At 47.5% G+C, this 72,089-nt stretch overlaps 1 protein-coding gene across 1 annotated transcript; it reads right to left on the bottom strand.

Moving 5' to 3' along the window:
• Positions 1–23,724: 23,724 nt before the first annotated feature.
• On the bottom strand, positions 23,725–58,088 carry LOC134970049 (mRNA decay activator protein ZFP36L2-like). Its single transcript, XM_063946153.1, has 2 exons — positions 57,980–58,088; positions 23,725–24,638 (listed from the first exon to the last, which is right to left on the bottom strand). Exons 1-2 carry the CDS (start codon positions 58,001–58,003, stop codon positions 23,865–23,867), a joined length of 798 nt encoding a protein of 265 aa, XP_063802223.1. The 5' UTR covers positions 58,004–58,088; the 3' UTR covers positions 23,725–23,864.
• Between the last annotated feature and the right edge of the window lie 14,001 nt (positions 58,089–72,089).

Below are 72,089 nucleotides of genomic sequence, written 5' to 3'. Positions count from 1 at the left end.
TTAATGATACAATGTAATGATATGCTTACTTAAACCCTTAACAGCAAAGTACTGTAATGATGTTATACCTTAAACCTTAAGTAGCGCTGACGGTATAAAGTACCCGCAGTGCGTACACCTTACCAATACCAATACCCCTTATACAGATAAATATACTTTAAAGCCCTTGCAGGAAAGTGAAGACACCACACTGATTTGTAGTTGAAACCACAGGGTTCTAAGGCCACCGTGGATTTGTTCCAAAAGATAAAACAATACAAATCATACACTACAGGCTAACAAGTAAATCTAAACAGAATAATGGCTACAGAGAATGTACATATATGAGAATGTTCGCAAGCGCAACCCGGTCTGGTCCTCCGCCATCTGATAGATAGCGTTGTGAGCCTTCTGTCTGACTAAGCCTGCTGTAGGCTCTCTTTATTCACTTCATCCAAAACATAACACAATGAATACTGTAATCTCTTTGTCCATTGGACACAGGGATGGTCATTTACATTACAGGAGAGGTCATAGGTGGATTTGAATAGGTGGGCGATGTCTTTCCCCAACTGCTCTTGTGGGTGGTCTCCTCTGGATTCCCCCCCGCACACATAATATACAGTAAACACAGTTAATGTTCATATTCTACTTTTGCACATAACTATACGCAGGAACAAGCGATATTTCTCAAACCAACACCAGAATGTTTCCCTTAAAATACCCTACAGCTGGATACCAAATACCACCTTGTAACCTTGTTCTGTCCCCTCCTATCCTGTAAAGGTGAATCCCTTTGTTCTGTTATCATTTTAAACAGCTATTTCTTTCTAATGTGGTGCAGAGAGGCTATGTGTACATTGTGCACTATTTGGATTAAATATGTAATGTTTTGATAGCCCTCCATGCGCACACAAACCCTACCGTAAATACGCATACCACGCGCTAAGGCGCATGACCGCGGGAAGCGACCTTACGCAAATTGCGGATATGTGCACACACAGCAGAACGAGTGCGCGCGCAGGGGCCATGTGTGTGTGGTTTGTACTTGGTGTGTGTGCTTCAATATTTTTCGACTTTGACAAGGGATAGCAGTATATGTGAGATACACGGAATGGAAATCACACAGCAGCTACTGGCACACACACAGTCACATGTACAATGCAGAAATGATCACAAACAACAATAAAACTGCACTGGACTAGCAATACAAAGTAACTGCACTACAAAGTAATGCTATATATGTATATAGATATAACAATGCACAGTAAAGACTGGATGTATATCCCAGTTAAATCTAACTCTCTCTACACATGTTATATCTGCCCCTCCTGCAGTGCACATGGTTTTGCCCAACTGCTAACAAATTTGCTGCTGCGATCAACTCAGAATTAGGCCCAATAGCCCAACAGTCCAAAAATAGTTTGAGTAATCTCCTCTATGAAGGAACACTTTTTATTCAGGGAGAAATAAGATTCAATGATCCAGAAATCTTCTGGAGAAAATGGGTTTGTTTTTTTAAAGGCTGGAAAGACAAAATAAGAATTTACTTACCGATAATTCTATTTCTCGTAGTCCGTAGTGGATGCTGGGGACTCCGTCAGGACCATGGGGGAATAGCGGCTCCGCAGGAGACAGGGCACAAAAGTAAAAGCTTTAGGATCAGGTGGTGTGCACTGGCTCCTCCCCCTATGACCCTCCTCCAAGCCTCAGTTAGGATACTGTGCCCGGACGAGCGTACACAATAAGGATTGATTTTGAATCCCGGGTAAGACTCATACCAGCCACACCAATCACACTGTACAACCTGTGATCTGAACCCAGTTAACAGCATGATAACAGCGGAGCCTCTGAAAAGATGGCTCACAACAATAATAACCCGATTTTTGTAACAATAACTATGTACAAGTATTGCAGACAATCCGCACTTGGGATGGGCGCCCAGCATCCACTACGGACTACGAGAAATAGAATTATCGGTAAGTAAATTCTTATTTTCTCTGACGTCCTAAGTGGATGCTGGGGACTCCGTCAGGACCATGGGGATTATACCAAAGCTCCCAAACGGGCGGGAGAGTGCGGATGACTCTGCAGCACCGAATGAGAGAACTCCAGGTCCTCCTCAGCCAGGGTGTGCCTCGTAAAAACTGCCCTGAGCGATTCCATCTTGAACTTGAATCTTTTGATATAAAAGTTCAAGTATTTTAATTTTAAGATGGGTCTCACCGAACCGTTCTGTTTCGGTACCACAACCATTGTGGAATAGTAACCCCTTCCTTGCTGAAGGAGGGGCACCTTGACAATCACTTGTTGTGATTATAGTGTTGAATAGCCACCAACACCGCCTCCCTGGCAGAGGGAGGTGCCGGTAAGGCAGATTTTAGGAAACGGCGGGGGGAAGAACGTCTCGAACTCCAGCCTGTACCCCTGAGATACTACTTGAAGGACCCAGGGATCCATGTGAGAGTGCCCACTGGGCGCTGAAATTTCTGAGACGGGCCCCCACCGTACCCGGGTCCGCCTGAGCAGCCCCAGCGTCATGCTGTGGACTTACCGGACGCAGGGAGGACTTCTGCTCTTGGGAACTAGCTGTGTGCTGCAGCTTTTTCCTCTACCCTTGCCTCTCGGCAGAAAGGATGAGCCTCTAGCCCTCTTGCTTTTCTGGGGCCGAAAGGACTGTACTTGATGATACGGTGCTTTCTTTTGTTGTGGGGTAGCCTGTGGCAAAAAAGTCGATTTCCCAGCAGTAGCTGTGGAAACTAGGTCTGAAAGACCATCCCCAAACAGTTTTACCCCCTTATAGGGCAAAACTTTCATGTGCCGATTCGAGTCGGCATCGCCTGACCATTGCCGAGTCCATAACCCCCGTCTGGCGGCAATGGACCTAGCGCTTATTTTTGATGCCAGCCGGCAAATATCCCTCTGTGCATCACGCATGTATAAGACCACGTCTTTTATATGCTCTATTGTCAGCAAAATATCTGACAATCTGACCACGCAGCGGGAGCACTGCACATCCATGCCGAAGCAATGGCTGGTCGCAATATAATGCCCGAGTGTGTGACTATATCTTTCAGGGTAACCCCCTGCTTTTTATCAGCAGGTTCCTTCAGGGCGGCCGTATCCGGAGACGGTAGTGCCACCTTTTCTGATAAGCGTGTAAGCGCTGTATCTACCCTATGGGGTGTTTCCCAACGTGACCTATCCTCTGGCGGGAAAGGGTACGCTGCCAATTACCGTTTAGAAATTATCAATTTCTTACCGGGGGAAGACCACGCTTCCTCACACACCTCATTTAATTTCTCAGATGCAGGAAAAACTACTGGTAGTTTTCTCTCACCAAACATAATACCCTTTTATGTGGTACCTGGGGTATTATCATAAATGTGTAATACATTTTTCATTGCCTCAATCATGTAACGGGTGGACCTATTTGGAGGGTACACTAGTCTCATCGTCGTCGACACTGGAGTCGGTATCCGTGTCGACATCTGTTTCTGCCATCTGAGGTAGCGGGCGTTTTTAGAGCCCTCCATGACATTTGAGACGCTGGAACAGGCACAAGCTGAATAGCCGGCTGTTCTGTGTCGTCGACCTTTTGTGTAAGGAGTTGACACTTTCACGTAATCCTTCCATAAGTCCAACCACACCGGTGTCGATCCCGCAGGGGGTGACATCACATTTACAGGCATTCGCTCCGCCTCCACATCATTATCCTCCTCATACATGTCGACACAGCCGTACCGACACACAGCATACACACAGGGAATGCTCTGACAGAGGACAGGAACCCACAAACCCTTTGGGGAGACAGAGGGAGAGTATGCCAGCACACACCAGGGCGCTATATATCACAGGGATATCACATATAAAGAGTGTTTTCCCTTATAGCTGCCTATATATATTGTATACTGCGCCTAAATTGTGCCCCCCCTCTCTTTTTAACCCTTTCTGTAGTGCAGTACTGCAGGGGAGAGCAAGGGAGCTTCCCTCCAACGGAGCTGTGAGGGAAAAATGGCGCCAGTGTGCTGAAGAAGATAGCTCCGCCCCTTTTTCGCGGACTTTCTCCCGCATTTTTATGGATTCTGGCAGGGGTTAAAAAGCACCTATATAGCCTCTGGGGCTATATATGGTGCCAGTTTGCCAGCCAAGGTGTCAGTATTGCTGCTCAGGGCGCCCCCCCCAGCGCCCTGCACCCATCAGTGACCGCAGTGTGTGGTGTGCATGAGGAGCAATGGCGCACAGCTGCAGTGCTGTGCGCTACCTTGGAGAAGACAGAAGTCTTCAGCCGCCGATTTTCCGGACCACCTTCTTGCTTCTGGCTCTGTAAGGGGGACGGCGGCGCGGCTCCGGGAACGGACGACGAGGTCGGGTCCTGTGTTCGATCCCCCTGGAGCTAATGGTGTCCAGTAGCCTAAGAAGCCCAAGCTACCACCACTTAGGTAGGTTCGCTTCTTCTCCCCTTAGTCCCTCGATGCAGTGAGCCTGTTGCCAGCAGGTCTCACTGAAAATAAAAAAACCTAACAAACACTTTCTTCCTAGGAGCTCAGGAGAGCCCCTAGTGTGCATACAGCTCAGCCGGGCACAGAAATCTAACTGAGGCTTGGAGGAGGGTCATAGGGGGAGGAGCCAGTGCACACCAGATAGTCCTAAATCTTTCTTTAGAGTGCCCAGTCTCCTGCGGAGCCCGTCTATTCCCCATGGTCCTTACGGAGTCCCCAGCATCCACTAGGACGTCAGAGAAAAAGGTTTTGTGGACCCAGGAAATTCGGGATCCCGTAGGAGACCACATCAGGTGAGTGGACACTTGGTGGCGTGGGAGTGGCTTTCTCACGTTAACATTGATTACAGTACAAAGGAGCAATTAGTATAACAGCAGACCAAGAGGTCAGCGAAGTCAGAAAACCGCTGACAAAGTCACGCGAAGCTCTGAATACCGTGGCCTAAAAGGTCAGCGGTGAGTTGTATAGAGAGCGCAGCCCCGGGGGTTGGCGTAGTACCCATATAGGCCTGTTCTGAAAAGCTCCGGCTGAGGTTTCGAAGCCTGAAAAACTATTCCATTGGTCATACAGCAGATAAGTAACAGTTACCTATACGCCGTGCGATTGTACCGCGCGTTAGTGTGTGCAATATTTAACTCAACGTGATACCCTTTACGACATTTGCGTAAAAACGCGGGATCATAGACGCTAATTGTAGCACACGCAACGTGATTTGTGTAACAGTTTTTTATTTTAAGGGAGTTTCGCTGGTCACTCAGGAAATCTCCAACTACCAATATTTACTGGGAAGGGTAAGTCACTCCCACACACTCTCAGTAAATAGAGGTTACACAGGTCCCTAGGTTGGGTACGACCGGCGCTGACGACAGTGTTTAGGTGTATTGGCCAACGTGGGCGTGAGTGGGTGAGAGCGCTCGGAGAACTTTCACCGTTGCCTTACCACTGAGTATTTTGTTTTTTTTGTAGGAATTAGCTGAGAAGGCAATACCTGCAAAAGATGGGGGCCAGTTGCTCAAGTAAGGGACGATCAACCAGGGTTCAGGTTGATATTCCGCGGCCCAAGGGGTCGGCAAGGTACATAATGTGTGAGAAATATGGATCACACGCAGAGGTTTTATGCAATAAATGGGAACGTATGACTGCGGAAGATAGGGAACCATTCCCTAAGGTAGGCAGTTTTAGTCCAGAGGTGTTGCAAAATTTAAGGAGAAGGATATGTCTAATAAAATCCAGAAAACAAAGGATTAGACATACAGATTGTTTACATTTATGGCAACAGGAGGGTGATATGCAAAGGGGATTAGCTTACACAGCCGGTTCCAACCCTAGCAGCAAACTGTTGGCAACACCACCACCACCACCATATATTACAGGGAAGAAAGTGGCTACAGACAATGACATACTGATATATGCTAAGAGTAAAATTGATAAATGTATTAATGACGATAAGAGTAAAACTGATAAATGTATTAATTCTAACCCATGCAAGTTGCATCCCATTTTAAACTTCCCTCAGGACTACAAGCAAGAAGATGAACCCAGCACAATATCGTCACTTTCTCCAGCAGCCACCATACAGGACACCCAGGTGGGCACGGCCCAACCGGTAAGAGCAGTAGTAAAGCCCCCTAGCGGAGGGATAAGTGAGGTCATGTCCACAGGTAAGTACGGTACTGTACATTATGCAGAGATAATAGCACCTCACAGTATCTGCATTAAGAGAGTCCGCTATCGAGCACGATCGGAACATAATTAAGCACAGGGAGTCACAGGGGGATAAGCTGATGACCGTAAGTATCAAAGCCCTGACAACGAAGCCACATCAGCCAAAACCCCAGACCCCTGATGGTAAGTCGTATGTAGTAAAATGTTATAACTGTCAAAGGGAAGGACATTACGCACGAAACTGTAATTATAAAAGCAACGTATATAGACCCCCTAGACAAGAACACGAGCAAAGTTATGATACACGTAATTGGGATCAGGGATCACATAGGAAAAATTTTGGGTCACACCTGTAGTCTGCAGCCAGTGAAGTTGATTGCTATCCTTGGTAGCGAACCTGATGTCACAGTTGATGTAGTTGGTAGATCATTTCTTGTAGATACAGGGGCGGCCAGGTAAACTCTGTGATTTATCTTTAAAAGTTTCCTCTTCATCTCGGACGTTCACCGACAGATTTACAGCTCAAACGTCACATATCTACTCGGTCTTTTCAGAGGTCTGCCCAACCCCTGTATATCTCACCAGCATCATTGTGCCTGGCCATGCACAGAGGGTGGAGAGTGGAAATACTGGTGGAGGGAGACTGTGCAGAGATACCGATAGACATGTTGGTGTGACAGCCTGATGGTGAACGCAAATCTGACAAATTTTCTTTTTTTATTATTCTCCCTCTCTATCTCTTTTTTTTTCCATTTTCCACGGATGGTTAATTTCACACAACAGTTAAACACATTGTAATGCAGGATTTATGTGCCATACAGAAAGGTCGCTGACTTGGAAAGAATATTGTATCACTGGAGCGTCTGTTCCGGGAAGACTGAGAGGCAGCACTGTTGAGACGGTATCTGAGCACGGAGAACAACAAGACTAGAGGCGTACCAGTTTTCTTTTTCCTTTTTATTATTTTCTCCATCTCCCATTACCCTCCTTTCCTCCCCCTTCTTGTTTCCTTTTCTATCCCCTTAACAAGATGGACTTACCCCAAGAGACTGCATTCCGGGTTTTCCTGTTGACCCTGTTGTTGACCAGAGCAGTCTGTTTCGGTGAGAGTTCCAGAGAGGTCGAGAAAGGATCTGGAATGGGTTCTGATGACAAGGACGGATTTGTAGAATTCCAAGAGCAACACATCCACCGAGCAAAGGCGAGTATTAGAAAACGATCTGGTAGTCAAGAAACTAAGAGACACTGTGAAGGGTTATTGGCTGAGGAAAATTGTATCTGTAAAAATTGTGAAAACATAGTTGAGGACGAGTGCATCCAGAGATGTCAGTCCAGCCTTAATATCAACATGGACCGTCATCCATTGAGTGACTATCACTCATTAGTGGGTAAGGTTTTAAACCAAACAGAATGCTGGGTGTGCTCACAGGTGTGTTTAAAAAGAAATACCCAGCGCCAGCTGATAATATTTAAATATCTGCAGCCTCTATAGTGGGTATGCTCCTCCCACAATATATCAAAACCAGAAGAAAAAAAAAAATTCTCCACTAGTGGAGAAAAGTAGAGGCGCTGATATGAAAATATTATAAATAAATATACAATACAGCAATATATGCAATTTTTAATTTATTAAGACAAATGATTATTTGTATTAGTACCGGCCGGTAAATATAATCAAAGATGTTCCATTATTTATACCATCCTAAAAATATACAATTTAAAAACAGATCAATTACTGTATCTAAAAATTAATAGCAGAGCTATAGTGCAGAATGTCCTTTATAATACACACATATCTGGATATTATTAATATATTTTACTCGTGCGTGAGCCCAATTTTATAAGCGTGTTCACTCTTCCCGTCCACTGGTAGCAATTCCTTTTTATGTGGACATATCAGGAAATCAGGTGAATATAAAACTGCTTAATAACCAGAATATATATTGACTTGTCCCGTAAAAGTCACTGTGTGCAATTTTCTTAATCACCGTAGTATGGAGGGAACAAAGCAATGTTTATCCATGGAGATAAAGGTGATTATTTGATATTAAAGGAGCTTATAGGCATCAGTTCCATGCAGACGAGGTATATATAGTGTGTAGTGCTCACCTCGTTACTTTATGCTCAACAATGCCCCACTCCCGGACACAGCTGCCGGCGCCGCTTCAGGCGCTCGTTACTTCTGCAGCCGTCCCGTGGTACGCTTCCTCGTACCGCTCGTTCCTGGACCTGGCTGCCGGCGCTACCTCCAGCGCTCAGATCTCCTGCAGCCGTCAAATTGCTTTTCCCTCTGTGTTAAGGTGTCGGGCTTTTCTCCGCACCTGAGCCGCACAGCAAGTGCTGGTCCCCGTGCCGTTTTCTCCTCAAACGGTTTATTTTCAGAACGTATAAACCATAATCGTCTGGTCATATGATGAACATGCCGGCTTGTAGCAAATAGATAAAGGGTTTACGCGTTTCTCTGCCTTTAAAACCATTCGGCAGCTTCCTCAGAACACAAGGGACGGCTGCAGAAGTAACGAGCGCCTGAAGCGGCGCCGGCAGCTGTGTCCGGGAGTGGGGCATTGTTGAGCATAAAGTAACGAGGTGAGCACTACACACTATATATACCTCGTCTGCATGGAACTGATGCCTATAAGCTCCTTTAATATCAAATAATCACCTTTATCTCCATGGATAAACATTGCTTTGTTCCCTCCATACTACGGTGATTAAGAAAATTGCACACAGTGACTTTTACGGGACAAGTCAATATATATTCTGGTTATTAAGCAGTTTTATATTCACCTGATTTCCTGATATGTCCACATAAAAAGGAATTGCTACCAGTGGACGGGAAGAGTGAACACGCTTATAAAATTGGGCTCACGCACGAGTAAAAAATATTAATAATATCCAGATATGTGTGTATTATAAAGGACATTCTGCACTATAGCTCTGCTATTAATTTTTAGATACAGTAATTGATCTGTTTTTAAATTGTATATTTTTAGGATGGTATAAATAATGGAACATCTTTGATTATATTTACCGGCCGGTACTAATACAAATAATAATTTGTCTTAATAAATTAAAAATTGCATATATTGCTGTATTGTATATTTATTTATAATATTTTCATATCAGCGCCTCTACTTTTCTCCACTAGTGGAGAAAATTCTTTTTTTTTTTTTCTGTGCTCACAGGTACCTCAAGGTCAGAGCAAGTCAGTACTAGTACCGTATCCTTTGGCAATAGCTGAGGTACTTGAATTACGGGGTGGTAAACCGGTGGACAAGAAATTTAATATTTCTAAGCCCCCTAGTTTGAAGCTCCACCAATATCATGTGGATAGATCCTTAGTATGTTTCAGCATTTCCAATCCCCGAAAGCCGGGAAATTGGGAAGTAACATGGAATAACCAAACCATGGCATTTTCACACAGAGCTGACAGAATGCCCGTAGACCCTGAACTTATACGCCAAATAGCCGACGGTGGGAGGTATTTTCGGTACAGGTATACTCTAGGAAGTAAGACCATGCGGGTTGGAGAAGTATCACCATGGTACTGTGCGCATAACATACAGCCTGATACGTGTACTGAACAGATAAGAGAGTTAGGGATAGGATTTTTCATTTGGAAGGTTTGCAATATGGTAATGTCATATTCTGTCCCATATGTTCTCCCCGATGATGCATATTTCATATGAGGGAGGAAGGCGTATAAGTGGCTTGCCCCAAACTCAGAGGGATTGTGTTACATTGGAAGAGTGTTGCCAGAAGTTTTGACCATAACCCATAATAAGATGAAAGACGTTCACCGCAATGCTCAAGCTCCTTACACTCACTATGAACACATCGTTAAGAGACACCTTATAGATAGGACAGAGCACGCAGCCTCTGATTTGATCCACGAATCCACCGGGATTCAATTCCTTCTCGCGTTAGACATCACCCGTACCGCCAGAGGAATTATAAAATAAGAATTTACTTACCGATAATTCTATTTCTCGGAGTCCGTAGTGGATGCTGGGGTTCCTGAAAGGACCATGGGGAATAGCGGCTCCGCAGGAGACAGGGCACAAAAAAGTAAAGCTTTACTAGGTCAGGTGGTGTGCACTGGCTCCTCCCCCTATGACCCTCCTCCAGACTCCAGTTAGGTACTGTGCCCGGACGAGCATACACAATAAGGGAGGCATTTTGAATCCCGGGTAAGACTCATACCAGCCACACCAATCACACCGTACAACTTGTGATCTAAACCCAGTTAACAGTATGACAACAGAAAGGGCCTCTTAAAGATGGCTCCTTAACAATAACCCGAATTAGTTAACAATAACTATGTACAAGTATTGCAGATAATCCGCACTTGGGATGGGCGCCCAGCATCCACTACGGACTCCGAGAAATAGAATTATCGGTAAGTAAATTCTTATTTTCTCTATCGTCCTAAGTGGATGCTGGGGTTCCTGAAAGGACCATGGGGATTATACCAAAGCTCCCAAACGGGCGGGAGAGTGCGGATGACTCTGCAGCACCGAATGAGAGAACTCCAGGTCCTCCTTTGCCAGGGTATCAAATTTGTAAAATTTTACAAACGTGTTCTCCCCCGACCACGTAGCTGCTCGGCAGAGTTGTAATGCCGAGACCCCTCGGGCAGCCGCCCAAGATGAGCCCACCTTCCTTGTGGAGTGGGCTTTTACAGTTTTAGGCTGTGGCAGGCCTGCCACAGAATGTGCAAGTTGAATTGTGTTACAAATCCAACGAGCAATCGACTGCTTAGAAGCAGGTGCGCCCAACTTGTTGGGTGCATACAATATAAACAGCGAGTCAGATTTTCTGACTCCAGCCGTCCTTGCAATGTATATTTTTAAGGCTCTGACAACGTCCAACAACTTGGAGTCCTCCAAGTCGCTAGTGGCCGCAGGCACCACAATAGGTTGGTTCAGATGAAATGCTGATACCACTTTAGGGAGAAAATGCGGACGAGTCCGCAGTTCTGCCCTATCCGAATGGAAGATTAGATAAGGACTTTTATAAGATAAAGCCGCCAATTCAGATACTCTCCTGGCAGAGGCCAGGGCTAGTAACATAGTCACTTTCAATGTGAGATATTTCAAATCCACCTTTTTCAATGGTTCAAACCAATGGGATTTGAGGAAATCTAAAACTACATTTAGATCCCACGGTGCCACCGGAGGCACCACAGGAGGCTGTATATGCAGTACTCCCTTGACAAAAGTCTGGACCTCAGGGACAGAGGCCAATTCTTTTTGGAAGAATATTGACAGGGCCGAAATTTGAACCTTAATGGATCCCAATTTGAGACCCATAGATAATCCTGATTGCAGGAAATGTAGGAAACGACCCAGTTGGAATTCCTCCGTCGGAACCCTCCGATCCTCGCACCACGCTACATATTTTCGCCAAATGCGGTGATAATGTTTCACGGTGACTTCCTTCCGTGCCTTAATCAAGGTAGGAATGACTTCTTCTGGAATGCCTTTCCCTTTTAGGATCTGGCGTTCAACCGCCATGCCGTCAAACGCAGCCGCGGTAAGTCTTGAAAAAGACAGGGACCCTGCTGTAGCAGGTCCCTTCTCAGAGGTAGAGGCCACGGTTCGTCCGTGAGCATCTCTTGAAGTTCCGGATACCAAGTCCTTCTCGGCCAATCCGGAACCACTAGTATTGTTCTTACTCTTCTTTGCCGTATGATCTTCAATACCTTTGGTATGAGCGGCAGAGGAGGAAACACATACACTGACTGGTACACCCAAGGAGTTACCAGTGCGTCCACAGCTATTGCCTGTGGATCTCTTGACCTGGCGCAATATTTGTCCAGTTTCTTGTTGAGGCGAGACGCCATCATGTCTACAATTGGTCTTTCCCAACGGTCTATTAACATGTTGAAGACTTCTGGATGTAGACCCCACTCTCCCGGATGAAGATCGTGTCTGCTGAGGAAGTCTGCTTCCCAGTTGTCCACGCCCGGGATGAACACTGCTGACAGTGCTATCACGTGATTCTCCGCCCAGCGAAGAATCTTGGCAGCTTCTGCCATTGCACTCCTGCTTCTTGTGCCGCCCTGCCTGTTTACGTGGGCGACCGCCGTGATGTTGTCCGACTGAATCAACACCGGCTTTCCTTGCAGGAGAAGTTCCGCCTGGCTTAGAGCATTGTAGATTGCTCTTAGTTCCAGAATGTTTATGTGAAGAGACTTTTCCAGACTCGTCCATACTCCCTGGAAGTTTCTTCCTTGTGTGACTGCTCCCCAGCCTCTCAGGCTGGCGTCCGTGGTCACCAGGATCCAATCCTGAATGCCGAATCTGCGGCCTTCTAATAGGTGAGCCTTCTGCAACCACCACAGAAGTGACACCCTTGTCTTTGGTGACAGGGTTATTCGCAGGTGCATCTGCAGATGCGACCCTGACCATTTGTCCAACAGATCCCTTTGGAATATTCTTGCATGGAATCTGCCGAATGGAATTGCTTCGTAAGAAGCCACCATTTTTCCCAGGACTCTTGTGCATTGATGTACTGACACTTTTCCTGGTTTTAGGAGGTTCCTGACCAGATCGGATAACTCCTTGGCTTTTTCCTCTGGAAGGAAAACCTTTTTCTGAACCGTGTCCAGAATCATTCCTAGGAACAGCAGACGAGTTGTCGGGATTAAATGGGATTTTGGAATATTCAGAATCCACCCGTGTTGTCTTAGCACCTCTTGAGATAGTGCTAAAGCTGTCTCCAGCTGTTCTCTGGACCTTGCCCTTATTAGGAGATCGTCCAAGTATGGGATAACTAATACGCCTTTTCTTCGAAGAAGAATCATCATCTCGGCCATTACCTTGGTAAAGACCCGAGGCGCCGTGGACAATCCGAACGGCAGCGTCTGAAACTGATAGTGACAGTTTTGAACAATGAACCTGAGGTACCCCTGGTGTGCGGGGTAAATCGGAACGTGTAGATACGCATCCTTGATGTCCAAGGATACCATAAAGTCCCCTTCTTCCAGGTTCGCTATCACTGCTCTGAGTGACTCCATCTTGAACTTGAACTTTTTTATGTAGAGGTTCAAGGACTTCAGATTTAGAATAGGCCTTACCGAGCCATCCGGCTTCGGTACCACAAATAGAGTGGAATAATACCCCTTTCCTTGTTGTAATAGGGGTACTTTGACTATCACCTGCTGAGCGTACAGCTTGTGAATGGCTTCCAACACCCTCTCCCTTTCGGAAGAGACGGTTGGTAAGGCAGACTTCAGGAAACGATGAGGAGGATCCGTCTCTAATTCCAACCTGTACCCCTGAGATATTATCTGCAGGATCCAGGGGTCTACCTGCGAGTGAGCCCACTGCGCGCTGTAATTTTTGAGACGGCCCCCCACTGTCCCCGAGTCCGCTTGAGAGGCCCCAGCGTCATGCTGAGGTTTTTGCAGGAGCCGGGGAGGGCTTCTGTTCCTGGGAAGGAGCTGCCTGTTGGTGTCTCTTCCCTCTTCCTCTGCCTCGTGGCAGGTACGACAAGCCCTTTGCTCTCTTATTTTTGTAGGAGCGAAAAGGCTGCGGTTGAAAGGTCGGTGCCTTTCTCTGTTGGGGAGTGACTTGAGGTAAAAAAGTGGATTTCCCGGCAGTAGCCGTGGCCACCAAGTCTGATAGACCAACTCCAAATAACTCCTCCCCTTTATACGGCAAAACCTCCATGTGACGTTTTGAATCCGCATCGCCTGTCCACTGTCGTGTCCATAAGGCTCTTCTGGCTGAAATGGACATAGCACTCACCCGAGATGCCAGTGTGCAAATATCCCTCTGTGCATCACGCATATAGATAAATGCATCCTTTATTTGTTCTAACGACAGTAAAACATTGTCCCTATCTAGGGTATCAATATTTTCAATCAGGGATTCTGACCAAACTACTCCAGCACTGCACATCCAGGCAGTTGCTATAGCTGGTCGTAGTATAACACCTGCATGTGTGTATATATTCTTTTGAATAACTTCCATCTTTCTATCTGATGGATCCTTAAGTGCGGCCGTCTCAGGAGAGGGTAACGCCACTTGTTTGGATAAGCGTGTGAGCGCCTTGTCCACCTTAGGGGGTGTTTCCCAGCGCGCCCTAACCTCTGGCGGGAAAGGGTATAATGCCAATAACTTTTTTGAAATTATCAACTTTTTATCAGGAGCAACCCACGCTTCATCACACACGTCATTTAATTCTTCTGATTCAGGAAAAACTGTTTGTAGTTTTTTCACACCATACATAATACCCTGTTTTACGGTATCTGTAGTATCAGCTAAATGTAACGTCTCCTTCATTGCCAAAATCATATAACGTGTGGCCCTACTGGAAAATACGTTTGAATTTCTACCGTCGTCACTGGAATCAGTGCCCGTGTCTGGGTCTGTGTCGACCGACTGAGGCAAAGGGCGTTTTACAGCCCCTGACGGTGTTTGAGGCGCCTGGACAGGCATTAATTGATTGTCCGGCCGCCTCATGTCCTCAACTGACTGTTTAAGGGAAGATAAACCATCACGTAATTCCACAAATAAAGGCATCCATTCTGGTGTCGACCCCCTGGGGGGTGACATCTGCATATTTGGCAATTGCTCCGCCTCCACACCAATATCGTCCTCATACATGTCGACACCACGTACCGACACACACCGCAAACTCACAGGGAATGCTCTAATGAAGACAGGACCCACTAGCCCTTTTGGGGAGACAGAGGGAGAGTCTGCCAGCACACACCACAAAGCGCTATATATACAAGGGATATCCTTATATTAAGTGCTCCCTTATAGCTGCTTTAATATATATATATATAGCCATTAATGTGCCCCCCCTCTCTGTTTTACCCTGTTTCTGTAGTGCAGTGCAGGGGAGAGACCTGGGAGCCGTTCTGACCAGCGGAGCTGTGACAGAAAATGGCGCCGTGTGCTGAGGAGATAGGCCCCGCCCCTTTTTCGGCGGGTTCTTCTCCCGCTATTTTTCCAGTCAGGCAGGGGTTAAATATCTCCATATAGCCCCTATGGGCTATATGTGAGGTATTTTTAGCCTTGTATAAGGTTTATATTTGCCTCTCAGAGCGCCCCCCCCCAGCGCTCTGCACCCTCAGTGACTGCCCAGTGAAGTGTGCTGAGAGGAAAATGGCGCACAGCTGCAGTGCTGTGCGCTACCTTATGAAGACTGAGGAGTCTTCAGCCGCCGGTTTCCGGACCTCTTCACGCTTCAGCATCTGCAAGGGGGTCGGCGGCGCGGCTCCGGGACCGGACTCCACGGCTGGGCCTGTGTTCGATCCCTCTGGAGCTAATGGTGTCCAGTAGCCAAGCAGCAAATCCACTCTGCATGCAGGTGAGTTTACTACTTTCCCCCTAAGTCCCACGTTGCAGTGATCCTGTTGCCAGCAGGACTCACTGTAAAGAAAAAAACCTAAACTAAACTTTCTCTAAGCAGCTCTTTAGGAGAGCCACCTAGATTGCACCCTTCTCGTTCGGGCACAAAATCTAACTGGAGTCTGGAGGAGGGTCATAGGGGGAGGAGCCAGTGCACACCACCTGACCTAGTAAAGCTTTACTTTTTTGTGCCCTGTCTCCTGCGGAGCCGCTATTCCCCATGGTCCTTTCAGGAACCCCAGCATCCACTTAGGACGATAGAGAAATTATAGGTATATTCATGCGCTAGCGAACCTGATAGATAATATCACCGAGATGTATGATGACACCTTCAGGTATACAGGGAGGGAGTTGCAAGTTTACAAAACAGAACTGATCCAGCACAGGATGGTTCTCAATTATATCACAGCGGTGACGGGAGGGTACTGTGTCACCTTAGCAACTCAGTATGGTGTGAAGTGCTGCACGTATATTACAAACAGCACTGATGACCCGACTGAGGTCATAGATCAAAAGATGGACGATATCTTACAGTTGAAGTGGGAGTTCCGAGGGAGACACAACCTTACCCTTATTGCTGTGAGTAATGAACGGACCGGCTGGGTCTCATGGTTGAACCCACGCAATTGGTTCTCAGGTTTAGGAGAATGGGCTCAAAATGTTATCGTGTATCCTGGGAGTTGTCATAATGATTGGCTTGATATTTAGGTGTGTTCGAGTTTTAACGCGGCGCAAGCACGGTACCAAAGTGATGAGTTTAAAGAGCGGGGGCATTGTTACAACAACTGATTTAATTTATGACCCATCAATAGAGACAATGTTGTGATAAGACGTGATTCCACGGTCCGTTTCTTTCACCCGTTTCTCCTTTGTTTTCCCTCAAGCAAAAATACATCCATTCGGAAAAGACTTTGATGAACAATACATCCATTCGGAAAAGACTTTGATGAAAACTACAGCCATCCAGAAAAGACTTTGGTTGACACTTTCAGCAAAGATACACCCATCCGGACAAGACTTCAACCAACACCCAAGAACGATTGCACAAATGTTATGTGAATGTATTTGTGATACGTGTCTTATCTTCATCTCTACAACCTTCAGGTAGTGTCACACATAGTCGATAGGTAATACCCATATATTAGCATTCACATATGTTCCCCCCCTCCATGCATCATCAACTAAATGTGCACCCCATTTGTTGGAACAAGAAGCCGAAAAGAGCTCGGTAGTGTTTGTTGGCCCACTTACAGACCCTTAATACGGGATAAGAAGGATTTAATGTATACTTCGCAATACCTCGAAGCTTATCTAGAACATGTACGGCTCGATGATACATGCCCCCCAGACGGATTTCATACAAACATGCTTTTACTATCCCACTAGGTCATCCATGTCTCGCCTACACCTCTCCTCCTACCATCCAATCATCTGTAGATATTGTATGGTATATTTTTCTGTTTAATGTTTAGATAGTGGCAGTTATTATTGACTGCCAAAGGGTGGACTGTCAAAGTCAAAAAATATTGAAACACACACCAAGTACAAACCACACACACATGGCCCCTGCGCGCGCACTCATTCTGTGTGTGCACATATCCGCAATTTGCGTAAGGTCGCTCCCCGCGGTCATGCGCCTTAGCGCGTGGTATGCATATTTATGGTAGGGTTTGTGTGCGCATGGAGGGCTATCAAAACATTACATATTTAATCCAAATAGTGCACAATGTACACATAGCCTCCCTGCACCACATTAGATAGAAATAGCTGTTTAAAATGATAACAGAACAAAGGGATTCACCTTTACAGGATAGGAGGGGACAGAACAAGGTTACAAGGTGGTGTTTGGTATCCAGCTGTAGGGTATTTTAAGGGAAACATTCTGGTGTTGGTTTGAGAAAGATCGCTTGTTCCTGCGTATAGTTATGTGCAAAAGTAGAATATGAACATTAACTGTGTTTACTGTATATTATGTATGCGGGGGGAATCCAGAGGAGACCACCCATAAGAGCAGTTGGGGAAAGACATCGCCCACCTATTCAAATCCACCTATGACCTCTCCTGTAATGTAAATGACCATCCCTGTGTCCAATGGACAAAGAGATTACAGTATCCATTGTGTTATGTTTTGGATGAAGTGAATAAAGAGAGCCTACAGCAGGCTTAGTCAGACAGAAGGCTCACAACGCTATCTATCAGATGGCGGAGGACCGGACTGCGCTTGCGAACATTCTCACGTATGTACATTCTCTGTAGCCATTATTCTGTTTAGATTTACTTGTTAGCCTGTAGTGTATGATTTGTATTGTTTTATCTTTTGGAACAAATCCACGGTGGCCTTAGAACCCTGCGGTTTCAACTACAAATCAGTGTGGTGTCTTCACTTTCCTGCAAGGGCTTTAAAGTGTATTTATCTGTATAAGGTGTATTGGTATCGGTAAGGTGTACGCACTGCGGGTACTTTATACCGTCAGCGCTACTTAAGGTTTAAAGTATAACATCATTACAGTACTTTGCTGTTAAGGGTTTAAAGTGTAAGCATATCATTACATTGTATCATTAACAAGATTTAAAGGTTATCCATTGTGTGTGCGCTCGCTGTGTGTACTCTGTAAACTCAGCGCGGCGTGTGTACGCCAAGTGCGTACCACGTGCAGGATTCTGTACGCAAATAGCGTACAAAGTGCGTAGCACGTGTATCCACTCTAGCGACCATAGCGGCTCAACGGTAAAAGTGTATCAAGAGGTATAGCTTTGTGTTTTAAGATAATATAGACATTATCACCCTATATTCTGTACCCTGAAGGTGCATCAGGGTTCTCATATAATATAGTGTTTTACAGGATATACTCTTGTGGTATTTTTCTCTGTGTATTACAGTCACCATATATCTCTTAATTCCTCCGTGTGTACTCTGCTTGCAGTCACACTATTGTTTGAAGTCAAAAATATTACATAGAAAGAACATACAGACTCCACACATATAAAAGTCACTATGCTTGCAAATACGCACAGAGAGCACAGCAATATATGGTAACACACGCATTTACACGGACATGCCACAGAGATGGATTCAACACTTATTTCATACAGCACATAATTATAATAATATCAAGCGCCAGACATCATAATGATTTAAAATTATATAATGGAGTAATGTCATGTATGTGTATTATTAAAACGAAGCAAGATAGACCTGTCATATTTGGTATTAAAGCAAGCAGATTAATGTGTAGATTAATTTGATACTTGTTATTAAGTTGTAGGACATTGCAACAAATAGTTATGAATGATTAAATGTATGAAAGCTAAAATCACTCTTATTAGGCCATGGGCAGATACTCTGTCAACTCTGTTACAGCAATTAAATCAGTCTTTGGCTAAGCAAAATCCTCGCCCACATAAGACCAAGAAGTCATCTAAGCGGGCTATTACTTCATCACAATCCACACGTTTCAGATACTTCATCTGATGAAGATGGCGCATATACTGACCCTTCAGACTCTGATGCAGATGCTTCTAATGGTGGATCTATGACACAAGTGTATGTTCCTGACCTCTTGGAGGCTATCAGGCTGATTCTTTAAATTGATGATGACGAAGAACCGCCAGCTACCTCTAAGAAACCAGAGAAGTTCAAGCATCAAAAGGTTAATAAATTAGTTTTGCCCCACTCTTACCACTTAGTTGACATACGTCAGGAATCCTGGGAGTCTCCAGGAAAGAAATTCTCCCCGTCTAAAAAGATGCTAGCTCGTTATCCCCTCGCTGCAGAGTTAAGTAAAAATTGGGAAACACCACCGCCGCTGGACTCACAAGTCGCACTTCTGGTGGTGTCCTCTGCTCTGCCTGTCACTACTGTCACCTCTGAAGGAACCGACAGATAAGCATGTGGAGGGTTGCTTGAAGTCTATTTACACTCTTGCTGGAGCTGTGCACAGGCCTACTATTGCGGCCTCTTGGGCTGCTAAAGCTATTGAGGCCTGGGTTCAGGAACTTGAAGCGGAATTACAGTCTAATTTTCCTGATAATACTAGACAGTGTCTTTCATACATTATTACAGCCTCTCATTATATTCAGGAGGCAGCATCTGATGCAGGTATCCTGGCGGCCAAAGCGTCTACTACGTCTGCTCTGGCTCGTCGGATCCTCTGGTTGCGGTCCTGGTCTGTAGATCTGGACTCTAAAAAGACCTTGGAGGTGATCCCTTTTAAGGGAAACATACTTTTTGGGGAAGACCTCAATAAGATTTTAGCGGACGTAGCATCGGCTAAGACTGCATGTCTACCTAGTACTACACCTTTGGCCCCGAAGGCTAAGGGTAATTCCTTTCGACCTCCAGGTAAAGCAAAGGGTCAGGCTTACCCGAAACAGGCTCGCACTTCCAAAGCCACTAAGCCCAATCTTAAACGTGCCTGGTCTGCCTGTCAGCCTTCTTCCAAAACAGACAAGCCTGCCGCATGACGGGGCGGGCCTCCCTCTGGGGGATCCCAGGGTGGGAGGCAGACTTCTACGGTTTGCTCAGGTATCGTCACAGACCACTTCGGACACCTGGGTAAGGGAAGTCATCGCTCATAGATACGCCATCTCTTTCAAGAAACGTCCCCCTCGCCAGTTTTGCTTGACAAATGTCCCTTCGGATCCGGTGAAAGCAAAAACTCTCCATCTGGTGGTGCAATTCCTCCTGGACACGGGAGTGATAGTGCCGGTGCCCCTGGCCTAGAGAGGCAGGGGGTACTATTCAACGCTGTTCCTAGTTCCGAAGCCGAATGGTTCTTCCAGGCCCATTCTCAACCTCAAATCTTTCAACAAGTTTGTGAAAGTTTCCAAATTCCGTATGGAAACTCTTCGCACTATTGTTCTGGCTTTGAAGCCCAAGGACTATATGGTATCCCTGGACATACAGGATGCTTACCTGCATATACCTATTGCAGTGTCGCATCAGCAATACCTACGGTTTGCTATTGGCTTTTGACATAGTGGAGTATGCTCAATTTCATTCACGCCCTCTGCAGAAGTTGATACTCTCCGAGTGGGATGGCCTGCCTCACCGGATCAGGACTCACATGGTCTCCTTGACTCCGGAGGACCATCTGTCACTGAGCTGGTGGCTACAGGACCAGCAATTGAGCAGGGGTCGTCCCTTTTGGATCTCCAACTGGGTCCTTCTGACGACGGATGCCAGTCTGCGGGGCTGGGGCACGGTGTTAGAGAAACACTCTCTTCAGGGTCGGTGGACCAGGGAGGAATCTCTCCTCCCAATAAACATTCTAGAATTGCAAGCAGTGTTCAATGCGTTGAGTCTAGCCCTGCTTCTGGTTCAGAACAGGCCTGTTCACGTACAGTCAGACAACGCCACCACGGTGGTGTACATAAATCAAGGCGGCACTTGAAGCCACATGGCAATGATGGAAGTATCAATAATCCTTAGTTGGGCAGAACACCATCTGCCAGCCATATCGGCAGTGTTCATTCTGGGAGTCCTCAACTGGAAAGCGGACTTCCTCAGTCGTCAGGACGTACACACCAGAGAGTGGAGTCTTCATCCGGAAGTCTTTCAACTCCTAGTGAACAAGTGGGACCTACCAGATGTAGACCTAATGGCGTCTCAACACAATCAATGGACTTAGGCCTTCGTCTGGCCTCCCTCAAGGTTCATATTTCTGCCTTGCCGATATGGTTTCAGAGAAAAATTGCGACTCTGCCTGATGTTCATACATTTACTCAGGGTGTTTTATAGATTTAACCTCCCTACGTCCCGCCTGTGGCTCCTTGGGATTTGTTGAATGTTCTGGACGCCTTACAAGCGTCTCCGTTTGAACCTCTTGAATCTGTGGACCTGAAGTGGCTTACTCTTAAGGTCTTGTTCTTGCTGGCTATTGCCTCTGCTAGACGGGTTTCAGACTTGGGTACCTTGTCCTGTCGGTCACCCTTTCTGATTTTTCACCATGACCAGGCGGTTCTTAGAACTCACCCTGGTTATCTGCCTATGGTGGTGTCATCTTTCCACCTTAACCAGGAGATTGTGGTTCCGGCATTTACCTCTCCTGGTTTGTCCCCCCAAAGAGCGGTCTTTGGATGTGGTACGGGCTCTCCGTATTTATGTGAAGACAGCTTCGCTTAAGAAATCTGATTCTCTTTGTTCTTTTTGGTTTTCACAAACGCAGCTGGCCTGCTAATAAGCAGACCTTGGCCAGATGGATTAGAATGGTGATTGCACATGCTTATGTACAGGCTGGCCTTCCAGCTCCTGCTACCATCAAAGCCCATTCTACTCGGTCTGTTGGACCTTCTTGGGCGGCCCGCCGTGGTTTGACCCTTGAACAATTGTGCAAGGCGGCTACATGGTCCTCAGTGAACATGTTCATCAGGTTCTATGCCTTTGATACTTCCGCTTCCCAGGATGGCTCCTTTGGACGCCGGGTTCTTGTGCCCGCTACAGTGCGTTCCCTCCTATGAGGAACTGCTTTAGGACATCCCTGATGTTATCCCTGTGGAACCCCAGTGTACCCCGCAGCAGAAAAGGAGATTTATGGTAAGAACTTACCTTTGTTAAATCTTTCTGCGAGGTACACTGGGTTCCACAGGGCACCCACCCTGACGCACTTAGCTTCTTTGGGTTTGTATGGCATTAGCTGCTGCTACCTTCTCCTGTCGTGAGACTGTAGTGTATGTGGCTACTAACTGTTATCGTCTCGTACCTGCTACTGCATTGGACTGGTTAACAAAACTAAGCTCCAGTGCCTGGAGTCGGGGATATAGAGGAGGCAGCGCTAACATCCTGGGAACAGTCAAAGCTTTTAGCCTGTTGGTGCCGAATCTGTCGAAGTCAAAAATATTACATAGAGAGAACATCCAAACGCCACACTGATGAGTCGCTATGCTTGCGAATACGCACAGCAATATATCCCCATTAAACAAATATTACTTATTTCCGACTAGGACTCATTCCTCAATGCAATTAAATTGTGGATATTACCCGGTTTCTTAGTACAAAGTCCCCTTGGTTCTCCAATTGCAAACCGAGATCCAGTAGCAGCAGGGGTGTATGTCCAGGGTATCCAGATGATAGCACTTAGGAGGATCCTGCAGGAGTGTGCGAGTCCAATTGTTGTTAGTATATATTCTTATCCTAGATCCACTTTTTTTTTTAGGGCCTAACCATCCCTATACCGGCAGCCGTTGACCGCACACTCACCTCTGTAATCTATAAATTTGCATACTATAAAATTATGCAGAGCTGCTGATTGGTTGATGAGGCAACATGTAATCAGCAGCTCTGCATAATTTTGTAGTACGCAAATTTATAGATGTTACTTCACCGCTGATTGGTTGCCATGGGCAACCTCTCAATTTGCTCACGTCTCCGCTCTTATCACTGCTTAGTAAATGTCCACCTAAATCTTTGTACCACTCAGCATGCTGCAATATTTCCTTAGACCGAGTTTTACACCAGTGTTCTAATTTCTTTCTGCTAGGAAAGTAATGTCACATAGATGTAGCAATCCTCAGCAGTTATGTACATGCACGTATTGCGGCAGCAATTTAGTGTGCCTGGGAGCAAGTAGTCACACCCAAACAATGCAGAGCCTATAAATAGTGGGTATCATTATTTGCATGTGCCCACACATCACAGCAAGCCAGGTGCAATGAGAAAGATACATCTGTATCTTGTGAAGGGGCACCAAACCTCCTAAAGCCTCTATAACAGGAGGTGAAAATATATACTCTACGATCTACCCAGTTTATTAATTCAAGTAACTTTAGTACAACCCTAACTGTAGGACTTAGGTTGGTAGGTCTTTCAGCCTTTTGGACATGGGCTGAATTACAGGTTCCATCTCAACTGGTGCTTCTATTTTTTACCGCATGGTATGGTGCATCCCTGTGACCATGAAGGAAGGGAAACGTAAAATCTGTACACACTATGCAATATTGCATACAATCCATCTGATAGCAGCTGGTTCGTTGCAATATTGTATAGTGTGTACGCAGGATACAATGCGTACTCCAGCAGGGGGAGTGCTGGACACAGGTCACATTGCTTGAACAAATCAGTCTCGAGAGCAGGAACAGAGATGAACTTTTTAAAGTTAAAAAAGTACACAATGTTTACTAGAAACTGGTTTTAATTAGTGATATAAACACATCTTGTCCAATAAAAACACCTAATCAAGGTCCATTAGAAATATTAAAATTACATATAGGGATAAAGGAATAATTTAAACATTTATTTACATAAGAGCCATATTGGCATTCATTAAAGCAATTAGCTCTTCCATTTAAAAACAGACCCTGAACAAAGTCAGGTTAGAAGTGCCACCATATGATACATGTATCTAGTAGCTTGTCAAGAAGAGTCTAGTCCCTGGGAGCTTTCATCCTCTGTAAAGTGTGGAGGACTCCTCACAGATAGGTCCTCTTCTCCCAGGATCTGTAGACGAAGGGCAAGTGGTAAGAGCAGACTTGAAAAGTTAAAAGCATTGTTAGCCGAGGAGTCACTGAAAAGATCATTCCCAGCATCAGTATCTGTTTCAGAAGGAGAAATGGACCCACTTCCAGCATTGCTTCCCACTCCCCAGCGGTCTGGAGGTGGGGTGTGCTTAAAGAGACAGTGGACACCATATGGACAGACACCAAGTGCAGCAAAGTGACGGCAGACATCGCGAACAGCCCGTGGGTGCTGAAATAGACAATTCAAACCATAAGGGCAGCCGAAAGGGGAGCGCAAGAGACGACATTGCTTTTTGCTGTGAAAAGGCGCTAAACGTCGTTGCCGAAGTCGGATTGTGTCAGGTATTTCCCTCCGCTCACCATCACCATGTATAAACAGACAGCGCTGGCCATAGTTGCAGGTGCCAAGCAAATGGAAGGAACGACATAACTCAGTCTTGTATTTTGGGTGCTGAAATGGTGGGCGGAGGTCACTCAGGCCATGGGCAAATTGGCAGTTATTTTTGTAAGGGCAGAAGCCACTTTCTGTATATCTGTTGCAGAGCTCAGTCTTGTATCGTAAGGAGGACAGTCCTGTAACCTTGGGTGGTGCAGCACAGGAAGAAACAAGTGTGGTTTCATCCAAAGGTGGACTGATTGAAGAGAAGATATCCAGATTGCTTGTGATCATCTGTCAAGTATAATGAAGAGTGGTTAAACATGACATGGAAAGAAAAAACCCAGGTAGTGTTTGACAGATGGGTTATTTTTATTTATTTTTTTTAAACTGCCGCAGCTTTTTAGAATGATATATGCAGTCAATATATTGTATTGATAGGGAATGTAGCAATATAAAACCGAAGCGATATCGTCACAGTGTCACAAGTTTTATAGTTTTCTGTGCAGAAAATTGCATTGTTAGTCACCATAGAGGTGGTAAAGCCCTTCTGGCGATTTCTGCTCTGGCTGTATTGCATCAGCCTAGTGCTGCACCACCCAACAATATCTAAAGATGGAGTTAGCCTGTTACAACCTGTGGCAGGTTCTCAAAACATGGTCCAGGTTTTAAAGTTTATCCATGCTTGGCCACAAGTCACTTAATTAGTACCTCAGTCAATTTGATTTAACCATCTGTGCTTAGCCATAGATCTACCTAAAACCTGGACCAGTGGGGTGCCTTGAAGACTGTATTTGAGAACTTCTGGCCTATGGGCTACAGATTGTAGACTTAGAAAGCAGAGGGCCCAAGCAACAGTCGCTGTATATGCATGGTCAGCAGACCACACATGCACAGTAGCTAGAGGTTCTTCAGAATTACAAGGATGGGCTCATGTGGGTGCTCAGTGTTACATCCCAGCACCTAGATGCTTGTTTTAGTATGGACTATACAAAATGTACCAGTAAATACTAAACTTTTAGGGGGTTTTCAATATGCTCCAGCATTTGCAAATTTACCCCCCTGCGTATTCAATTACAGGCCGTTTTCACCTGTTTGAGGCATTTTTTTTTACCAATGCTTTTTTTTCCTTCATAGTAAAAGGGCATTGGTGAAAAATGCATTAAAAAAAAAAAAAAAAAAAAAAACAGTATGCAATTTCACAGGTGCAGAAATGTGTGGATTCTCGGAGCCGTGCGTTTTTTGCGCCTGCCTAATGTTTCACCTAGGTGAAAAACAGTCTCTGCTATTGCTGTGACTGTACTTGTACTGTCGGTTACATGTCTTACTATGCTGTAACTGTACAGTTACTGTACCGTGACATTATATGGGGACTATACTTGTACCTAGCTATGCTGTGACTGTAGCAAAATGCCATTTTTCACCTAGGCAAAAAAAAAAAAAAAAAAAAAAAAAAAACAACAACACAATGCAGCAATAATTTATTGTACCATATGCCAGCTTGAAAACGGACAGATAAAACCTGCATATACTGCACCTGTAACTTGTCCTATGTCATGTATACAATTATAAAATTAACAAAAATGTCAGTTTAGGGCTCTGTTATACAAGTTACAAATTAAAGGAGGGCTTATAAAATGAAAATTGGGAAGAGGGGGCAGCCATTACTGTTATGCCTAGGCTAGGGACACCTTAACTCCTAGATCTGCCCCAAGTAACAGACAGAAAATAGGGATTTTAGTAAATCCTTTTCTCGTAGTCCGTGGAGGATACTGGGGATCCATTTAGTACCTTGGGTTATAGACGGTTCCACTAGGAGCCATGGGCACTAAGAAATTGATAGTGTGGGCTGGCTCCTCCTCTATGCCCCTCCTACCAGACTCCGTCTAGGGAACTGTGCCCAGAGGAGACCGACCGTACGAGGAAAGGATTTTTTTGTTAATCTAAGGGCAAGATTCATACCAGTACACTAAAAGGGTCTGCACAGGATCACTCAATCTAAATGCTTGGTACTTTAGATGATATCAGTTAAAGCTATAGCTCTAAAATAAACCAACATATGGCCATATATCAAACAAATTGGTATTCGGCACTGGGTTGGCGGTGCTCCCAGAAATAGTTCTGTAAACTAGTCAAAGAAAAGTGTATGGTTCTTGTGTAGTACAGGAGCCAAAAAAGAAGAGAGACTATGCGTCTCTTCTGGGGCACACTTTTATTGAAAATTATGTGGTCTTGTAATACTTAATATAACTTTTATTAGTAACCCTCTTAAAAAAAAAATGGCTGAGGCAAAGGAGAAAATACTAATGATAGACAACTTTATGATTGTTGCTATCCAAAGAGACATCAAATTTGGTGATACAAGTTTGACATGACAGCTCTTTGGGCGAAATTATGTATCACCAAATTTGATGTCTATTTGGTTAGACAACTTTATGATAATTGTTGCTATTAGTATTATTTTCTCCTTTGCCTCAGCCATTTTTTTTTTTTTTTTTTTTTTTTTTTAAGAGGGTTACTAATAAAAGTTATATTTTAAGTATTACAAGACCACATAATTTTCAATAAAAGTGTGCCCCAGAAGAGACAGTCTTTCTTTTTTGGCTCCTGTACTACACAAGAACCATACACTTTTCTAAGATTCAAACCAGCCCACACCATATAAACTGGAATATACCCAACCAGTTAACAGTATGAACAAAAAATAAGAATTTACTCACCGGTAATTCTATTTCTCGTAGTCCGTAGTGGATGCTGGGAACTCCGTAAGGACCATGGGGAATAGCGGGCTCCGAAGGAGGCTGGGCACTCTAGAAAGATTTATGACTACCTGGTGTGCACTGGCTCCTCCCACTATGACCCTCCTCCAAGCCTCAGTTAGGACACTGTGCCCGGACGAGCTGACATAATAAGGAAGGATTTTGAATCCCGGGTAAGACTCATACCAGCCACACTGTACAACTCGTGATACTATATCCAGTTTGACAGTATGAAAAACTGAGCCTCTCAGATGGCTCAACAATAACCCTTTAGTTAACAATAACTATTTACAAGTATTGCAGACAATCCGCACTTGGGATGGGCGCCCAGCATCCACTACGGACTACGAGAAATAGAATTACCGGTGAGTAAATTCTTAATTTTCTCTGACGTCCTAGCGGATGCTGGGAACTCCGTAAGGACCATGGGGATTATACCAAAGCTCCCAAACGGGCGGGAGTGCGGATGACTCTGCAGCACCGAATGAGAGAACTCCAGGTCCTCCTCAGCCAGGGTATCAAATTTGTAGAATTTTGCAAACGTGTTTGCCCCTGACCAAGTAGCTGCTCGGCAAAGTTGTAAAGCCGAGACCCCTCGGGCAGCCGCCCAAGATGAGCCCACTTTCCTTGTGGAATGGGCATTTACAGATTTTGGCTGTGGCAGGCCTGCCACAGAATGTGCAAGCTGAATTGTACTACAAATTCAGCGAGCAATAGTCTGCTTGGAAGCAGGAGCACCCAGCTTGTTGGGTGCATACAGGATAAACAGCGAGTCAGATTTTCTGACTCCAGCCATCCTGGAAACATTTTCAGGGCCCCGACAACGTCTAGCAACTTGGAGTCCTCCAAATCCTTAGTAGCCGCAGGCACCACAATAGGCTGGTTCAGGTGAAATGCTGACACCACCTTAGGTAGAAACTGGGGACGAGTCCTCAATTCTGCCCTATCCATATGGAAAATCAGATAAGGGCTTTTACATGATAAAGCCGCCAATTCTGACACTCGCCTGGCTGAAGCCAAGGCCAATAACATGACCACTTTCCACGTGAGATATTTTAGATCCACGATTTTTAGTGGCTCAAACCAATGTGATTTTAAGAAACTCAACACCACGTTGAGATCCCAAGGTGCCACAGGGGGCACAAACGGGGGCTGAATATGCAGCACTCCTTTCACAAATGTCTGAACTTCAGGTACTGAAGCTAGTTCTTTTTGAAAGAAAATCGACAGAGCCGAGATCTGTACTTTAATGGAGCCTAGCTTTAGGCCCATATTCACTCCTGCTTGCAGGAAATGCAGAAATCGACCCAGCTGAAATTCCTCTTTTGGGGCCTTTTTTGCCTCGCACCATGCAACATATTTCCGCCATATGCGGTGATAATGCTTTGCTGTAACATCTTTCCTGGCCTTAATAAGCGTAGGAATGACTTCTTCCGGAAAACCCTTTTCCTTCAGGATCCGGTGTTCAACCGCCATGCCGTCAAACGCAGCCGCGGTAAGTCTTGGAACAGACAGGGCCCCTGCTGTAGCAGGTCCTGTCTGAGCGGTAGAGGCCACGGGTCCTCTGAGAGCATCTCTTGAAGTTCCGGGTACCACGCTCGTCTTGGCCAATCCGGTACCACGAGAATTGTGTTTACTCCTCGCTTTCTTATTATTCGCAATACCTTTGGTATGAGAGGCAGAGGAGGGAACACATAAACCGACTGGTACACCCACGGTGTCACCAGAGCGTCCACAGCTATCGCCTGAGGGTCCCTTGACCTGGCGCAATATCTTTTTAACTTTTTGTTGAGGCGGGACGCCATCATGTCCACCTGTGGTTTTTCCCAACGGTTTACCAGCATCTGGAAAACTTCTGGATGAAGTCCCCACTCTCCCGGGTGGAGGTCGTGTCTGCTGAGGAAGTCTGCTTCCCAGTTGTCCACTCCCGGAATGAACACTGCTGACAGTGCTAGTACATGATTCTCCGCCCATCGGAGAATTCTTGTGGCTTCTGCCATAGCCATCCTGCTTCTTGTGCCTCCCTGTCGATTTACATGGGCGACTGCCGTGATGTTGTCTGACTGGATCAGCACCGGCTGGTGTAGGAGCAGGGATTTTGCTTGACTTAGGGCATTGTAGATGGCCCTTAGTTCCAGAATATGTGAAGGGAAGTCTCCTGACTCGACCATAGTCCTTGGAAGTTTCTTCCCTGTGTGACTGCACCCCAGCCTCGAAGGCTGGCATCCGTGGTCACCAGGACCCAGTCCTGTATGCCGAACCTGCGGCCCTCTAGAAGATGGGCACTCTGCAGCCACCACAGTAGAGACACCCTGGTTCTTGGAGACAGGGTTATTAAGCGATGCATCTGAAGATGCGATCCGGACCACTGGTCCAACAGGTCCCACTGAAAGATTCTGGCATGGAACCTGCCGAAGGGAATTGCTTCGTAAGAAGCCACCATCTTTCCCAGGACCCGCGTGCAGCGATGCACCGATACCTGTTTTGGTTTCAGGAGGTCTCTGACTAGAGATGACAACTCCCTGGCTTTCTCCTCCGGGAGAAACACTTTTCTGGACTGTATCCAGAATCATACCCAGGAACAGTAGCCGTGTCGTCGGAACCAGCTGTGACTTTGGGATATTCAGAATCCAGCCGTGCTGGTGCAGCACCTCCTGAGATAGTGCTACTCCCACCAACTGTTCCTTGGACCTCGCTTTTATTAGGAGATCGTCCAAGTACGGGATAATTAAAACTCCCTTTTTTCGAAGGAGTATCATCATTTCCGCCATAACCTTGGTAAATACCCTCGGTGCCGTGGACAGTCCAAACGTCAGCGTCTGGAATTGGTAATGGCAATCCTGTACCACAAATCTGAGGTACTCCTGGTGAGGATGGTAAATGGGGACATGCAAGTAAGCATCCTTGATGTCCAGGGATACCATGTAATCCCCCTCGTCCAGGCTTGCAATAACCGCCCTGAGCGATTCCATCTTGAACTTGAATCTTTTTATGTATGTGTTCAAGGATTTCAAATTTAAAATGGGTCTCACCGAACCGTCCGGTTTCGGTACCACAAATAGTGTGGAATAGTAACCCCTTGTTGAAGTAGGGGTACCTTGATTATCACCTGCTGGGAATACAGCTTGTGAATTGCCGCTAGCACCGCCTCCCTGTCTGAGGAAGCAATCGGCAAGGCAGATTTTAGGAACCGGTGGGGTGGAGACGCCTCGAATTCCAGTTTGTACCCCTGAGATACTATTTGAAGGATCCAGGGATCCACCTGTGAGCGAGCCCACTGATCGCTGAAATTCTTGAGGCGGCCCCCCACCGTACCTGGCTCCGCCTGTGGAGCCCCACCGTCATGCGGCGGACTTGGAAGAAGAAGCGGGGGAGGACTTTTGCTCCTGGGAACCTGCTGTTTGTTGCAGCCTTTCCCCTACCTCTGCCTCTGGACAGAAAAGACCCGCCTTTTCCACGCCTGTTTTTCTGGGTCCGAAAGGACTGAACCTGATAAAACGGCGCCTTCTTAGGCTGTGAGGGGACATGGGGTAAAAATGCTGACTTCCCAGACGTTGCTGTGGAAACTAGGTCCGAGAGACCATCCCCAAATAATTCCTCACCCTTATATGGCAAAACTTCCATGTGCCTTTTAGAATCTGCATCTCCTGTCCACTGGCGAGTCCATAAGCCTCTCCTAGCAGAAATGGACAATGCACTTACTTTTGATGCCAGTCGGCAGATTTCCCTCTGTGCATCTCTCATATATAAGACTGAGTCTTTGATATGGTCTATGGTTAGCAGGATCGTGTCTGTCTAATGTGTCAATATTTTCTGACAGTTTATCTGACCACGCAGCGGCAGCACTGCACATCCAAGCTGACGCAATAGCTGGCCTAAGTATAATGCCTGAGTGTGTATATACAGACTTCAGGATCGCCTCCTGCTTTCTATCAGCAGGTTCCTTGAGGGCGGCCGTATCCGGAGATGGTAGTGCCACCTTTTTAGACAAACGTGTGAGCGCTTTATCCACCCTAAGAGGTGTTTCCCAACGTGACCTATCCTCTGGCGGGAAAGGGAACGCCATTAGTACCTTCTTAGGAATTACCAATTTTTTATCAGGGAAAGCCCACGCTTCTTCACACACTTCATTTAATTCATCTGATGGGGGAAAAACTACAGGTAGTTTTTTCTCCCCAAACATAATACCCTTTTTAGTGGTACCTGTATTTATATCAGAAATGTGTAACACCTCTTTCATTGCCTCAATCATGCAGTGAATGGCCTTAGTGGGCATCAGGTTAGACTCAGTCGTCGACACTGGTGTCAGTATCAGTGTCGACATCTGGGTCTGCGGTCTGAGGTAGCGGGCGTTTTAGAGCCCCTGATGACCTGTGCGACGCCTGGACAGGCACGAGCTGAGAAGTCGGCTGTCCCACATTTGGCATGTCGTCAAATTTCTTATGTAAGGAGTCTATACGTGCACTCATTTCTTTCCATAAGCTCAACCACTCAGGTGTCTGCCCCGCAGGGGCAGACATCCCTTCTAAAGGCATCTGCTCCGTCTCCACATCATAATCCTCAAACATGTCGACACAGCCGTACCGACACACCGCACACACAGGGAATGCTCCAACAGAGGACAGGACCCACAAAAGCCCTTTGGGGGGACAGTGAGAGTATGCCAGCACACACCAGAGCGCTATATAATGCAGGGACTGAGTTATGTCCCCTATAGCTGCTTTTTCTATATAAATTGTATACTGCGCCTAAATTCAGTGCCCCCCCTCTCTTTTTTACCCTTTTCTGTAGTGTAGACTGCAGGGGAGAGCCAGGGAGCTTCCTTCCTGCGGATCTGTGAAGGAGAAATGGCGCCAGTGTTCTGAGGGAGATAGCTCCGCCCCTTTTCCGGACTACTCTCCCGCTTTTTCCTATATTCTGGCAGGGGTATTTTCCACATATATAGCCTCTGGGGCTATATATTGTGGTATTTTTGCCAGCCAAGGTGTTATTATTGCTTCTCAGGGCGCCCCCCACCAGCGCCCTGCACCCTCAGTGACCGGAGTGTGAAGTGTGTGTGAGGAGCAATGGCGCACAGCTGCAGTGCTGTGCGCTACCTTGGTGAAGACTGATGTCTTCTGCCGCCGATTTTCCGGACCTCTTCTTGCTTCTGGCTCTGTAAGGGGGATGGCGGCGCGGCTCCGGGACCGAACACCAAGGCTGGGCCTGCGGTCGATCCCTCTGGAGCTAATGGTGTCCAGTAGCCTAAGAAGCCCAAGCTGGCTGCAAGTAGGCAGGTTCGCTTCTTCTCCCCTTAGTCCCTCGCTGCAGTGAGCCTGTTGCCAGCAGGTCTCACTGAAAATAAAAAACCTAATTCTATCTTTCTTTCTAAAGGCTCAGGAGAGCCCCTAGTGTGCATCCAACCTCGGCCGGGCACAAAATCTAACTGAGGCTTGGAGGAGGGTCATAGTGGGAGGAGCCAGTGCACACCAGGTAGTCAAATCTTTCTAGAGTGCCCAGCCTCCTTCGGAGCCCGCTATTCCCCATGGTCCTTACGGAGTTCCCAGCATCCACTAGGACGTCAGAGAAATAAGATTTTAAACCTACCGGTAAATCTTTTTCTCACAGTCCGTAGAGGATGCTGGGACTCCGTAAGGACCATGGGGATAGACAGGCTCCGCAGGAGACATGGGCACTTTAAGAGACTTTAGGTATGGGTGTGCACTGGCTCCTCCCTCTATGCCCCTCCTCCAGACCTCAGTTAGAGAAACTGTGCCCAGAGGAGACGGACAGTACGAGGAAAGGTTTTTTTGTTAATCTAAGGGCAAGATTCATACCAATCACACCGTATAACCTGTGATATACTATCTAGTTAACAGTATGAAACCACAACATATCTGTCCAAAACCGACGAAACTATAACACAACCCTTATGAAAGCAATAACTATATACAAGTCTTGCAGAAGTAGTCCGCACTTGGGACGGGCGCCCAGCATCCTCTACGGACTATGAGAAAAAAATGTTACCGGTAGGTTTAAAATCTTATTTTCTAACGTCCTAGAGGATGCTGGGACTCCGTAAGGACCATGGGGATTATACCAAAGCTCCCAAACGGGCAGGAGAGTGCGGATGACTCTGCAGCACCGATTGAGCAAACAGGAGGTCCTCCTCAGCCAGGGTATCAAACTTTTAGAACTTTGCAAAGGTGTTTGACCCCGACCAAGTAGCAGCTCGGCACAGCTGTAGTGCAGAGACCCCTCGGGCAGCCGCCCAAGACGAGCCCACCTTCCTAGTGGAATGGGCCTTAACAGATTTTGGTAACGGCAATCCTGCCGTAGAAAGCGCCTGCTGAATCGTATTACAGATCCAGCGAGCAATAGTCTGCTTTGAAGCAGGGCCACCAACCTTGTTGGCTGCATACAGGACAAACAGTGCTTCTGTTTTTCTGATCCTAGCCGTTCTGGCCACGTAAATCTTCAAAGCCCTGACCACATCAAGGGACTCGGAATCCTCCACGTGTAGCCACAGGCACGACCACAGGTTGGTTCATATGAAAGGATGAGACCACCTTAGGTAGGAATTGAGGACGGGTCCGCAATTCCGCTCTATCCATATGGAAAACCAGATAGGGGCTTTTACGTGATAAAGCCGCTAATTCCGAAACTCGCCTAGCCGAAGCCAAGGCCAACAACATGACCACCTTCCAAGTGAGATATATCAACTCCACTGTTTTAAGTGGTTCAAACCAATGTGACTTAAGGAACCGTAACACCACGTTAAGGTCCCAAGGCGCCACCGGAGGTACAAAAGGAGGCTGAATATGCAGTACTCCCTTCACAAAACTCTGTACTTCAGGTAGAGAGGCCAATTCCTTTTGAAAGAAAAATGGATAAGGCCGAAATCTGAACTTTAATGGAGACTAATTTTAGGCCCAAATTCACTCCAGTTTATAGGAAGTGAAGTAACCGGCCTAGATGGAATGCTTCCGTAGGAGCATTCCTGGCCTCACACCAAGAAACATATTTTCTCCATATTCGGTGATAATGTTTAGATGTCACGTCTTTCCTAGCCTTTATTAGCGTAGGAATGACCTCATCCTGAATACCTTTTTCCGCTAGGATCCGGCATTCAACCGCCATGCCGTCAAATGCAGCAAGTCTTGGAACAGACAGGGAACCTGTTGCAACAGGTCCTGTCTTAGAGGAAGAGGCCATGGATCTTCTGTGAGCATTTCCTGCAGATCCGGATACCAGGTCCTTCATGGCTAATCTGGAACAATGAGTATTGTTCTCACTCCTCTTTTTCTTATAATTCTCAACACCTTGGGTATGAGAGGAAGAGGAGGAAATACATAGACCGACTGGAACACCCACGGTGTCACTAGGGCATCCACAGCTACCGCCTGAGGGTCTCTTGACCTGGCGCAATACCTTTGTAGCTTTTTGTTGAGACGGGACGCCATCATGTCTATTTGGGGCAGTCCCCACCGACTTGCAATCTGTGCGAAGACTTCCTGATGAAGTCCCCACTCTCCCGGATGCAGGTAGTGTCTGCTGAGGAAGTCTGCTTCCCAGTTGTCCACTCCCGGAATGAACACTGCTGACAATGCGCTTACATGATTCTCCGCCCAGCGAAGAATTCTGGTGGCTTCCGCCATCGCCACTCTATTCCTTGTACCGCCTTGGTGGTTTACATGAGCTACTGCGGTGACATTGTCCGAATGGATCAGAACTGGTCGGTCGCGAAGTAAGGTCTCCGCTTGACGCAGGGCGTTGTATATGGCCCTTAGTTCCAGGATGTTGATGTGAAGACAAGTCTCTTGACTTGACCAAAGGCCTTGGAAATTTCTTCCCTGTGTGACTGCTCCCCAACCTCGGAGGCTCGCGTCCGTTGTCACCAGGATCCAATCCTGAATACCGAACCTGCGGCCCTCTAGAAGGTGAGCACTCTGCAACCACCACAGGATAGATACCCTGGCCCTGGGGGATAGGGTGATCCGCTGATGCATGTGCAGATGTGACACGGACCATTTGTCCAATAGGTCCCATTGGAAAGTCCTTGCATGGAACCTGCCGGGACTTGAGTGCAATGATGTACTGACACTTGTTTCGGCTTCAACAGGTTCTTGACTAGAGTCATGAGTTCCTGTGCTTTTTCTATCGGAAGAAAAACCCTTTTCTGGTCTGTGTCCAGAATCATGCCTAAGAAGGTCAGGCGAGTCGTAGGATTCAGCTGCGACTTTGGAATATTGAGAATCCAGCCGTGTCGCTGTAACACCTTCAGTGAAAGGGATACGCTGTTCAGCAACTTCTCCCTTGATCTCGCTTTTATGAGGAGATCGTCCAAGTACGGGATAATTGGGACACCCTGCTTGCCCAGGAGCACCATCATTTCCGCCATTACCTTGGTGAAAATTCTCGGGGCCGTGGAAAGCCCAAACGGCAACGTCTGAAATTGGTAATAACAATCCTGTACCGCAAATCTCAGGTACACCTGATGAGGAGGATATATGGGAACATGCAGGCATGCATCCTTTATGTCCAGAGATACTATAAAATCCCCTCCTTCGAGGCTGGCGATGACCGCTCTGAAAGATTCCATCTTGAACTTGAACCGTTTTAAGTAAAGGTTCAGGGATTTTAAATTCAAAATGGGTCTGACCGAACCGTCCGGTTTCGGGACCACAAACAGAGTTGAGTAGTGCCCGTTCCCTCTCTGATGCAGGGGAACCTCGGCCACCACTTGTTGAAGACACAATTTGTGAATAGCACGTAACACTATCTCCCTTTCCAGATGAGAAGTTGGTAGCACCGATTTGAAAAACCAGCGAGGAGGCACCTCTTCGAATTCCAGCTTGTATCCCTGGGAAACAATTTCTATTGCCCAGGGATCCACCTGTGAGTGAACCCAGATGTGGCTGAAAAGTCAAAGACGTGCCCCCACTGGAGCGGACTCCCTTATGGGAGCCCCAGCGTCATGCGGTGGAATTTGCAGAGGCCGGGGAGGACTTCTGTTCCTGGGAACTAGCTGTGTAGCTTTTTTCCTCTGCCCTTACCCCTGTCAAAAAAGGACGATCCACGTACTCTTTTGCTTTTATTTGAACGAAAGGACTGCATTTGATAATGAGGCGCTTTTAGATCGTGAGGGAATACAAGGCAAAAAATTTGATTTACCTGCCGTAGCTGTGGAAACGAGGTCCGAGAGGCCTTCTCCAAACAATTCCTCACCCTTGTAAGGCGAAAACTCCATATGCCTCTGAGTCGGCATCACCCGTCCACTGTCTGGTCCATAAGACTCGCCTAGCAGAAATAGACATAGCGTTTATTCTGGAACCCAGTAAACTAATGTCTCTTTGAGCATCCCTCATATATAAGACAGCATCTTTTATATGCCCTAAGGTCATTAAAATGGTATCCTTATCAAGGGTCTCAATATCCGCCGATAAGAAATCTGTCCATGCTGCGACAGCACTACAAACCCAGGCCGACGCAATTGCCGGTCTGAGTAACGTACCAGAATGTGTGTAAATGGACTTCAAGGTAACCTCCTGCTTGCAGTCAGCAGGATCCTTGACGGTAGCTGTATCTTGGGATGGGAGCACTATCTTTTTTGATAAGCGTGTCAAAGCTTTGTCTACCCTAGGGGAGGATTCCCACCGGATTCTGTCCTGTGACTGGAAAGGATACGCTATTAGAATCCTTTTGGAAATCTGCAGTTTGTCTGGAGTTTCCCACGCTTTTTCGCATAATTTGTTCAGCTCATGTGAAGAGGGAAAGGTGACCTCAGGTTTCTTTCCCTTATACATGTGTACCCTTGTGTCAGGGACAGGGGTTCCTCAGCGATATGCAAAACATCTTTAATTGCGATAATCATATATCGAATACATTTAGCCACCCTTGGCTGCAATTTTGCATCATCGTAGTCGGCACTGGAGTCTGAATCCGTGTCGGTATCTGTGTCAACTATTTGGGATAGTAGGCGCTTCTGAGACCCTGAAGGTCCCGGCGACATTGGGACAGACATGGGTTGACTCCCCGACTTTACCCTAGCTTCAGCTTTGTCTAATCTTTTGTGCAATAAATTAAACATTAGCACTTAAAACATTCCACATATCCAGTCAGGTGTCGGCGCTGCCGACAGACCTAACATTCATACTCCCCTCCTCCTTAGGCGAGCCTTCAACCTCAGACATGTCGACAGACGCGTACCGACACACCACACACAGGGAAGCTCTTTTCTGAAGACAGGTTCCCCACCAGGCCCTTTGGAGAGAGAGAGCGCGAGTATGCCAGCACACACCCCAGCACTATATGACACAGGAAAAAACACAATGTTTAACTAGTAGCGCTTTTGTAGCATGTATATGCGCCAACTATGTGCCCCCCCCCCCCCCTCTACTTTAAAACCCTCTTCACCATGTGTCAAGCAGGGGAGAGTCTGGGGAGCTTCCTCTCAGCGGTGCTGTGGAGAAAAATGGCGCTGGCGAGTGCTGAGGGAGAAGCCCGCCCCCTCGGCGGCAGGCTTCTGTCCCGCTCAAATTTAACATGGTGGGGGGCTCTTTTTATACACGTACAGTGCCCAGCTGTACATGTATATATGTGTATTTGCCACAGGAGGTTTTTATTGCTGCCCAGGCCGCCCCCCCCTGCGCCCTGCACCCTTACAGTGACCGGTGTGTGAGGTGAATGGGAGCAATAGCGCACAGCTTCACTGCTGTGCGTTACCTCTATGAAGATCAAGGTGTCTTCTGCTGCCTCTGAAGTCTTTTCCTCACATACTCACCCGGCTTCCATCTTCCGGCTGTGCGAGGAGGACGGCGACGCGGCTCTGGGACGGACGGCGAGGGCGAGACCTGCGTACCGATCCCTCTGGAGCTAATGGTGTCCAGTAGCCTAAGAAACAGAGCCCTGAAACTCAGAGAAGTGGGTCTGTTTCTCTCAGTCCCTCGATGCAGGGAGCCTGTTGCCAGCAGGCTCCCTGAAAATAAAAAACCTAACTAAAAGACTTTTTACAGGAAACTCAGGAGAGCTCCCTGAAAGCACCCAGTCTCCACTGAGCACAGTATCAAACTGAGGTCAGGAGGAGGGGCATAGAGGGAGGAGCCAGTGCACACCCAGATCCAAAGTCTTTCTTAAAGTGCCCTTGTCTCCTGCGGAGCCCGTCTATCCCCATGGTCCTTACGGAGTCCCAGCATCCTCTAGGACGTTAGAGAAACAGCATAAGCCAAAGACTGATCTTAACTAACATAACCCTTATGTAAGCAACAACTATATACAAGCCTTGCAGAAATATGTCCGCACTGGGACGGGCGTCCAGCATCCTCTACGGACTAGGAGAAAAAGATTTACCAGTAGGTTAAAAAAAAAAATAAAAAAAATCTTGTTTTCGCTTACATCCTAGAGGATGCTGGGGACTCCTTAAGGACAATGGGGATTATACAAAAGCTCCAAACCGGGCGGGAGAGTGCGGATGACTGCAGCACTGATTGAGCAAACATGAGGTCCTCCTCAGCCAGGGTATCAAAGTTGTAGAATTTTGCAAAGGTGTTTGAACTCGACCAAGTAGCTGCTCGGCAAAGCTGTAATGCTGAGATGCCTCGGGCAGCCACCCAAGAAGAGCCCACCTTCCTAGTAGAATGGGCTTTTACCGAATTTGGCAACTGCAATCCAGCCATAGAATGAGCCTGCTGAATCGTGTTACAGATCCAGCGAGCAATAGTCTGCTTAAAAGAAGGAGCGCCAACCTTGTTGGCCGCATACAGGACAAACTGTGCCTCTGTTCTCCTAATCCGAGCCGTCCTGGCTACGTAAATTTTTAAGGCCCCGACTACATCCAGGGACTTGGAATCCTCCAAGTCTCCCGTAGCCACCGGCACCACAATAGGTTGGTTCATATGAAAATAAGAATTTACTTACCGATAATTCTATTTCTCATAGTCCGTAGATGATGCTGGGGACTCCGTAAGGACCATGGGGAATAGCGGCTCCGCAGGAGACTGGGCACATCTAAAGAAAGCTTTAGGACTAACTGGTGTGCACTGGCTCCTCCCCCTATGACCCTCCTCCAAGCCTCAGTTAGGATACTGTGCCCGGACGAGCGAACACAATAAGGAAGGATTTTTGAATCCCGGGTAAGACTCATACCAGCCACACCAATCACACCGTATAACTTGTGATCTGAACCCAGTTAACAGTATGATAACAGAGGAGCCTCTGAAAAGATGGCTCCCAACAATAATAACCCGATTTTTGTAACAATAACTATGTACAAGTATTGCAGACAATCCGCACTTGGGATGGGCGCCCAGCATCCACTACGGACTATGAGAAATAGAATTATCGGTAAGTAAATTCTTATTTTCTCTAACGTCCTAAGTGGATGCTGGGGACTCCGTAAGGACCATGGGGATTATACCAAAGCTCCCAAACGGGCGGGAGAGTGCAGATGACTCTGCAGCACCGAATGAGAGAACTCCAGGTCCTCCTCAGCCAGGGTATCAAATTTGTAGAATTTAGCAAACGTGTTTGCCCCTGACCAAGTAGCTGCTCGGCAAAGTTGTAAAGCCGAGACCCCTCGGGCAGCCGCCCAAGATGAGCCCACTTTCCTTGTGGAACGGGCTTTTACAGATTTTAGCTGTGGCAGGCCTGCCACAGAATGTGCAAGCTGAATTGTACTACAAATCCAACGAGCAATAGTCTGCTTAGAAGCAGGAGCACCCAGCTTGTTGGGTGCATACAGGATAAACAGCGAGTCAGATTTCCTGACTCCAGCCGTCCTGGAAATATTTTCAGGGCCCTGACAACATCCAGCAACTTGGATTCCTCCAAGTCCCTAGTAGCCGCAGGCACCACAATAGGTTGGTTCAGGTGAAAACGCTGGAACCACCTTAGGGAGAAACGGAGGACGAGTCCTCAATTCCGCCCTGTCCGAATGGAAAATCAGATAAGGGCTTTTACAGGATAAAGCCGCCAATTCTGACACGCGCCTGGCCCAGGCCAGGGCCAACAGCATGACCACTTTCCATGTGAGATATTTTAACTCCACAGATTTAAGTGGTTCAAACCAATGTGACTTTTGGAACCCAAACTACATTGAGATCCCAAATTGCAACTGGAGGCACAAAAGGAGGCTGTATATGCAGTACCCCTTTTACAAACGTCTAAACTTCAGGGACTGAAGCCAGCTCTTTTTTGGAAGAAAATTGACAGGGCCGAAATCTGAACCTTAATGGACCCCAATTTCAGGCCCATAGACACTCCTGTTTGCAGGAAATGTAGGAATCGACCCAGTTGAATTTCCTCCGTCGGGCCTTACTGGCCTCGCACTACGCAACATATTTTCGCCAATTGCGGTGATAATGTTTTTGCGGTTACATCCTTCCTGGCTTTAGATCAGGATATGGATGACTTCATCCGGAATGCCTTTTTTCCTTCAGGATCCGGTGTTCAACCCGCATGCCGTCAAACGCAGCCGCGGTAAGTCTTGGAACAGACAGGGTCCTTGCTGGAGCAGGTCCCTTCTTAGAGGTAGAGGCCACGGATCCACCGTGAGCATCTCTTGAAGTTCCGGTTACCAAGTCCTTCTTGGCCAATCCGGAGCCACGAATATAGTGCTTTCTCCTCTCCATCTTATCAATCTCAGTACCTTGGGTATGAGAGGCAGAGGAGGGAACACATACCCTGACTGGTACACCCACGGTGTTACCAGAGCGTCTACAACTATTGCCTGAGGGTCTCTTGACCTGGCGCAATACCTGTCGAGTTTTTTAATCATGTGGACGACTTCTGGGTGAAGTCCCCACTCTCCCGGGTGGAGGTCGTGCTGAGGAAGTCTGCTTCCCAGTTGTCCACTCCCGGAATGAATACTGTTGACCGTGCTATCACATGATTTTCCGCCCAGCGAAGAATCCCTGCAGCTTCTGCCATTGCCCTCCTGCTTCTTGTGCCACCCTGTCTGTTTACGTGGGTGACTGCCATGATGTTGTCCGACTGGATCAACACCGGCTGACCTTGAAGCAGAGGTCTTGCTAAGCTTAGAGCATTGTAAATGGCCCTTAGCTTCAGGATATTTATGTGAAGTGATGTATCCAGGCTTGACCCTAAGCCCTGGATATTCCTTCCCTGTGTGACTGCTCCCCAGCCTCGCAGGCTGGCATCCGTGGTCACCAGGACCCAGTCCTGAATGCCGAATCTGCGGCCCTCTAGAAGATGAGCACTCTGCAACCACCACAGGATGGATACCCTTGTCCTTGGTGACAGGGTTATCCGCTGATGCATCTGAAAATGCGACCCGGACCATTTGTCCAGTAGGTTCCACTGGAAAGTTCTTGCGTGGAATCTAACGAATGGGATTGCTTCGTAGGAAGCCACCATTTTTACCCAGAACCCTTGTGCATTGATGCACTGAGACTTGGTTCGGTTTTAGGAGGTTCCTGACTAGCTCGGATAACTCCCTGGCTTTCTCTTCCGGGAGAAACACCTTTTTTCTGGACTGTGTCCAGGAACATCCCTAGGAAACAGAAGACAAGTCGTCGGAACCAGCTGCGATTTTGGAATATTGAGAATCCAATCGTGCTGCCGCAACACTACCTGAGATAGTGCTACACCGACTTCCAACTGTTCCCTGGATCTTACCCTTATCAGGGAATCGTCCAAGTAAGGGATAACTAAAATTCCCTTCCTTCGAAGGGATATCATTTCAGCCATTACCTTGGTAAAGACCCGAGGTGCCGTGGACAATCCAAACGGCAGCGTCTGAAACGGATAATGACAGTTCTGTACCATAACCTGAGGTACCCTTGGTGAGAAGGGTAAATTTTGACATGAAGGTAAGCATCCTTGATGTCCCGAGACATCATGTAGTCCCCTTCTTCCAGGTTCGCAATCACTGCTCTGAGTGACTCAATCTTGAATTTGAACCTCTGTATGTAAGTGTTCAAAGATTTAGAATCGGTCTCACCGAGCAGTCTGGCTTCGGTACCACAATAGTGTGGAATAATACCCCGTTCCCTGTTGCAGGAGGGGTACCTTGATTATCACCTGCTGGGAATACAGCTTGTGAATGGCTTCCAAAACTGCCTCCCTGTCAGAGGGAGACGTCGGTAAAGCCGACTTTTGGAAACGGCGAGGGGGAGACGTCTCGAATTCCAATATGTACCCTTGAGATATTACCTGAAGGATCCAGGGGTCTACTTGCGAGTGAGCCCACTGCGCACTGAAATTCATTGAGAACGGGCCCCCACCGTGCCTGAGCTTGTAAGGCCCTAGCGTCATACTGAGGGCTTGGCAGAGGCGGGAAAGGGTTTCTGTTCCTGGGAACTGGCTAATCTGTTCAGCCTTTTTCCTCTCCCTCTGTCCCGAGCAGAAAAGAGGAACCTTTTGTCCGCTTGCCAACAAAGGACTGCGCCTGATAATACGGCATCTTATTTTGAGAGGCGACCTGGGGTACAAACGTGGATTTCCCAGTTGTTGCCGTGGCCACCAGGTCTAAAAGACCGACCCCAAATGTCCCCTTTCAAAGGCAATACTTCCAAATGCCGTTTGGAATCCGCATCACCTGACCATTTTACTGGTAGAATTGGACAACGCACTTATACTTGATGCCAGTCGGCAAATATTCCGCTGTGCATCATGCATATATAGAAATGCATCTTTTAAATGCTCTATAGGCAATAATATACTATCCTTATCTAGGATATCAATATTTCCAGTCAGGGAATCCGACCATGCCAACCCAGCACTGCACCTCCAGGCTGAGGCGATTGCTGGTCGCAGTATAACACCAGTATGTGTGTGTGTGAATACATTTTTGGATACCCTCCTGCTTTCTATCAGCAGGATCCTTAAGGGCGGCCATCTCATGAGAGGGTAGAGCCCTTGTTCTTAGAAGCGTGTGAGCGCCTTATCCCCCCTAGGGGGTGTTTCCCAACGCACCCTAACCTCTGGCGGGAAAGGGTATACACCAATACTTTTTAAGAAATTATCAATTGTTATCGGGGGGAAACCCACGCATCATCACACACCTCATTTTATTTCTCAGATTCAGGAAAACTACAGGTAGTTTTTCCCTCACCGAACATAATACCCCTTTTTGGTGGTACTCGTATTATCAGAAATGTATAAAACATTTTCCATTGTCTCAATCATGTAACGTGTGGCCCTACTGGAAATCACGGTTGTCTCTTCACCGTCGACACAGGAGTCAGTATCCGTGTCAGCGTCTGTATCTGCCATCTGAGGTAACGGGCGCTTTAGAGCCCCTGACAGCCTATGAGACGTCTGGACAGGCACAAGCTGAGTAGCCGGCTGTCTCATGTCAACCACTGTTTTTTTATACAGAGCTGACACTGTCACGTAATTTTCAACAGTACATCCACTCAGGTGTCGACCCCCTAGGTGGTGACATCACTGTTACAGACACTCTGCTCCGTCTCCACATCATTTTTCTCCTCATACATGTCGACACAAACGTACCGACACACAGCACACACAGGGAATGCTCTGATAGAGGACAGGACCCCACTAGCCCTTTGGGGAGACAGAGGGAGAGTATGCCAGCACACACCAGAGCGCGAATAAATATAAATAAATATATATATATATATATTATATATATATATATATATATATATATATATATATATATACACACACACACACACACACACACACACAGGGATAACCTTATATAAGTGTTTTTCCCCTTATAGCTGCTGTATGTTTTAATACTGCGCCTAATTAGTGCCCCCCTCTCTTTTTTTAACCCTTTCTGTAGTTTAGTGACTGCAGGGAAGAGCCAGGGAGCTTCCCTCCAACTGAGCTGTGAGGGAAAATGGCGCCAGTGTGCTGAGGAGATAGGCTCCGCCCCCTTTTCGGCAGCCTTATCTCCCGTTTTTCTGTATATTCTGGCAGGGGTTAAATGCATCCATATAGCCCAGGAGCTATATGATGATGTATTTTTTGCCATGTAAGGTATTTTTATCATGTTTTATTGCGTCTCAGGGCGCCCCCCCCCCAGCGCCCTGCACCCTCAGTGACCGGAGTATGAAGTGTGCTGAGAGCAATGGCGCACAGCTGCAGTGCTGTGCGCTACCTTATTGAAGACAGGAACGTCTTCTGCCGCCGATTTTTCCGGACCTCTTCGCTCTTCTGGCTCTGTAAGGGGGCCGGCGGTGCGGCTCCGGGACCCATCCAGGCTGGGCCTGTGATCGTCCCTCTGGAGCTAATGTCCAGTAGCCAAGAAGCCCAATCCACTCTGCACGCAGGTGAGTTCGCTTCTTCTCCCCTTAGTCCCTCGATGCAGTGAGCCTGTTGCCAGCAGGTCTCACTGAAAATAACAAACCTAAACTAAAACTTTCACTAAGAAGCTCAGGAGAGCCCCTAGTGTGCACCCTTCTCGTCGGGCACAGAAATCTAACTGAGGCTTGGAGGAGGGTCATAGGGGGAGGAGCCAGTGCACACCAGTTAGTCCTAAAGCTTTCTTTAGATGTGCCCAGTCTCCTGCGGAGCCGCTATTCTCCATGGTCCTTACGGAGTCCCCAGCATCCACTTAGGACGTTAGAGAAATATCAGAATTACCAGCTATAGCTGTGGAGACCAGGTCCGAGAACCCTTCTCCACACAATCCTCAGCCTTCCATATGCCACTTAAGTTGGCATCATCTGTCCATTGCATATTCTACAGGACACGTCAAGCAGAAATAGACATAGCTTTGACTCTAGGACCCAGTATACTCATGTCTTTGGGTTTTTAGGATATATATCTCTTAAGACACACACACACACACACACAAGGGTCTCAATTTCTGCTGATAAGGTACCTGTCCACACCGCCACAGCGCTATAAACCCATGCCGACACAATCGCCGGTCTGAGTAGTGTATCAAAATGTGCACGCTATCTGCAGGAAACCCTGAGAATAGCTAGGGCTACCTATTGGGCAAACGTGACACCCTAGGGGAAGATTCCCATTACATCCTGGCCCTAGTGGGGAAAGGATACTGCCTGAGAATTCTTTGTGGGAAGCTGCAGTCTCTTATCTGGAGATTCCCGCTCTTTTTCCTCATGAGAGGAGGGAAATTTACCTCAGCTTTCTTCCCCTTAAACATGTGTACCCTTGTGTCAGGGACAGATGAGTCATCAGTGATATGCAAATCATCTTTATTACAATAATCATATATTGAATACTTTTCTGCCACTTTGGCTGTAACTTTGCATTATCGTAGTCGACACAGGAGTCAAACTCCGTGTCGATATCAGTGTCTATTATTTTGGATAGTGAGCATTGTGAGAGACTGAAGGTCTCTGCGCCATAGGGACAGACATGTGTAGATTTCCTGTCTGTTCTCAATCTTTTGTGCAATACATTCACCTTAGCACTTACACATATCCAAACAGGTGTCGGCGTTGTCGACGGAGACACCCTCTCACACATATTAGCTCCATCTCCTCCTTAGGGGAGCCTTTTACCTCAGACATGTCGACACCACACACACAGGGGATGCTCTATTTGAAGACAATTCCCCCACAAGGCAGTTTGGAGAGACAGAGTATGCCAGCACACACCCCAGCACTATTAACCCAGGAATAACACAGTAACTTAATGTTAACCCAGTAGCTGCTGTATACATTGTTTTTACGCCAAATTCACCCTCTTCTATCGTGCTTCTGCAGGGGAGAGCTTGGGGAGCTTCCTCTCAGCGGAGCTGTGGAGAGAAAATAGCGCTGGCGAGTGCTGAGGAAGAAGCCCCGCCCCCTCAGCGGCAGGCTTCTGTCCCGCGATTGTGTAAAAATAATGGCGGGGGCTCATGCATATTACAGTGCCCAGCTGTATATATGCCCTATTTTGCCAGGAGGTACTCAATTGCTGCCCAGGGCGCCCCCCCCTGCACCCTACAGTGACCGGAGTGTGTGGGTTAGTGTGGGAGCATTGGCGCACAGCTACAGTGCCGTGTGCTACCTCATGAAGACAGGAGTCTTCTGCCGCAGATTTTGACGTCTTCTTGCTTCACCCACCGGCTTCTGTCTTCTGGCTCTGCGAGTGGGACGGCGGCGCGGCTCCGGGAACGGACGACCAAGGTTAAGTTCCTGTGTTCGATCCCTCTGGAGCTAATGGTGTCCAGTAGCCTAAGAAGCGCAACCTAGCCGCAGTTAGTAGGTTTGCTTCTCTCCCCTCAATCCCACGTAGCACAGAGTCTGTTGCCAGCAGAAGCCCTCTGAAAATAAAAAACCTAACTAAAATACTTTATTAGCAAGCTCAGGAGAGCTCACTAAAATGCACCCAGCTCCATCCAGGCACAGATTCTAACTGAGGTCTGGAGGAGGGGCATAGAGGGAGGAGCCAGTGCACACCAGTAGTACTAATTCTTTCTTAGACTGCCCAGTCTCCTGCAGAGCCCATCTATTCCCCATGGTCCTTACAGAGTCCCCAGCATCCACTAGGACGTTAGAGAAAATAAGATTTTACTTACCGATAAATCTATTTCTCGTAGTCCGTAGTGGATGCTGGGGACTCCGTCAGGACCATGGGGAATAGCGGCTCCGCAGGAGACAGGGCACAAAAATAAAGCTTTAGGATCAGGTGGTGTGCACTGGCTCCTCCCCCTATGACCCTCCTCCAAGCCTCAGTTAGGATACTGTGCCCGGACGAGCGTACACAATAAGGAAGGATAATGAATCCCGGGTAAGACTCATACCAGCCACACCAATCACACCGTACAACTTGTGATCTGAACCCAGTTAACAGTATGACAAACGTAGGAGCCTCTGAACAGACGGCTCACAACAATAACAACCCGATTTTTTTGTAACAATAACTATGTACAAGTATTGCAGACAATCCGCACTTGGGATGGGCGCCCAGCATCCACTACGGACTACGAGAAATAGATTTATCGGTAAGTAAAATCTTATTTTCTCTGACGTCCTAAGTGGATGCTGGGGACTCCGTCAGGACCATGGGGATTATACCAAAGCTCCCAAACGGGCGGGAGAGTGCGGATGACTCTGCAGCACCGAATGAGAGAACTCCAGGTCCTCTTTAGCCAGGGTATCAAATTTGTAGAATTTTACAAACGTGTTCTCCCCCGACCACGTAGCTGCTCGGCAGAGTTGTAATGCCGAGACCCCCCGGGCAGCCGCCCAGGATGAGCCCACTTTCCTTGTGGAATGGGCCTTGACAGATTTTGGTTGTGGCAAGCCTGCCACAGAATGTGCAAGTTGAATTGTGCTACAAATCCAACGAGCAATCGTCTGCTTAGAAGCAGGAGCACCCAGCTTGTTGGGTGCATACAATATAAACAGCGAGTCAGACTTTCTGACTCCAGCCGTTCTTGAAATATATATTTTCAATGCCCGGACCACGTCCAACAACTTGGAAACCTCCAAATCGTTAGTAGCCGCAGGCACCACAATAGGCTGGTTCAGGTGAAACGCTGACACCACCTTAGGCAGAAAATGACGCGTCCGCAGTTCTGCCCTGTCCGAATGGAAAATCAGATATGGGCTTTTATAGGATAAAGCCGCCAATTCTGACACTCTCCTGGCTGAAGCCAGGGCCAGTAGCATGGTTACTTTCCATGTAAGATATTTCAAATCCGCCGATTTGAGTGGCTCAAACCAATGGGATTTGAGAAAATCCAAAACTACATTAAGGTCCCACGGAGCCACTGGGGGCACAACCGGGGGCTGTATATGTAGTACTCCTTTAACAAAAGTCTGGACTTCAGGAACTGAAGCCAATTCTTTCTGGAAGAAAATCGACAGGGCCGAAATTTGAACCTTAATGGACCCCAATTTGAGGCCCATAGACAATCCTGTTTGCAGGAAATGTAGGAATCGACCCAATTGAAATTCCTCCGTGGGGGCCTTCCTGGCCTCACACCACGCAACATATTTTCTCCAAATGCGGTGATAATGTTGTGCAGTCACCTCCTTCCTGGCTTTTACCAGTGTAGCAATGACCTCTTCCGGAATGCCTTTTTCCCTTAGAATTCGGCGTTCAACCGCCACGCCGTCAAACGCAGCCGCGGTAAGTCTTGGAATAGACACGGTCCCTGCTGAAGCAGGTCCCGTCTTAGAGGTAGAGGCCACGGATCCTCCGTGAGCATCTCTTGAAGTTCCGGGTACCAAGTTCTTATTGGCCAATCCGGAGCCACGAGTATCGTTCTTACTCCCCTTTGCCGTATAATTCTCAGTACTTTTGGTATGAGAGGCAGAGGAGGGAACACATACACTGACTGGAACACCCACGGTGTTACCAGAGCGTCCACAGCTATTGCCTGAGGGTCTCTTGACCTGGCGCAATACCTGTCCAGTTTTTTGTTGAGGCGGGACGCCATCATATCCACCTTTGGTTTTTCCCAACGGTTCACAATCATGTGGAAGACTTCTGGATGAAGTCCCCACTCTCCCGGGTGTAGATCGTGTCTGCTGAGGAAGTCTGCTTCCCAGTTGTCCACTCCCAGAATGAACACTGCTGACAGTGCTATCACATGATCTTCCGCCCAGCGAAGAATCCTTGCAGCTTCTGCCATTGCTGTCCTGCTTCTTGTGCCGCCCTGTCTGTTTACGTGGGCGACTGCCGTGATGTTGTCCGACTGGATCAACACCGGCTGACCCTGAAGCAGGGGTTTTGCCAGGCTTTTGTCCAGGGACACCATAAAGTCCCCTTCTTCCAGATTCGCTATCACTGCTCTGAGTGACTCCATCTTGAATTTGAATTTCTGTATGTACAGGTTCAAAGATTTCAGATTTAGAATAGGTCTTACCGAGCCGTCCGGCTTCGGTACCACAAATAGCGTGGAGTAATACCCTTTTCCTTGTTGTAGGAGGGGTACCTTGACTATCACCTGCTGAGAAAACAGCTTGTGAATGGCTTCCAATACCGTCGCCCTGTCTGAGGGAGACGTTGGCAAAGCAGACTTTAGGAACCGGCGAGGGGGAGACTTCTCGAATTCCAACCTGTAACCCTGAGATACTACCTGCAGGATCCAGGGGTCCACCTGTGAGCAAGCCCACTGTGCGCTGAAATTCTTGAGTCGACCCCCCACCGCTCCTGAGTCCGCTTGTAAAGCCCCAGCGTCATGCTGAGGGCTTTGCAGAACCCTGGGAGGGCTTCTGTTCCTGGGCAGGGGCAGCTTGCTGTCCTCTCTTACCCCTTCCTCTGCCCCGGGGCAGATATGACTGTCCTTTTGCCCGCTTGTTCTTATAGGACCGAAAGGACTGCGGCTGAAAAGACGGTGTCTTTTTCTGTTGGGAGGGGGTCTGAGGTAAAAAGGTGGATTTTCCGGCAGTTGCCGTGGCCACCAGATCCGATAGACAGACGCCAAATAATTCCTCCCCTTTATACGGCAATACTTCCATATGTCGTTTAGAATCCGCATCACCTGACCACTGTCGCGTCCATAAACTTCTTCTGGCAGATATGGACATCGCATTTACTCTCGATGTCAGAGTGCAAATATCCCGCTGAGCATCTCGCATATAAAGAAAAGCATCCTTTAATTGCTCTATAGTCAATAAAATACTGTCCCTATCCAGGGTATCAATATTTTCAGTCAGGGAATCCGACCAGACCACCCCAGCACTGCACATCCAGGCTGAGGCGATGGCTGGTCGCAGTATAACACCAGTATGTGTGTATATACTTTTTAGGGTAGTTTCCAGCCTCCTATCAGCTGGATCCTTGAGGGCGGCCGTATCAGGAGACGGTAACGCCACTTGTTTTGATAAGCATGTGAGCGCCTTATCCACCCTAGGGGGTGTTTCCCAGCGCGCCCTAACCTCTGGCGGGAAAGGGTATAATGCCAATAACTTTTTTGAAATTAGCACTTTTCTATCTGGGTTAACCCACGCTTCATCACACACATCATTCAATTCCTCTGATTCAGGAAAAGCTACAGGTAGTTTTTTCACCCCCCACATAATACCCCTTTTTGTGGTACTTGCAGTATCAGAGATATGCAAAGCCTCCTTCATTGCCGTGATCATATAACGTGTGGCCCTACTTGAAAATACGTTTGTTTCTTCACCGTCGACACTAGATTCAGTGTCCGTGTCTGGGTCTGTGTCGACCGACTGAGGTAAAGGGCGTTTTACAGCCCCTGACGGTGTCTGAGACGCCCGGGCAGGTACCAACTGGTTTTCCGGCCGTCTCATGTCGTCAACTGATTTTTGTAATGTGCTGACATTATCACGTAATTCCATAAACAAAGCCATCCATTCCGGTGTCGACTCCCTGGGGGGTGACATCACCATTACCGGCAATTGCTCTGCCTCCACACCAACATCGTCCTCATACATGTCGACACACACGTACCGACACACAGCAGACACACAGGGAATGCTCTTATCGAAGACAGGACCCCACTAGCCCTTTGGGGAGACAGAGGGAGAGTTTGCCAGCACACACCCAAGCGCTATAATATATATGGGAACAACCTTATATAAGTGTTGTATCCTTATAGCAGCTTAAATATATAAAATATCGCCAAAAAAAGTGCCCCCCTCTCTGTTTTACCCTGTTTCTGTAGTGCAGTGCAGGGGAGAGTCCTGGGAGCCTTCCTCACAGCGGAGCTGAGCAGGAAAATGGCGCTGTGTGCCGAGGAGAATAAGCCCCGCCCCCTATTCCGGCGGGCTTTTCTCCCGGAGTTTGAGATATCTGGCATGGGTTTAATACATCCATATAGCCTCAAGGGCTATATGTGATGTATTTTTTAGCCATAAAAGGTATTATACATTGCTGCCCAGGGCGCCCCCAGCAGCGCCCTGCACCCTCCGTGACCTAAGGTGTGAAGTGTGTGACAACAATGGCGCACAGCTGCAGTGCTGTGCGCTACCTTCATGAAGACTGAAAAGCCTTCTGCCGCCGGTTTCTGGACCTTCAATCTTCAGCATCTGCAAGGGGGGTCGGCGGCGCGGCTCCGGGACGAACCCCAGGGTGAGACCTGTGTTCCGACTCCCTCTGGAGCTAATGGTGTCCAGTAGCCTAAGAAGCCAATCCATCCTGCACGCAGGTGAGTTGAACTTCTCTCCCCTAAGTCCCTCGATGCAGTGAGCCTGTTGCCAGCAGGACTCACTGAACATAAAAAAACCTAAAAACTTTTTCTAAGCAGCTCCTTAAGAGAGCCACCTAGATTGCACCCTGCTCGGACGGGCACAAAAACCTAACTGAGGCTTGGAGGAGGGTCATAGGGGGAGGAGCCAGTGCACACCACCTGATCCTAAAGCTTTATTTTTGTGCCCTGTCTCCTGCGGAGCCGCTATTCCCCATGGTCCTGACGGAGTCCCCAGCATCCACTTAGGACGTCAGAGAAAATAAGAATTTACTTACCGATAATTCTATTTCTCGGAGTCCGTAGTGGATGCTGGGGTTCCTGAAAGGACCATGGGGAATAGCGGCTCCGCAGGAGACAGGGCACAAAAGTAAAGCTTTCCGATCAGGTGGTGTGCACTGGCTCCTCCCCCTATGACCCTCCTCCAAGCCAGTTAGGTACTGTGCCCGGACGAGCGTACACAATAAGGGAGGAATTTTGAATCCCGGGTAAGACTCATACCAGCCACACCAATCACACCGTACAACTTGTGATCTAAACCCAGTTAACAGTATGATAACAGCGGAGCCTCTGAAAAGATGGCTCACAACAATAATAACCCGATTTTTATAACTATGTACAAGTATTGCAGATAATCCGCACTTGGGATGGGCGCCCAGCATCCACTACGGACTCCGAGAAATAGAATTATCGGTAAGTAAATTCTTATTTTCTCTATCGTCCTAGTGGATGCTGGGGTTCCTGAAAGGACCATGGGGATTATACCAAAGCTCCCAAACGGGCGGGAGAGTGCGGATGACTCTGCAGCACCGAATGAGAGAACTCCAGGTCCTCCTTAGCCAGGGTATCAAATTTGTAGAATTTAGCAAACGTGTTTGCCCCTGACCAAGTAGCTGCTCGGCAAAGTTGTAAAGCCGAGACCCCTCGGGCAGCCGCCCAAGATGAGCCCACCTTCCTTGTGGAATGGGCATTTACATATTTTGGCTGTGGCAGGCCTGCCACAGAATGTGCAAGCTGAATTGTATTACACATCCAACTAGCAATAGTCTGCTTAGAAGCAAGAGCACCCAGTTTGTTGGGTGCATACAGGATAACAGCAAGTCAGTTTTCCTGACTCCAGCCGTCCTGGAACATATTTTCAGGGCCCTGACAACATCTAGCAACTTGGAGTCCTCCAAGTCCCTAGTAGGTGCAAGGCACCACAATAAGCTGGTTCAGGTGAAACACTGACACCACCTTAGGGAGAGAACTGGGGACGAGTCCGCAGCTCTGCCCTGTCCGAATGGACAAACAGATATGGGCTTTTTTGAGAAAAAACCACCAATTTGACACTCGCCTGGTCCAGGCCAGGGCCAAGAGCATGGTCACTTTTCATGTGAGATGCTTCAAATCCACAGATTTGACTGGTTTTAAACCAATGTGATTTGAGGAATCCCAGAACTACGTTGAGATCCCACAGTGCCACTGGAGGCACAAAAGGGGGTTGTATATGCAATACTCCCTTGACAAACTTCTGGACTTCAGGAACTGAAGCCAATTCTTTCTGGAAGAAAATCGACAGGGCCGAAATTTGAACCTTAATGGACCCCAATTTGAGGCCCATAGACACTCCTGTTTGCAGGAAATGCAGGAAACGACCGAGTTGAAATTTCTTTGTGGGGCCTTCCTGGCCTCACACCACGCAACATATTTTCGCCACATGTGGTGATAATGTTGTGCGGTCACCTCCTTTCTGGCTTTGACCAGGGTAGGAATGACCTCTTCCGGAATGCCTTTTTCCCTTAGGATCCGGCTTTCCACCGCCATGCCGACAAACGCAGCTGCGGTAAGTCTTGGAACAGACATGGTACTTGCTGAAGCAAGTCCCTTCTTAGCGGCAGAGGCCATAAGACCTCTGTAAGCATCTCTTGAAGTTCCGGGTACCAAGTCCTTCTTGGCCAATCCGGAGCCATGAGTATAGTTCTTACTCCTCTACGTCTTATAATTCTCAGCACCTTAGGTATGAGAAGCAGAGGGAACACATACACCGACTGGTACACCCACGGTGTTACCAGAACGTCCACAGCTATTGCCTGAGGGTCTCTTGACCTGGCGCAATACCTGTCCCGTTTTTTGTTCAGACGGGACGCCATCATGTCCACCTTTGGTATTTCCCAACGGTTTACAATCATGTGGAAAAAACTTCCCGATGAAGTTTCCACTCTCCCGGGTGGAGGTCGTGCCTGCTGAGGAAGTCTGCTTCCCAGTTTCCATTCCCGGGATGAAACACTGCTGACAGTGCTATCACATGAATTTCCGCCCAGCGAAAAGTCCTTGCAGTTTTTGCCATTGCCCTCCTGCTTCTTGTGTCGCCCTGTCTGTTTACGTGGGCGACTGCCGTGATGTTTTTCCCACTGGATCAATACCGGCTGACCTTGAAGCAGAGGTCTTGCTAAGCTTAGAGCATTATAAATTTACCCTTAGCTCCAGTATATTTATGTGGAGAAAAGTCTCCAGACTTGATCACACTCCCTGGAAATTTTTTCCTTGTGTGACTGCTCCCCAGCCTCTCGGGCTGGGCTCCGTGGTCACCAGCATCCAATCCTGAATGCCGAATCTGCGGCCCTCTAGAAGATGAGCACTCTATAACCACCACAGGAGAGACACCCTTGTCCTTGGATATAGGGTTATCCGCTGATGCATCTGAAGATGCGATCCGGACCATTTGTCCAGCAGATCCCACTGAAAAGTTCTTGCGTGAAATCTGCCGAATGGAATTGCTTCGTAGGAAGCCACCATTTTTACCAGGACCCTTGTGCAATGATGCACTGTTTTTAGGAGGTTCCTGACTAGCTCGGATAACTCCCTGGCTTTCTCTTCCGGGAGAAACACCTTTTTCTGGACTGTGTCCAGAATCATCCCTAGGCACAGCAGACGTGTCGTCGGGATCAGCTGCGATTTTGGAATATTTAGAATCCACCCGTGCTGTTGTAGCAGTATCCTAGATAGTGCTACTCCGACCTCCAACTGTTCCCTGGACTATGCCCTTATCAGGAGATCGTCCAAGTAAGGGATAATTAAGACGCCTTTTCTTCGAAGAAGAATCATCATTTCGGCCATTACCTTGGTAAAGACCCGGGGTGCCGCGGACAATCCAAACGGCAGCGTCTGAAACTGATAGTGACAGTTCTGCACCACGAACCTGAGGTACCCTTAGTGAGAAGGGCAAATTTGGGACATAGAGGTAAGGATCCCTGATGTCCCGGGACACTATATAGTCCCCTTCTTCCTGGTTCGTTATCACTGCTCTGAGCGACTCCATCTTGATTTGAACCTTTGTAAGTGTTCAAAAAAATTTTTTAGAATAAGTCTCACCTAGCCTTCTGGCTTCAGTACCACAATATAGTGTGGAATAATACCCCTTTTCTGTAGTAGGAGGGTTAATTTAATTATCACCTGCTGGGAATACAGCTTGTGAATTTTTTCCCATACTGCCTCCTTGTCGGAGGGAGACCTTGGTAAAGCAGACTTCAGGAGCCTGCGAAGGGGAAACTTCTCGACATTCCAATCTGTACCCCTGGGATACTACTTGTAGGATCCAGGGGTCCTGTACGGTCTCAGCGCCATGCTGAGAACTTGTCAGAAGCGGTGGAACGCTTCTGTTCCTGGGAATGGGCTGCCTGCTGCAGTCTTCTTCCCTTTCCTCTATCCCTGGGCAGATATGATCTTATAGGGACGAAAGGACTGAGGCTGAAAAGACGGTGTCTTTTTCTGCAGAGATGTGACTTAGGGTAAAAACGGTGGATTTTCCAGCAGTTGCCGTGGCCACCAGGTCCGATGGACCGACCCCAAATAACTCCTCTTCCTTTATACGGCAATACACCTTTGTGCCGTTTGGAATCTGCATCACCTGACCACTGTCGTGTCCATAACATCTTCTGGCAGTTATGGACATCGCATTTACTCTTGATGCCAGAGTGCAAATATCCCTCTGTGCATCTCGCATATATAGAAATGCATCCTTTAAATGCTCTATAGTCAATAAAATACTGTCCCTGTCAAGGGTATCAATATTTTTAGTCAGGGAATCCGACCAAGCCACCCCAGCTCTGCACATCCAGGCTGAGGCGATCGCTGGTCGCAGTATAACACCAGTATGTGTGTATATACTTTTTATGATATTTTCCAACCTCCTGTCAGCTGGACCTTGAGGACGGCCCTATCTATAGACGGTACCGCCACTTGTTTTGATAAGCGTGTGAGCGCCTTATCCACCCTAAGTGGTGTTTCCCAACGCGCCCTAACTTCTGGCGGGAAAGGGTATACCGCCCATAATTTTCTATCGGGGGGAACCCACGCATCATCACACACTTTATTTAATTTATCTGATTCAGGAAAAACTATGGTAGTTTTTTCACATCCCACATAATACCCTCTTTTGTGGTACTTGTAGTATCAGAAATATGTAACACCTCCTTCATTGCCTTTAACGTGTGGCCCTAATAAGGAATACGTTTGTTTATTCACCGTCGACACTGGATTCAGTGTCCCTGTCTGTGTCTGTGTCGACCGACTAAAGTAAACGGGCGTTTTAAAACCCCTGACGGTGTTTTTGAGACGTCTGGACCGGTACTAATTGTTTGTCGGCCGTCTCATGTCGTCAACCGACCTTGCAGCGTGTTGACATTATCACGTAATTCCCTAAATAAGCCATCCATTCCGGTGTCGACTCCCTAGAGAGTGACATCACCATTACAGGCAATTGCTCCGCCTCCTCACCAACATCGTCCTCCTACATGTCGACACACACGTACCGACACACAGCACACACAGGGAATGCTCTGATAGAGGACAGGACCCACTAGCCCTTTGGAGAGACAGAGGGAGAGTTTGCCAGCACACACCAAAAACGCTATAATTATATAGAGACAACCTTATATAAGTGTTTTCCCTTATAGCATCTTTTTTATATATTTCTAACGCCAAATTAGTGCCCCCCCTCTCTGTTTTAACCCTGTTTCTGTAGTGCAGTGCAGGGGAGAGCCTGGGAGCCTTCCCTCCAGCCTTTCTGTGAGGGAAAATGGCGCTGTGTGCTGAGGAGATAGGCCCCGCCCCTTTTTCGGCGGCCTCGTCTCCCGCTCTTAACGGATTCTGGCAGGGGTTAAATATCTCCATATAGCCTCCGGAGGCTATATGTGAGGTATTTTTAGCCAAAATAGGTATTCATTTGCCTCCCAGGGCGCCCCCCTCCCAGCGCCCTGCACCCTCAGTGACTGCCGTGTGAAGTGTGCTGAGAGGAAAATGGCGCACAGCTGCAGTGCTGTGCGCTACCTTTAGAAGACTGAGGAGTCTTCTGCCGCCGATTCTGGACCTCTTCTTACTTCAGCATCTGCAAGGGGGCCGGCGGCAAGGCTCCGGTGACCATCCAGGCTGTACCTGTGATCGTCCCTCTGGAGCTGATGTCCAGTAGCCAAGAAGCCAATCCATCCTGCACGCAGGTGAGTTCACTTCTTCTCCCCTAAGTCCCTCGTTGCAGTGATCCTGTTGCCAGCAGGACTCACTGTAAAATAAAAAACCTAAGCTAAACTTTTCTAAGCAGCTCTTTAGGAGAGCCACCTAGATTGCACCCTTCTCGGCCGGGCACAAAAATCTAACTGGCTTGGAGGAGGGTCATAGGGGGAGGAGCCAGTGCACACCACCTGATCGGAAAGCTTTACTTTTGTGCCCTGTCTCCTGCGGAGCCGCTATTCCCCATGGTCCTTTCAGGAACCCCAGCATCCACTAGGACGATAGAGAAATAAAAATTATTATATCAGCTACAAGACATTAGATCTGCACTATGGCAGAACCCAAATGCTGGGAGGGAAGCATCAGCTAGCAAGGACAGGCAACTTGTGGGACTACTCATCACAGCCTGTCATGCCAGTTTAAGCATACCCTAACAGAAGAAGGGCCAGAGCATTTTGGGATTTGTGGTTTGCATCAGCATTGCATTGTTATCCAGTATGTTAGCACGACTAGCAAGGAGCAGTCCTAGGTGTCAGGAACCGCAGGCGATGTAGAAGAGAGACGTGGGTAGAATCCAGAACGGTCCGGCAGCAACCTTTGCTACTGTGTAGCTTGTAGTACGCCTCCCCGTCCGAAAGAGGGGTGATGGCTTTGGGGCTGTGATCGCCTTCACCGGTGAGACTACATCAGAGCTGGCCAAACCAGTCCTCGAGATCTACCAACAGTTCACATTTTCCAGACCTCCTAGCTAGTGCACAGGTGTAGCCATTACTAATTAAGATGTGCTCCATTCATTCCTAACTGACAATTCTACAGATCTCCAGGAGGCCTGGAAATCATGAACTGTTGGTAGATCTAGAGGACCGGTTTGGCCAGCCCTGGACTACATGGTCCATGGATGGGACAAAAACCAGGAACGGTCCAGATCATACAAGGAGGCTGTAGGCTCTTCCTCACAGTCTTCCCAGGGACACCTGTCACAGGCACCAGGCCGGGACACCTCACCGGACAGGGACACGCACTACAAGCTCCGCAATGTTAGAGGTCCCTGCATGAAGCCAGTCCAGTATGGTGATCCGGGGTCCGGACCGTTCCCGTTTTAACCCATCACTGGATAAGAGTTTAGATTAATGTCCGGGTGAGCAGGCAGAGACAGCCAGAGCAGGAGCCGCACACACCGCACATGCAGCCACTCACAGCAGCTCAGACGTCCCCGTACAAAACCGGAACGCCGGATATTTACCTACAGCAGCGTAACACAGTCATTATACTGGTGCCCGGGCCTGACCATCCTACAACTCGGGGCCACGGACTAAAGGCAACAGAGAGACACCGCATGTCACAGCCGCTGAACTCACCTTAGTTACTCCAATCACATCCATACTGCAATCCCCGGACTCCACAATCACTAACTTGCACCACTGGCACTGACCTACCCAGCGAAGCCGCCGCCATGCAATTCATGCACAAATCCAGCCAATCAGAGGAGCGCAGAGGGGCGGGGCGTGTGGCAGATCCGGACCTGATTGGCTGCTGTAATGGCGGGATTTCACAATGGAAAGGACTGGAGCATATGTGATTTTTGTATTCAGTAGCAGCTGTACTATCGCTGCGGCTTCCAAACCATTGTGTGTATAAGCTAACAACAGCCCAGGGTGACGTGTGTGTGCCAGCCGCCAGCCTTGTGCCGGGCATCTAGCGCAGGCACACTGCCACCTGGGCCAAGCATAATGATAACATGCAATGCCAAACAGCAGATAACATTTATTGGGAGTGTTATGATGTAAATGTCAGGGACACAGAATGAAAACCACTGATAATATTGCTATTAGTACCTAACTGGCAGCTCTTAGAATTTACATATTGAAGGTTTATGTGGCTGAAATGAATAAATGCAGTGCGTTGTCATTGTTCTGATTCTATAACACCAACTTGCCAAAGATCTCTAATTGTCCTGCTTAGATTTTGCAAATTTGTTTTCTCTTACGTCCTAGAGGATGCTGGGGACTCCGTAAGGACCATGGGGATAGACGGGCTCCGCAGGAGACATGGGCACTTTAAGAAAGACTTTTGATCTGGTGTGCACTGGCTCCTCCCTCTATGCCCCTCCTCCAGACCTCAGTTTGATACTGTGCCCAGAGGAGACTGGGTGCATTACAGGGAGCTCTCCTGAGCTTCCTGACAGAAAGTATATTTGTTAGGTTTTTTATTTTCAGGGAGCCTGCTCAGTGCTGGCAACAGACTCCCTGCATCGAGGGACTGAGGGGAGAGAAGCAGACCTATTTCTGTGAGTTTCAAGGCTCTGCTTCTTAGGCTACTGGACACCATTAGCTCCAGAAGGAGTCAGAACACAGGTCTCACCCTGGAGTTCGTTCCGGAGCCGCACCGCTGTCCTCCTCACAGAGCCGGAAGATAGAAGCCGGGTGAGTATGAGAAGAAAAAGAAGACTTCAGAGGCGGCAGAAGACTTCTTGATCTTCACTGAGGTAACGCACAGCAGTGCAGCTGTGCGCCATTGCTCCCACACACCTCACACACAGCAGTCACTGTAAGGGTGCAGGGCACAGGGGGGGGCGTCCTGAGCAGCAAAATAAACCTCATTTCTGGCAAAAGAGATATATATACAGCTAGGCACTGTATATATAAAGAGCCCCCGCCAGTTTTTATTATATTTAAGCGGGACAGAAGCCCGCCGTCGAGGGGGCGGGGCTTCTCCTTCAGCACTCACTAGCGCCATTTTCTCCACAGCACAGCTGAGAGGAAGCTCCCCGGTCTCTCCCCTGCTTATCCACGGTGAAAGGGGGTTTCAGAGGGGGGCACATAATTGGCAGCAAATAATAGTATTACAGCGCTACTGGGTAAACACATTGTGTGTTTTTCCTGGGGTATTAGCGCTGGGTGGGTGCTGGCATACTCTCTCTCTGTCTCTCCAAAGGGCCTTGTGGGGGAATTGTCTTCAGATAAGAGGATTCCCTGAGTGTGTGGTGTGTCTGTACGTGTGTGTCGACATGTCTGAGGTAAAAGGCTCTTCTAAGGAGGAGATGGAGCAAATGTGTGTGTGTGGTGTCTCCGTCGACAACGCCGATACCTGACTGGATATGTGGAATTAAGTGCTGAAGTAAATTTATTGCACAAAAGATTAGAGAACAGACAGGGAATCTACCCATGTCTGTCCCTATGTCGCAGGGACCTTCAGAGTCTCAAAACGCCCACAATCCAAAATAATAGACACTGATACCGACACGGAGTCTGACTCCAGTGTCGACTACGATGATGCAAAGTTACAGCCAAAACTGGCAGAAAAGTATTTAATATATGATTATTGTAATCAAAGATGTTTTGCATATCACTGATGACCCATCTGTCCCTGACACGAGGGTACACATGTTTAAGGGGAAGAAAGCTGAGATAACATTTCCCCCCTCTCATGAACCAAATGAATTGTGTGAAAAAGAGCGTGAATCTCCAGACAAGAAACTGCAGTTTCCCAAAAGAATTATCATGGCGTATCCTTTCCCTGCTAGGGCCAGGATACGATGGGAATCCTCCCCTAGGGTGGACAAGGCGTTGACACGTTTACCCAAAAGGTAGCGCTGACATACCAAGATACAGCTACCCTCAGGGATCCTGCAGATAGCATGCAGAAAAGTACTTTGAAGTCCATTTACACACATTCTGGTACACTACTCAGACCGGCGATTGTGTCGGCAGGGGTTTATAGCGCTGTAGCAGCGTGGACAGATACCTTATCAGCGGAGATTGAAACCCTAGATAAGGATACTATGTTATTGACCCTAGGATATATAAAAGATGCTGTCTTATATATAAGACATGCTCAAAGAGACATTGGTCTACTGGGTTCTAGAGTCAACGTTATGTCGATTTCTGCTAGATGTGTCCTGTGGAACATGCAATGGACAGGTGATGCCGACTAAAAGAGGCATATGGAGGTTTTACCTTACAAGGGTGAGGAATTGTGTGGAGAAGGGCTCTCGGACCTGGCCTCCACAGCTATAGCTGGTAAATCTGATCTTTTGCCTTATATTCCCTCACAGCCTAAGAAAGCACGACATTATCAAATGCAGTCCTTTCGGTCGCAGAAAAATAAGAAAGTACGAGGAGCGTCCTTTCTTACCAGAGGTAAGGGCGCAGGGCACAGCTAGTTCCCAGGAACAGAACTCCTCCCCGGCCTCTACTAAATCCACCACATGACGCTGGGGCTCCGCTAAGGGAGTCCGCCCCAGTGGGAGCACGTCTTCGACTCTTCAGCCACATCTGAGTTCACTCACAGGTGGATTCCTGGGCAAGAGAAATTGTTTCTCAGGGTTACAAGCTGGAATTCGAAGAGGTGCCTCCTCGCCGGTTTTCCTTATCGGCCCTACCGGCTTCTCCCCCAGAAATGGAGATAATATTAAATACAATTCACACATTGTATCTCCATCAGGTGGTGCTCAAGGTTCCCCTCCTTCAACAAGGAAGGGGATATTACTCAACCTTGGCTGTAGTCCCGAAACCGGACGGTTCGGTCAGACCTATTTTAAAATTAAAATCTCTGAACCTATACTTGAAAAGGTTCAAATTCAAGGTGGAATCGCTCAGAGCAATCATGGCCAGCCTGGAAGGGGGGGATTTTATGGTGTATCTAGACATAAAGGCTGCATACCTTCACGTTCCCATTTATCCTCCCCGTCAGGCGTACCTGAGAATTACGGTACAGTATTGTCATTACCAATTTCAGGGTAAGTGGCGGAAATTATGGTGCTCCTACGCAAGCAAGGAGTCACAATTATCCCATACTTGGACGATCTCCTAATAAGGGCGAGATCAAAAGAGCAGTTGTTGAACAGCGTGTCACTTTCGCTGAAGGTGTCACAGCAACTCGGCTGGATTCTCAATATCCCGAAGTCACAGTTGGTTCCTATGACTCGTCTGCCCTTCTTGGGTATGATTCTGAATACGGACCAGAAATGGGTTGTCAAAGTCGAAAAATATTGTAATGCATACACCATGTACTAACCCCATACACATGCCCGCTGCGCGTGCACTTATTCCGCCGTGCGTGCACATATCCGCAATTTGCGTAGGATCGCTCCTGCGATCATGCGCGTGGTATGGGTATTTACGGCAGAGTTTGTGAGAGCATACAGGGTTATCAGAACATTACATTTTTAACCCAAATAGTGCACATTGTACACATAGCCCCCTGCACCACATCAGAAAGAAATAGCTGTTTAAAATGGTAACAGAACAAAGGGATTCACCTTAACAGGATAGGAGGGGACAGAACAAGGTATAAGGTGGTGTTTGGTATCCAGCTGTAGGGTATTTTAAGGGAAACATTCTGGTATTGGTTTGAGGAAGATCGCATGTTCCTGAGGATAGTTAGATGCAGAAGCAGAATATAGGTTTAAACTGTATTTACTGTATATTATGTATGCGGGGGGAATCCAGAGGAGACCACCCACAAGAGCAGTTGAGAAAGACATAGCCCACCTTTTCAAATCAACCTATGACCTCTCCTGTAATGAAAAGATACATCTCTGTGTCCAATAGACAAAGGGATTACAGTGACCATTGTATTGTTTTGGATGAAGTGAATAAAGAGAGCTTGCAGCAGGCTTGGTCACACAAGACTCTGAACGCTTTCTACCTGACAAGCGGAGGACCGGCTGGGTTGCGCAAGCGAACATTCTCACGTATGTACATTGACTGTAGCCATTACTCTGTATTAGATTTATCTTGTTAGCCTGTAGTGTATGATTTGTACTGTTTTACCTTTTGAAATAATCCACTGTGGCCTAGAACCCAGCGATGAACTACATATCGGTGTTGTGTCCTCATTTCCCTGCTAGGGTTTAAAGTGTATTTCTCTGATGTCCTAGTGGATGCTGGGTACTCCGTAAGGACCATGGGGAATAGACGGGCTCCGCAGGAGACTGGGCACTCTTAAAAGAAAGATTAGGTACTATATCTGGTGTGCACTGGCTCCTCCCTCTATGCCCCTCCTCCAGACCTCAGTTAGAATCTGTGCCCGGCCAGAGCTGGATGCACCCTATGGGCTCTCCTGAGCTTCCTAGAAAGAAAGTATTTGTTAGGTTTTTTATTTTCAGTGAGATCTGCTGGCAACAGACTCACTGCTACGTGGGACTGAGGGGAGAGAAGCGAACCTACCTGCTTGCAGCTAGCTTGGGCTTCTTAGGCTACTGGACACCATTAGCTCCAGAGGGATCGAACACAGGCCCAGTCCTCGGTCGTCCGGTCCCGGAGCCGCGCCGCCGTCCCCCTTGCAGAGCCAGAAGAACGAAGAGAAGTTGAAAAATCAGCGGCTGAAGACTCCGGTCTTCATTAAGGTAGCGCACGGCACTGCAGCTGTGCGCCATTGCTCCCTCTGCACACCACACACTCCGGTCACTGATGGGTGCAGGGCGCTGGGGGGGGGGGGGGGCGCCCTGGGCAGCAATTAGAGTACCTTACATGGCTAAGAAGCACATAATACAGCTAATAAACTGTATATGTGCATAATCCCCCGCCATAAAGTATATAAAAAAGCAGGAGAAGTCCGCCGAGAAAGGGGCGGGGCTATCTTCCTCAGTACACCGGTGCCATTTTCTCTTCACAGCTCCGCTGGAAGGCAGCTCCCCAGGCTCTCCCCTGCAGTTTCCAGGCTTCAAAGGTAAAAAAGAGAGGGGGAGCACTAAATTTAGGCGCAAACTGTGTATAATAAGCTGCTATAGGGAAAATCACTCACTTTAGTGTAAATCCCTGGTTATATAGCGCTGTGGTGTGTGCTGGCATACTCTCTCTCTCTGTCTCCCCAAATGACTTTGTGGGGTCCTGTCCTCAGTCAGAGCATTCCCTGTGTGTGTGCGGTGTGTCGGTACAGCTGTGTCGACATGTTTGATGAGGAGGGTTACGTGGAGGCGGAGCAAGAGCCGATAAGTGTGATGTCGCCCCCTACGGGGCCGACACCGGAGTGGATGGATATGTGGAAGGTTTTAACCGACAGTGTCAACTCCATACATAAAAGGTTGGATGACGTGACAGCCTTGGGACAGCCGGCATCTCAGCCCGCGCCTGCCCAGGCGTCTCAGAGGCCATCAGGGGCTCAAAAACGCCCGCTACCTCAGATGGCAGACACAGATGTCGACACGGAGTCTGACTCCAGTGTCGACAAGGATGAGACGAATGTACAATCCACAAGGGCCATCCGATGTATGATTATGGCAATGAAAAATGTATTGAACATTTCTGACACTGACTCCGTTACCGTTAAAAAGGGTATTATGTTTGGGGAGAAAAAGCTTCCAGTGACTTTTCCCCCATCTGAGGAGTTAAATGAATTGTGTGAAGAAGCGTGGTGTTCCCCTGATAAAAAACTGGTAATTCATAAGAAATTACTGATGGCGTACCCTTTCCCGCCAACGGATAGGCTACGTTGGGAAACATCCCCTAAGGTGGACAAAGTGCTCACACGCTTATCAAAAAAGGTGGCACTGCCGTCTCAGGATACGGCCGCCTTAAAGGAGCCTGCAGATAGAAAGCAGGAAGCTATCCTGAAGTCTGTATATACACACTCAGGTACTATACTGAGACCTGCTATTGCGTCAGCATGGATGTGTAGTGCTGCAGCAGCTTGGTCCGACACCCTGTCAGATAACATTGATACACTCGACAGGGATACTATTTTGCTAACCATAGACCATATAAAGGACGTAGTCTTATATATGAGAGATGCACAGAGGGATATTTGCCGACTGGCATCGGGAATTAATGCAATGTCCATTTCTGCCAGGAGAGTATTATGGACTCGGCAGTGGACAGGTGATGCTGATTCTAAAAGGCACATGGAGGTTTTGCCTTATAAGGGTGAGGAACTGTTTGGGGATGGTCTCTCGGACCTGGTATCCACAGCAACAGCTGGAAAATCAACTTTTCTACCCCACGTTCCCTCACAACCAAAGAAAGCACCGTATTATCAGGTACAGTCCTTTCGGCCTCAGAAAGGCAAGCGTGTCAGAGGCGCTTCCTTTCTGCCCAGAGGCAGGGGTAGAGGAAAGAAGCTGCATCAGACAGCCAGTTCCCAGGAACAAAAGCCCTCCCCCGCTTCCTCTAAGTCCACCGCATGACGCTGGGGCTCCACAGGCGGAGCCCGGTGCGGTGGGGGCACGTCTCCGGAACTTCAGCAACCAGTGGGTTCGCTCACAGGTGGATCCCTGGGCCCTACAAGTGGTATCTCAGGGATACATGTTGGAGTTCGAGGCGACTCCCCCTCGCCGTTACCTCAAATCGGCTTTGCCAACTGCTCCCAGGGAAAGGGAGGTAGTGCTGGCGGCTATTCACAAGCTGTACCTGCAGCACGTGATAATCAAGGTTCCCCTCCTTCAACAGGGACGGGGTTACTATTCCACAATGTTTGTGGTACCGAAACCGGACGGTTCGGTGAGACCCATTCTAAATTTAAAATCCTTGAACACTTATCTGAGGAAGTTCAAGTTCAAAATGGAATCGCTCAGGGCGGTTATCGCAAGCCTGGAAGAGGGGGATTTTATGGTATCATTGGACATCAAGGATGCATACCTGCATGTCCCCATTTACCCACCTCACCAGGAGTACCTCAGGTTTGTGGTACAGGACTGTCATTACCAATTCCAGACGTTGCCGTTTGGTCTCTCAACGGCACCAAGAGTATTTACCAAGGTAATGGCCGAAATGATGATACTCCTTCGGAGGAAGGGAGTTATAATTATCCCGTACTTGGATGATCTCCTGATAAAGGCGAGGTCCAAGGAACAGTTGTTAGCCAGCGTAGCACTAGCTCGGGAAGTGCTGCAACAACACGGCTGGATTCTGAACATACCAAAGTCGCAGCTGATTCCTGCGACACGTCTATTGTTCTTGGGCATGATCCTGGATACAGAACAAAAGAAGGTGTTTCTCCCTGCGAAGAAGGCCCAGGAATTGTCATCTCTGGTCAGGAATCTCCTGAAACCAAAACAGGTGTCGGTGCATCATTGCACGCGAGTCCTGGGAAAGATGGTGGCTTCTTACGAAGCAATTCCCTTTGGCAGGTTCCATGCAAGGATCTTTCAGTGGTATCTGTTGGACAAATGGTCCGGATCGCATCTTCAGATGCATCGGTTGCTCACCCTGTCCCCGAGGGCCAGGGTGTCTCTACTGTGGTGGCTGCAGAGTGCCCATCTTCTCGAGGGCCGCAGATTCGGCATACAGGACTGGGTCCTGGTAACCACGGATGCAAGCCTCCGAGGTTGGGGGGCAGTCACTCAGGGAAGAAACTTCCAAGGACAGTGGTTAAGTCAGGAGACTTCCCTACACATAAATATTCTGGAACTAAGGGCCATTTACAACGCCCTGAGTCAAGCGGAACCCCTGCTTCAAAACCTACCGGTGCTGATTCAGTCAGACAACATCACGGCGGTCGCCCATGTAAACCGCCAAGGGGGCACAAGAAGCAGGATGGCGATGGCAGAAGACACAAGGATTCTTCGAGGGGCGGAGAATCACGTACTGGCACTGTCAGCAGTGTTTATTCCGGGAGTGGACAACTGGGAAGCAGACTTCCTCAGCAGACACGATCTCCACCCGGGAGAGTGGGGACTTCATCCAGAAGTCTTCACACTGATTGTAAATCGTTGGGGACGGCCACAGGTGGACATGATGGCGTCGCGCCTCAACAAAAAGCTAAAAAGGTTTTACGCCAGGTCAAGGGAACCTCAGGCGATAGCTGTGGATGCACTGGTAACACCGTGGGTGTTCCAGTCGGTCTATGTATGTCCTCCTCTTCCTCTCCTACCCAAGGTGCTGAGAATTGTAAGAAAAAGAGGAGTGAGTACAATATTCATTGCTCCGGATTGGCCAAGAAGGACTCGGTACCCGGAACTGCAAGAAATGCTCTCAGAGGACCCATGGCCTCTGCCTCTCAGACAGGACCTGTTGCAACAGGGGCCCTGTCTGTTCCAAGACTTACCGCGGCTGCATTTGACGGCATGGCGGTTGAACGCCGGATCCTAGCGGAAAAGGGCATTCCGGATGAAGTTATTCCTACGCTGATAAAAGCTAGGAAAGACGTGACAGCAAAACATTTTCACTGTATATGGCGAAAATAGGTTGCTTGGTGTGAGGCCAGGAAGGCCCCTTCAGAGGAATTCCAGCTGGGTCGATTCCTGCACTTCCTACAGTCAGGAGTGACTATGGGCCTAAAATTAGGATCCATAAAGGTCAAGATTTCGGCCCTATCCATTTTCTTTCAAAAGGAACTGGCTTAACTGCCTGAAGTTCAGACGTGTGTTAACGGAGTGCTGCATATTCAGCCTCCTTTTGTGCCACCAGTGGCACCTTGGGATCTTAACGTTGTGTTGGATGTCCTGAAATCCCACTGGTTTGAGCCACTTAAGACCGTGGAACTAAAGTATCTCACGTGGACAGTGGTCATGTTGTTGGCCTTAGCATCGGCTAGGCATGTGTCAGAATTGGCGGCTTTGTCATGTAAAAGCCCATATCTGATCTTCCATATGGACAGGGCAGAATTGAGGACTCGTCCCCAATTTCTCCCAAAGGTGGTATCATTGTTTCATTTGAACCAACCTATTGTGGTGCCTGCGGCTACTCGAGACATGGAGGACTCCAAGTTACTTGATGTAGTCAAGGCTTTGAAAATCTATGTAGCCTGGACGGCTGGAGTCAGAAAAACTGACTCGCTGTTTATCCTGCATGCACCCAACAAGCTGGGTGCTCCTGCTTCAAAGCAATCTATTGCTCGCTGGATCTGTAGCACGATTCAGCTGGCGCATTATGCGGCTGGACTGCCGCATCCAAAATCAGTAAAAGCCCATTCCACAAGGAAGGTGGGCTCTTCTTGGGCGGCTGCCCGAGGGGTCTCGGCTTTACAGTTTTGCCGAGCGGCTACTTGGTCGGGTTCAAACACCTTTGCAAAGTTCTACAAGTTTGATACCCTGGCTGAGGAGGACCTTGTGTTTGCTCATTCGGTGCTGCAGAGTCATCCGCACTCTCCCGCCCGTTTGGGAGCTTTGGTATAATCCCCATGGTCCTTACGGAGTTCCCAGCATCCACTAGGACGTCAGAGAAAATAAGAATTTACTCACCGGTAATTCTATTTCTCGTAGTCCGTAGTGGATGCTGGGCGCCCGTCCCAAGTGCGGACTTTCTGCAATACGCGTATATAGTTATTGCTTAATAAGGGTTATTGTTATGAGCCATCCGTTGAGTGAGGCTCAGTTGTTGTTCATACTGTTAACTGGGTAAGGTTATCACAAGTTGTACGGTGTGATTGGTGTGGCTGGTATGAGTCTTACCCTGGATTCCAAAAATCCTTTCCTTGTAATGTCAGCTCTTCCGGGCACAGTTTCCCTAACTGAGGTCTGGAGGAGGGGCATAGAGGGAGGAGCCAGTGCACACCAGATAGTACCTAATCTTTCTTTAGAGTGCCCAGTCTCCTGCGGAGCCCGCTATTCCCCATGGTCCTTACGGAGTTCCCAGCATCCACTACGGACTACGAGAAATAGAATTACCGGTGAGTAAATTCTTATTATCGACATTATGAATTGGGAGCTCTCACGGGACATCACGTTCTTAATGATGCACTGTACATTACAAACGCGGCTGTAATTGACCGGCTAATGATGGACGCATCGCAAAATGCTGACGAAAAAACATCCACGTTAATGTATTGTTGTGGTATCAGTAAGATGCTGATATGAAATTTAAGGGACAATTCGTTTCTCATAATATTTAAGATGCTAAAATTTATTTTTATTGTTGCAAAACAAGGTTCAAAGGTCATATTGTGTTTGATTCAGATTGGATTGTTTATCTGTTTAAGTAGGTTTAAAAGTATATTTAAAAGTTGCTGCATAGTTTTGATATAGTTTTATTTTTAACTCAGGCCTAAAATAACTTCAGGGGCTTGCATGGTGTGTGATTTCTTTGTGACAAAGGAAGCCGCATGGTTTGTCCTCCATTTTGGACTAACCACATGGCTTGTCCACCATTTTGTGTAACCCTCATGGATGTGGAAGGGGGAGGAGCAGCAGCCATGTTGGGAAGGTCATTTTTCTAAATGGCTGATTTTCACTGCCTGGAATAATCAGCTCTCCCTGGTCACAATCAATCACCATTTATGAGTTACTAATGCATTTCTTTAACCCATGCCATAGTCAATTACAAATAGTTTCAGCTGGGCCTAGTGAAAAGTTAATAGTAAGATGAATACTTGATGTAAGAACCACACACAGATATAAACAAAGTTGTTGTTTTTTTTCTTTTACCTCTAAGATTCAGTTAACTCTGCTTGCTATAAGATAGCCATTGAAATGCAAATTAACCTGTGTAACTGCTTTTTCCTAGCAGTGAAAAAAAAAAACCCCACCTTTACAGGCAGCCAATAGCACATAGCATTCATATGCAAATTAGAAGCACTTAATGGGTAAATGAGTCTCAGGAGACCAGTGAATGGTACATATATATAATATTATAATAATGTGTGTGTTTATATCAATGTATGTTCTGCAAGATAGCTATCCAATCTGAATCATACCATTTGAATTATTGATGATTATTAGATTCATTTTGACCTGTACTGAGAAAATTTGTTGCTATTTAGTTAAAATATAGAGTTAATATTTAAGGAAGTAAGTGTAAGACGCACACGCAGCCTGGCCTAGTTGTAAAGGTTTATACAGAAGAAACTGTGTGTTGTGTTAAGTGAGCGAATATAGTTAAATATCGCTTACATTTATAGAAGTGTGGGATTTGTAGTACTGCGGATGTACGGCCTTTGTACACGTGTCTCGGACAGAGTACGGGACTGCGTACGCAACGTAAAGGTATACACACGTGGCGTTTTTACGCAACGCGCGTAAAAGTACGACCGCTAAGTACAAATCACACAATAGCATTGTTTTAGTTTAGGCGCGAGACGGTAGCCACGCGATAATAGCACAAATTGATCAGTTTCCAATAATTTAGTTTAAAAACCTTTTTTACTGTATTACCTCTGGAACTAAGGCTGTTTTATCTGAATGAAAGTTAATTTTCTGTACAGAAAAACCAAAGTGTATATGAGTGAACGAGCGTGAGTGTGCAAACAATAAAGGTTTTGTGGACCCAGGGAATTCGGGATCCCGTAGGAGACCACACCAGGTGAGTGGACACTTGGTGGCGTGAGAGTGGCTTGCTCACGTTAACATTGATTAAAGTACAAAGGAGCAAAGTAGTAGATATCGCAGACCAAAGGTCGGCGAAGGTATAGAGTACCGCAGACCAAAGGTCAGCGAGGTTTTTGTTTAGAGAGCGCAGCCCAGGTGGTTGGCGTAGAACCCATATAGGCCCGTTCAGATACGCTCCGGCTGAGGTTTCTGAGCCTGAAAAACGATTCAATTGGTCGTACGGCGGATAAGTAACAGTTACCTATACGCTGTGCGATTGGACCGCGCGTTCGTGGGTGCAAAACTTAGCTCAACGTGATACCCTTTTACGAGCTTTGCGTAAAATCGCGGGATCATTAGCGCTAGGGGTAGCACACGCAACGTGATTTGTGTAACATTTTTTTATTTTAAAGGAGTTTTTCTGGTCACTCAGGAAATCTCCAACTACCAATATTTACTGGGAAGGGTAAGTCACTCCCACACATTTCCAGTAAATAGAGGTTACACAGGGGCCCTAGGTTGGGTACGTACCGGCGCTGACGACAGTGTTTAGGTGTATTGGCCAACGTGGGCGTGAGTGGGTGAGAGCACTCATTGAACTTTCACGTTGCCTTATTTTGAGTATTTTGTTTTTTTGTAGGAATTAGCTGAGAAGGCAATACCTGCAAAATATGGGGGCCAGTTGCTCAAGTAAGGGACGATCAACCAGGGTTCAGGTTGATATTCCGTGACCCAAGGGGTCGGCGAGGTACATAATGTGTGAGAAATATGGATCACACGCAGAGGTTTTATGCAATGAATGGGAACGTATGTCTGCGGAAGATAGGGAACCATTCCCTAAGGTAGGCAGTTTTAATCCAGAGGTGTTGCAGAATTTAAGGCTTAGGATATGTCTGATAAAATCCCAAAAGAAAAGGGTCAGACACACAAACTGTTTAAATTTATGGCAGCAAGAGGGCGATAAGCAAGAGAAATTAACATATGCAACCGGTTCCAAACCTAGAGGGAATGAGAACACATACACACCATTATCAACACAGGTCGAAGGGGAACAGAAGGCTACAGTCAATGATACATCTGTAAATTATAGTAATATGAAAGAGCAATGTATTAACCCTACAAGGTTTTAGGTCACAGGAAGATGAAGGATTCAGCCAAATCGCAGCTCTCCTCCAAGCAGTCATGTTGCAGGAAACTCAGGTGGGACCTGTCCAACCAGGTAGTGCAGTAACAATATTCCCCAATGAAAGAACGGGTGAGGTCACAGCTACTGGTAAGTATGAGACAGTTCATTGCACAGAAACAACACCACACAGTAAACAGATTAGGAACGGAATGGTAGGATTACACCCTGTTTTGGGAATAGTAACTCCCAATGGGGGAACCGATAGACAGGAAGTAGTCCTCACCGAGAATAATGCAATGTATTGCCCGTGGCCCAGAGATGAGCTGCGATCAATCATTTCAGAATTCCCCAACCCTCAAAAGCATTTAGCCAGATGTCAGAAATTTATCAGAGATCTGGGTAATGTGTATGAACCAACAAACCAACATTGGCGGACATTTTTGAAAGCATGCCTACCCCCTAATATTGACACTCAAAAATTAATCACTGATTGTAGATTAGAAATGGACAGTCCTATGACTGACAGAAACAATCAGGAAAATATAGAACAAATTAACAAACAACTAGAGTTGTGTTTTCCCACTGAGTGGAGAAGAATTTTCTCCATAAAACAAAGGAAAAATGAAATGACATCTGAATATTTCCACCGAGCACTACAGGAAATGGATAGATACATGGGGGTATTAGATGCAGGGAACGATGAAAATTACAGGAAGGTAGCTGTGTCTGTGCTAATGGACGGACTCGATCAGACAGTGAGGGACAAAGTACAAACCTCTTTGCCTGGTTGGAGAGGGGTCACAGTTGCTTGCCTTAGAGAGTGCGCAATTGAACACCATAGGAATATTGCTAGGCGTAGAAAACTGCGAGAGGAGAGGCTGAGGATTGAAAGTATGCAGGCTCTTACACCAAAGTCTCATCAGCCCAAACCCCAAAACCCTAGTAGTAACAAAAGACCTAAGATATGTTACATTTGTAAAAATGAAGGACATTTTGCTAGAAATTGTAGGAGTAGTGGAGCACATAGCCAATATAGACCCCTAGACAGAATAAACAAGCCACGTTATTAAACACATAGACAGGATCAAGGGACATATAGTAAGGAATCACGAGCAGTATAGAAAAACACAGATTCGGTTAATGGGAAGAACAGAATAAATGC

This window comes from Pseudophryne corroboree, chromosome 11, assembly GCF_028390025.1.
Source record: "Pseudophryne corroboree isolate aPseCor3 chromosome 11, aPseCor3.hap2, whole genome shotgun sequence".
Lineage (NCBI taxonomy): Eukaryota > Metazoa > Chordata > Amphibia > Anura > Myobatrachidae > Pseudophryne > Pseudophryne corroboree.
The sequence above is the reverse complement of the archived record's forward strand: the minus strand, read 5'-3'. Positions and strand labels throughout refer to the sequence as shown.

What these genes read in the sequence shown, in the direction of transcription:
- LOC134970049 (XM_063946153.1), bottom strand. Translation starts at nt 58,003, where the DNA reads ATGGATGTGATTGGAGTAACTAAG. An exon ending in ATGTGATTGGAGTAACTAAG is followed by an intron (nt 24,639 to 57,979) that starts GTGAGTTCAGCG and finishes TATACTTGACAG; the next exon opens with ATGATCACAAGCAATCTGGA.